Source organism: Scyliorhinus torazame, chromosome 23 (assembly GCF_047496885.1).
Source record: "Scyliorhinus torazame isolate Kashiwa2021f chromosome 23, sScyTor2.1, whole genome shotgun sequence".
Classification (NCBI taxonomy): Eukaryota; Metazoa; Chordata; class Chondrichthyes; order Carcharhiniformes; family Scyliorhinidae; genus Scyliorhinus; species Scyliorhinus torazame.
This window is the reverse complement of record NC_092729.1, coordinates 27,157,683-27,229,771: the sequence shown is the minus strand read 5'-3', so window position 1 is coordinate 27,229,771 and position 72,089 is coordinate 27,157,683. Positions and strand designations below refer to the sequence as shown.

The following is a 72,089-nucleotide window of genomic DNA, read 5'->3' as shown; positions in this document are numbered from 1 at the left end:
TTCATTCAATGCTGAGAAGCAAACCCACCAACACGGCATCTCTCGCCTTACACTGCCAGTGAAACTGCTCATCACCAGCCAGCCTCACCCTGATATGCCATCCTGGTATGACAAGGAGTGACGGTCGGCGGCCACCTTGCGTTATGTGTGTGTGTGTGTAGACAGGGTGAGGTGGGGGTGGGGGTGGGGGGGGGGGGTGGGGGGGAGGTCGGGCCGGGCCGGGCCGGGCCGGGGGTGCAGGGCCAAGAGGTGACACCAGGAGGAGCAGCAGCCACCGCAGAGAGAATTGTTGCGGCGTCTGGCGACCGGGAGGAGGAGGAACGTCAGCAGCCAGAGTGGCGCAGTAGACTGGAAAAGGACTCAAAAGTAATAAATCCACTGACACAGCATTTGTTTTACTTTTATCAAAAATATTCAAACACCGAAGTTTACGATTTGGATTTGGATTTGTTTATTGTCACGTGTACCGAATACAGTGAAAAGTATTTTTCTACGAGCAGCTCAACAGATCATTAAGTGCATGAAAAGAAAAGGAAATAAAAGAAAATAAATAATAGGGCAACACAAGGTACAGAATGGAACTACATAATTCCGGCATCGGGTGAAGCATACAGGGGTGTAGCGTTAATCGGGCCAGTCCAAAAGAGAGTCGTTTAGGAGTCTGGTATCTGCGGAGAAGAAGCTGTTTTTTAGTCTGTTTGTGCGTGTTCTCGGAGTTTTGTATCTCCTGCCCGATGGAAGAAGTTGGAAGAGTGAGTAAGCCGGATGGGAGGGGTCTTTGATTATGCAGCCCGCTTTCTCCAGGCAGCGGCAGGTGTAGACCGACTCAATGGATGGGAGGCAGATTCGTGTGGTGGACAGGGCGGTGTTCACGACTCTCTGAAGTGTCTTGCGGTCTTGGTCCGAGCAGTTACAATACCAGGCTGTGATGCAACAAGATAGGATGCTCTCTCTGGTGAATCTGTAAATGTTCGTAAGAGTTAATGTGGACATGCCGAATTTCGTTAACTTCCTGAGGAAGTATAGGCGCTGTTGTGCGTTATTCGTGGTAGCATCAACGGGGGTGGCCCAGGACAGATTTTTGGTGATGTGGACGTCTTGGAATTTGACACGGTTAACCATCTCCACCTCGGCCCCAGGGTGTGTACAGTACTTTGCTTCCTGAAGTCAATGACCAGCTCTTTAGTTTTGCTGGCATTGAGGGATAGATTATTGTCGCTTCACTACTCCATGAGGTTCTCTACGTCCCTGCGGTATTCTAATTCGTCATTGTTCGAGATTCTGCCCACTATGGCCGCATCGTCAGCAAAACTGTAGATGGAGTTGGAACCAAATTTTGTTACGCAGTCATGTGTGTACAGGGAGTATAGTGCGGGCTAAGTACGCAGCCTTGCAGCGCCACGGTATTGAGTACTATTATGGAGGTGGTGTTGTTGTTCATTCTTACTGATTGTGGTCTGTGGGTCAGAAAGTCGAGGATCCAGGTGAAGAGTGAGGATCCAAGTCCTAGGTTTTGGAGCTTTAATATGAACTTGGCTGGGATTATGGTGTTAAAGGCGGAGCTGTCGTCAGTCAAAAGGAGTCTGATGTAGTAGTCCTTGTCAATATGCTCCAGGGATGAGTGTAGGGCTAGGGAGATGGCGTCAACTATGGACTCATTGCGGTAGTATGCAAATTGCAGTCGATCAAGGCGTTCTGGGCATATAGAGGTGATGCGCTTCATGACCAACCACTCAAAGCACTTCATTACGACTTAAGTCAGCGCCACCAGACGGTAATCATTGAGGCACGTTGCCTGGTTCTTCTCTGGCACTGGTATGATGGTGGTCTTCTTGAAGCAGGTGTGGGATTCGGAGCAGCATAGGGACAGGTTAAAGATGTCCGCGAACACATCTGCCAGCTGGTCCATGCACGTTCTGAGTGCACGACCAAGGATCGCCTTCCGAGGGTTCACTTTCTGGAAGGCCGATCTGACTTCGGAAGCTATGATGGTGGCTATGGGTGTGTTATGGGCCGCTGGGGAACTCGACAGCGATCATTGGTTTCCTGGTCGAACTGAGCATCGAATGAATTGAGTTCATTGGGGAGGGGTGCGCTGCTCCTGGTGATACCGCTTCGCTTCGCTTTGTGTCCCGTTATGTTGTTTAGGCCAGGAGAGATGGAGAGATGGAGAAATGGATAGACGGAGAAATGGAGAGATGGAGAAATGGAGAAATGGAGAATTGAAGAAAGATGGAGAGAGATGGAGAGATGGAGAGAGAGGCGGGGCGAGGCGGTGCGAGGCGGGGAGTGGCGGGGAGAGGCGGGGCGAGGTGAGGAGAGGCGGGGAGACGCGGGGAGAGGCGGGGAGAGGCGGGAAGATGCTGGGTGAGGGGAGAGGCAGAACATCTGAACATCAGAACCAGCCGTGGTGCCACTGATATGGCTGATGTTGTTTTCCCCTGATAGGCTACACCCCCAACAGTATTCAAAGCGTTTACATGTTCGAGAGGGGGGCAACCACAGGGGCTTCCTGCACTGACTGTCTGCCCCTTCAGGTGGTCACCCATCTCTCTGCCTGTACCCTGGGTGTGACCACGTCTCTATAACTCCTATCTATGACACTTGCCGCCACCTGCATGACACTAAGTGCATCGAATTGCTGCTTCAACCAAACCACGCGGTCTGTGACGAGCTGACATTGGTTACACTCGCTGCAGAAGTAGTCGGCCGGAACGCTGGAAGCGTCACGTGTCTGCCACATGTCAAAGTCGGAGCACTGCACCCCGCTGAGTGACATTTAAGCACTAATTAATTCATTTAAAATAAATACTTGAATTATTGTTACAAATAACTATTTGGCCCTGCCGCTAGATGATCTTTACTGTAAACTTAAATGCTAAATATCGATCACTGCCCGCAGGTTTAGTTACTCCACTATCTAGTTAATCAATTAGATTTATTGGCGATCATTCTTTTTCAAATTTAACAGATTCCCAACCAGCCAATCAGGTCACAGCTTTACGTGATCCCACACAATTTGAAAAGGAAATAAGAATCACTTAGCTTCTCAGGATGCTCTCTGGTTCCCTCCCTGAAGATTAACAGTGACAAGCCAGGAGAAGGGGAACAAAACATAGAACATAGAACAATACAGCGCAGTACAGGCCCTTCAGTCCACAATGTTGCACCGAAACAAAAGCCATCTAACCTACACTATGCCATTATCATCCATATGTTTATCCAATAAACTTTTAAATGCCCTCAATGTTGGCGAGTAGGGAAAAAGCACCTTCTCCCACTCCGCACCGAATTACCTTACTGCACCAAATTACCAAGTTCCAATTCCCACTCTGGATGTGTCTCACTCACTCAGGAGATGTCTCCTTAGCCTGCGCAAAGCTTACTGAGTGCGCTTTCTGTCTGTCTTTTATACAGACCCCAGCTAACCAGGGTGACTCACATTGCTTAAGCTTCAAACAGAAGAATACAATGTATAACCTTGTGCCACTAAACAGGCCTCAGGTGACTGACAGAGAACTGCCTCTCAGCAATTAGGGTGAGGGCAGTTTCAGCCAATCAGACACTAAGCTACACACTGCACTTTAAATGAAATACAGCAAAATTAGACTTAACACTTACCTTTCCTGATTCCCTCACTGCAGCAAATTATCAAGTTCCAATTACCACTCTGGGTGTGCCTCATTCAGGATGTGTCTCCTTCACCTGCGCAAAGCTTACTAAGTGCGCTTTCTGTCTGTCTTTTATACAGACATCAGCTAACCAGGGTGACTCACACCGTACACTGCTGTAAACCGAGTAAATGTATACACTGCCCTACAGTAAGCAGTGATGATGTGAACCGTACACTGCTGTAAACAGGGTCTATGTAGACAGTGCCCGACAGTAAGCAGCGTTTATGGAAAACGTACTCTGCCGTCAATAGAGTTTATATAAATAGCGCTACAGTAAACAGTGTTTATGTAACACGTACACTGCTGTCAACAGAGTCTATGTAAACAGCGTCCTACAGTAAACACTGTTTTTTAAACCGTACACTGCTGTGAACAGAGTCTATGCAAAGAGTGCCCTAAAGTAAACAGTGTTGATATAAACCATAAACTGCTGTAAACAGAGTCTATATAAGCAGTGTCCTCCAGTAAACAGTGTTTATATAAACCGTACACAGTTGCAAACTTAATTTATGTAAACAGTGTCCTATAGTAGCAGTGCTTATGTAAATCGCGCACAACTATAAACAGATTCTATTTAAAAAGTGAGCTACAGTAAACAGTGTCTATGTCAACAGTATCTTAGAGTAAACAATGTTTACGTGAACCGTACACTGCTGTAAATAGTGTCTATGTAAACAGTTTCCTACAGTGAACAGTGACTGTGTAAACATTACACTGCTGCATTGTCTCTGTAAACTGTAGCCTGCTGTAACAGAGTTTATGTAAACGGTACCCGACAGTAAACATATTTTTTTAAAACCGTGCACCACTGTCAACAAAGTCTATGTAAACAATGCCCTGCAGTTAACAGTGTTTGTGTAAACCGATCCTCCTTTAAACTGAGTGTATGAAAACAGTGCCCGATAGTAAGCAGTCAACCATACTCTGCTGGTAATAGTGTTTATTTAAAAAGCGCTGTAGTAAGGAGTCTGTTTCATCAGTGCCCTCGTAATGAGTCTGTTAGAGTTGAAAATATTCACACGTACGCCTTTTTGAGTGAGTAAAGAAGCAGTTTATTATATCAGGTCTGGGAGACAGGCCTGCGGCTCCGCATTATTTAGAAACCACTCTTCCTCACTATAGCTAAGTTCGCACGGGGTTAATACACAGATTCTAAAGCGAAATCAGATTGTAATCTAATTTCCATACAGCCAATCACCTTTATTCGCGTCACAATTCATTACATGCAACTAATTAATCCTCCATAATCTCAGCCCATGCCATAAATGGTTATTAGTATGTAATCTGCAGCCTTTTCCTGTTGTTCCTAATTCTTCAGCTTACATTTAGCCGGGCAGGCACAAATAACTTAAGGCATTCAGACCTTGGGCAAAGTTTGTTAATCGTCCATTATCTTTGAGTGTGCACCTGGCGATGAGTCATTTGTTTTGCACACAGGGCTGCTATTACAGCAGCAGACACAGAAAGTACACCGAACTGCAGGGTTAGATATAATGCGCAACATTGTTAAGAATTAGGTATATATTGTAAAAAGCTGAATTGTCCCACATGAATGTCCCACAATCATATAATGTGAGAGACAGAATTGTCAACCAAATTCCCTCCTGTTGGCCATGGAAGATGTTTACCAAATCGCACATGACCACAATGAGTCAATATGAGGGCTGCAGGGTGTGTTTTAAAGATATACGGCCTTTGGGGCATGTAACCTCCCAGTTGTTCCGGACATTCACCGTGTATGTGATTCAAAGATCACCCCTCAAACGAACCCATGTATGTCACATTTAATACCTTGATATCAATCATCCCTGCCTCCCTGATTAACTCTGCTGTCTGTCAGTAAATGCTGCCATTCATTCCAGTTTTCAAGTAAACTAATCTAACAGTCCCACACTCTCTGCCCCCAACTTTCACTCCGAAGTAGATCCTCTGTGTGTTTTGTTTTCATAGCAGGTTACAAACTCAATCTGGGCAGAAGGGAGGCATTCCCAGTGAAACCCAAACCGGAGTGGGGGGGGGGGGGCGGCGGGGCTGGAGGGACCCGTTCAAAATAGCACAAAACTGATTCCGGAACCTGGGGATCCAGATAACAGTGCCACAAATGGAACACTACCAGCCTGGTGGAGGAGGAACTGTAAAAAGATGTACAGAGGTGGGACTCATTCTCACCCTACCTGGCAGGGAGAGTGCGGACGATGAAAATGAACGTGCTGTCGAGGTTCCCCTTCCTGCTTAGGTCCTTACACATTTTCATCCCCAAGGCCATCTTCCAGAACCTAGACAGCTTAATTAAAATCTTTTCTCTGTGTGTCTATGTTGAGGGTGGGAGTGGAGGAGGCAAAAATCCAAGAGTGTTCAAATCATTACTGCAAATTAAAGCCGAAAGAGTGCGGGGATGGTTGCACGAGCACAACTCGTAGTGGTTCCAGATGGAGGAGGCCTCCTGCAAGGGAATGATACTCCGGGACCTAACCACGGCAGCACTCCAATCCTCCTCGGCATAATAGACATCGAGCCCAGTGGTAGCAGCCATACTGAAAACGTGGGGCCCATTTCGGGCGAACTGGTATGTTCCTCCATGGCCCCCATCTGTGGCAACCACAGATTCCCACCAGCTATGCTGGACGCAACGTTTAAATAATGGAGACAGGAGGGACAGTTTGCTGGCAGTTAGGGACTTCCACGTAGGGCACAGACTAGCGACGATAAATGAACTGACGGAGGAATGGTTGTTGACAAAACGACTGGATATTACAAATAAATCATTTTCTCGGCAGAAACAGTAGGATACCCCAGGCCTCCGGAGACTGCACTATCAGAGGACCTGATGACCACGGACAGTAAGGAGGGGGAATTGTGTGCGAAAATATACGGTCAGTTACTGGACAGAGCCCGAACACCACTGGTCGAGACCAGACGGAAATGGGAGGGCCAACTGGGAACAGACGCGGGGTCGGCACTCTGGAGTGAAGCACTGATAAGGGCAACCTTCACCTCCTCCTGCGCAAGGCTCAGCCTCATGCAGTTCAATGTCGCACACAGAGAACACTTGACCAGAACCCGAATGAACAGCTTCTTCCCGGTGGTGGTGGATAAATGTGAACTGTGCCAAAAGGGGCAGACCAACCATACCCACATGTTCTGGGTTTGTCCCGAAATTGCTGGGTTCTGGACAGCCTTCTCGGAGGCAATGTCCAATGTTGTGGGGGTAAGGGTGAAGCCATGCCCAATAGTGGCGATCTTCGGTGTATCGGAGCAGCCTGCGTTACACATGGGGAAGAAGGCCGACGCCCTCGCTTTTACTTCCCTAATCGCACGCCGGAGAATCCTGCTTGGCTGGCGATCAGCAGCACCACCCACAGCTGCAGACTGGCTCGCTGACCCCTCGGTATTTCTCCACCTGGAGAATATCAAATACGCCAACCGAGGGTCAGAGTAAGACTTCCTGACTGCATGGGGGCAATTTGTCTGTCTGTTCCAAAACGTGTTTGTGGCCAACAACAACCAAGAGAGTGAGAACTGGAAAGATTAGAGGGAAATGTTGCTAAATTTTGGTGGCTTAAATTTGGCGGTTAATAATGTCGCTCGTTGCATCTTTACTGAATTCGCTCTGTTTTATAACCTTTGCTCTAGAGTCGCCAGGTATCTTTATGATACCACCACGAGGTTCAAGTTCAAATGCTGATCAATAACTCAATACACCAGTTAGTAAGTTTCAAATCAAAACACATTTATTATACACAGGCAATCACTACTCATGCATAAAACTCTACTTACTAGACTATCTCTAACACTAAAGGACTATACTTATCTTTGGAACTGGCCCACCAGGTCAGGGGAACAAATGGCCTTTCGTTTGATTCTGAGGCTGCAGGCTTCCAAGCTGGTATAGACTGGTAGCTAGGAGCGCCTATCTCGTAGCGTGCGTTGACTGGAGACTTACTTGGCTGAAGCAGGTCACGTTCAAGGGTTGATTCGAGCTGCTGAGACACCCTGCCAAGAAGGGCGAATTGAACTTGGAGACTCTATTTTATAGTCCCCAGGGGCTTCGCGCCCTTTTGGGCGGACCCCGCACCTGGTTCCAAGTGATTGGACTGACTTCTGATCACTGGGATCGATTTCTCCAATACTGGAGCTGTTCCCTGATCACTGGGCTGTCCCTAAGTGTCCGTTGGCCTTCCCTTGTCTTGGCTTCTGCTGGCGCCGAGGAGCCTGGCTTGGCCTTGTTTACCTTAAATGTTTCCAATTGTTCCCGGAGATCGCTCATTACTATGTAGATGGTTGTTGGTTTCAGTGCTGTCTGGGTTCCTGCAGATTCTGATAAACCGGAAACTTTGCACCTGCTTGTTTTCCTGTGCCTGACTGAATTTTCCTGCATTCTTAGAGGATCTCCATTTTAAGTCGGGAAGTTGCCAACGCAGGTGGCTACACTTCATCCTTGTGATCCCTAACGCAAAGCGTGAAGGATCACAGAACTGCATCGTCTTCACTCCCTGACCCAGCGAGCACTCTTCCATGGCCTCTACACTGACCATAAGTATGCACAATTTTTTTTAACTGACAGTTCTAAGTGGCGCTATGTCACAACAGAGACATGCACTACAACATAAAAAAACGGTACGTCTAACTATCGTCCATAAACTACACTCACTTAAACATCCAATCATAATAAATTCCTAACAATACAAACATAATAGCAGCATTCACATTTTCCTCTGGCTTGGCGGTCACGCATAGAGTTGTACAATCTTTCAGTTGCAAAATGAGACATAGTTCTTAATTTACAAATGACGCAAAACAAATGTCCTTCATTGTAGATCAAGGGGTTCGGGGGCCTGGTGGAAACCGAAAATAGGGGATCTCATCCTGTATACCGGGGTGTGAGAGCGGTAGGCTCTCCTTCGCCATTTTCTCATGCGGATAGTCTGCACGATGCTGCAGCATATCGCCAATGCTAAAAGGGATTCAATTACGTATGAAAGGGAGTACCACGTTATAAAGCTATCACACCATGATGGTGTGTTGTTACTTGTCACTGGGCTCTGGGTGCTATGGGGAAGTGAATCATTGACGGCCGGGGGGGGGGGGGGGGGGTTGGGGGGGGGTCAGGGGGTTCGCGTTCACGCATAACCGAATACAAATCACAATGATAACAAAAGGCACGTATGGTGTCTTCATTGTTCTCATCTTCCTTCTCTCTTCCTTTTTGTCTCTTCTCTCTTCCTGGAGCTTCTGGAATACTGTGAATCAAGCATAGTTTCTGTTACTATCTTGTTTAATATCTTGTACATTAGCATTTCTGTCTTTTAGTGCCAATTTCCCTTTATAATTGGTCACCATGTGTGACTCCCTCATTTTTTTTTTAACCGAATATTTGAACTAGACATCTAAGAAAATACTTCCGTACTGCGAGCCGTCTCGCCAGTGTTTGAGGGTGCAAATAGCAGAGGGAAGCAACCATAGGTTGCCAAAACCAAACAAAATAATTTTGAACGTAAGAAGCCAAAATGGGGTCCCTACGGACCGCGGCGGGTAAGATTTGGATGGAATCCCCCGGCAGGATGGTGATCAATGTCGTATGTGCTCTACCCGAGCGTAGCTGACCAGAGTGGGGTCCTCAGGCAGGATCGGGACCAATGCCGTTTCTCCACTGCCAGAGCAACCGGCAAGAACGGGTGAGAATGTGGTCGTCATGGGTGGCTGCCTCTGGAATTTCGGAGAACAGCTAAGAGTCGAGTTCAGTAGACAGACTAGTTCCTCTGAACTATTGTCTGGGACAAACTAGATCCTCTAACAGTCATTGGCCGTCAAAGAGGGTGGTGACGTGGGGCCGTGAAAAAACTTTCCAAGTTTACACACAACATTTAACGATAACACTAACGAACAAACATTCAAAAAACATGGTGCAGTTCCATCAGAAAGGACACCGTATCTTTCCATCGGTTCCTTTTGTTCTCCATCACCTGGGCACCTCAGTTATCAGCTGCGAACAGGGTCGCAAAGGGGTTCTCGTTTTGGGAGTCAGACTCGATGTCATCATCTTCTCCCGGTTGCCATACTCTTGAATGGATGAGGATTGCTGAAGCTGCATGGTGTGACTTAGGGTCCATCTCGTCGTTTCGGACGAGCCTGTACGAATTGTCACGGTGCCAAATAGTGGTGTCTAATTCTGTGGGGAGGGAGTCGGGGTCGTCATCGTAGGGCGGTGGTCTTTGGTGAGGTTTGTTAAGGCATGTGATCAGGAAGGGATCACTCGAATCGTGTTCAGATTCGCTGGATCTGGGGCCTGTTGCATGGGGATAGTAGGGAGGCATGTGGCTACCGTCTGTGTCACAGTCACAGTCGCTGTCGCTGCTGTTGCTGTCTGTGGGCGTTCCGTGGCGGAGTCTATATTTCGGGGGTGGAGTCGAGGTCGAGTCCGTGGATGGGGTGGGCGTGTTGTGGGAGGGGAGGGATACGTTGACTGTGGGCGGGGCGTGGTCTGCTGCGTCGAGCATGACGTGGTGTGCGTGGTTGGACTGCGAGCCATATGCCTTGACCTGGTTAATATGAAACCACGCGGTCTTCCCGTTGGGGTACTTAATCTTATAAACGGAGTGGCTTACTTTGTTCGCAATGGAGTACGGACCCGAATACTTAGGTGACATGAACGTGCTAGGGTTGTAAATGGAGAGCACAACCAGCTGTCCTACATCAAATTCAGTCGCATGCACTGTCTTGTCAAAACAGAACCTGCTCTGTTTCTTCCTGGTGCCCAATTTTACTGTGGCTGCTAGCTGAGCCGTTTTTACATTCTTTACTAATTGATTCACTGCCTTCTCGTGTGTGAGGGCCGTCACTTCTGGGCTGGTCAAGTCAAGTCTTAATAAAACTTCTGTGCCTTTCATGGGGCGTCCGGTCATGAGAGCGTGTAGGGTGTATCCTGTGGATGTCGAAACAGTGTTACACAAAAAGATTAGTGCAAAAGGGAGGACTGAATCCCAAGTGGTGCTGTTTAGTTGGACCATCTTCCTGAGGGTTGCTTTTAGGGTCAGATTCATTCGCTCCACGATAGCACTTGACTGGGGGTGGTATGCGATGTGGAATTTTTGGGGAATAACAAATATCGTGAGGATGTTCTTTATGACACGTAAAATGGGAACCTTGGTCGGATTCAATGCTGCAGGGGAGTCCCAGTCTCGGAAAGATGTGGTGGGTTAAGATCTTGGTTATGGTCTTTGCCGTGTTAGTTCTGGATGGGAATGCCTCTACCCATTTCGTAAAAGTGTCTCTGACGACTAATACGTACTTGTAACGATTCCTGCAAGGGGGCAATGGTCCTATAAAATCAATCTGGAGGTTAGTCCAGGGGCCATTAACGGGGCGAGTGTGGCTAAGTTGAGATTTCTTTGCGGATTGTCCGGATTGTTTTGGGCACAGATAAGGCAATTCTCAACGTAGTGCGTTACGTCTTCTTTTTAAATTGGCCACCAACAGAGCTGCCTGAGGTGGGCAGTAGTGGGATCAATTCCCTCATGACCATGGCTGTCATGGAACAAACAAATAAGCTGATTCCTGTCCTGTTCAGGAACCACAGAAAGGGTGTATTTTAGGACCACACCGTCATGTGTTGTTAGTGCGTTTTTAAATCTATCTTCAGTTGCTGGAAATGTTTCTTTCAAAATCTCCCTGAGATTGCTATCTTGCTTCTGGGCCTGTACTAAATCCTCGACGTTAGTCTGTGAGACCTGAACCGCATTCACTGGGGCGCTTTCGGGAGGTGTCCAAATATATACATGCCTGGAACCTGCTTTAGCCAGTGCGTCGGCTTTTACATGTCCAGGTGGGGAGGAACGCTGGTGACTTCGAACTTTAACAATTCCAAATGTCCTGTCCTGTGCTTTCTCGAAAATGTGGCGGAGCAATGGGGCTGAAGGGAGGGGTTTTCCATCTGCGGAAACAAATCCTCTTGCTTTACACACGGGTAGGAATTCTGTAAGGCTGTTGCAGACATGGAGGCTGTTCAAGTATATGTCTGCTGGGCTGGGGAAGGAATCTGGGTGATCCACAATGTATGCCGCCTGCGTGCCTAAATGTCCTCGTAGTTTTAATGAGACCTCTTCTAGGGCGCGTACCTGCGCGTCCTCAACATAGATGCCGCGTCCTGTAATACGCTTCCCGTCTAATACAATGGAAGAACCATCCACATATATCATTAAGGATTCGCACATGTCTGTGCGCTGGGGGCTCTGGGGTGAACTACCTATTTTTTGGGGGCGTGTTGTTGCGATAAAGTGGCCTGTGTTGTGGTGCGGTGAGATGATTTCACATTCGTTGGGAGGGGGGGGGTGCCTGGGTATTGAAGGTTGTCGGCTAGTAAAGTGTGGGTCTTGGTCCTTTTTACAGTGATGTCCCGTCCCTGCAAAAGCAGGGTCCACGTGGCTGCTCTAATCTGGCTTACGATACCGTCCTTAAGTCCGCCTAGTAAAAGTTGGGTGGGCGGGGGTGTTCCGTGAGTATTGTGATGGGGTTTAGTCCGGTTATGTAGGAAAAATACTGAACCGCCCAGAAAACTGTGAGCAGGTGCCTTTCACAGGCCGAAAATCCCTGCTCCACAGGATCTAAAACTCTGGAGGCGTTGGCCACGGGTCTTAACTGTTCGTGCTGTTCCTGGAGGAGCACGGCCGAAAGGGTACGGTCTGTGCTAGCTATCTCTATAGCATAGGGAGAAAGCGGGTCTGCAACCTGTAGTGCGGGGGCTGCAATGAGGGCTCTTTTCAAAGCATCCACAGCATCCGTATGCTGCGGAAGCCATTCCCAAGAGGCTCCTTTCTTTAGGAGGTCTGAGAGGGGTGCTGCCTTGGTGGCGAAACCGTCAATATGGATTCGGCAGTAGCCAACCAGTCCTAAAATCGACCGGAGTGCTGAAACGTTCTGGGGAAGGGGCAATTTGACAAGCGAGTCAATTATTTTATGCTCGATCTCACGTTTACCATGCGTGATAATCGTTCCCAAATACTTCACTTTGTTTTCCAAAATGTGGGCCTTTTGGGGGTTCACTTTGCATCCAATTTGCTGTTGGAGTTCCAGGAGTTCGGACAGAAGCTCGATGTGCTCTGCCTTGGTGGCTGTCTGCAGTAATAGGTCGTCCATATACTGGACCAGACATTCGGGGAGAGAAAAGTTTGATAATCCATTTGCCAGCTGTCGGTGGAAAATGGAGGGGGAGTTGTGGAATCCTTGTGGAAGGCATGTCCACGTGTGCTGCTGACCTTAAAAGTGAACGCAAACTTGTATTGGCACGCTTTTGTCAATGGAATCGACCAGAATCCGTTACTGACGTCCAAAACCGTAAAACATCGTGAATTGAGTCCCTGTTTCAGCATGGTGGCGGGACTTGTGGCTACAGTGGGGGCTTGTGCGAGGGGGACTTTGTTGAGTTCCCGGTAATGGATGCTCAGTTTCCATGATCCATCGGGCTTTCTCACTGGCCAAATCGGGGCATTATTAAAAGACGCTACCGATTTAAGTACGCCCGACTCGAATAAGCTTTCGATAACTTTGGAGATTTTCCCCTCTGCCTCTTCGGGAAATCCGTATTGCTTTTGGGGTCTAGGGTCAGGTCCTGTGATTTGAACGGAACCAGTCATCCGGTCACAGTCGTGTTTGTGGGTCGCGAATGCTGTCCTGTGCTTCTGCAGAACTGCCCTAACCTCCTTGTCTCTGATATTCGTGGTCGGGTCAAACCAGAAATCGCCGACTGCGCGAATCTTGTTTGCATGCTCACCTACTGTGAGCGTTGCGGGGGCTCTTGCGGATTTTTGCCGTTTTCCAGACACATTGCTTTACTGGATCAAATGAAAGGTGGTGGGAGTTCATAAAATCAATGCCCAAAATGTGTTCTGCTGTGTGGGGTAGATCGACTAAAACTATGGGATGCCTTGTCTTAATATTGCCAATTTGAATGGGTACAGGCCTGTGATGTGTCCCTGCTGTGAGTGGCCTGTGAAGCCGCTGAGGTTGATTGTGGATGTAGTGGGCCACGTGTCTTTTTGGAATATGGTGAAGGAATTTATTGTGGTGCGGGACCCTCCTGTGTCCCAGAGAAATTCGATGGGCTGTCCCCGTACTTTTGTTGCAACTACTGGTTGGCCGGACCTATCCTAAAGTGTGTCGCAGACCCAGGTGGGGAAGCCCGAACACCGTCAGTCAGTCCCGTTCATGTCTGTCTGGTCTGAACGGGTGCTCAAACTATGTATGGGCTCTGTTCTATTCTTATTCAGAGTGACTGCCCGCTGGGCTCTCTGTGGCTTTCGTGGGGCATTGCATTCTCGTGCAAAGTGTCCTAATTGTCCACAGTTGTAACACTGCTGTGGCTTTTGTCGGGGGCTGTTCATGCCTTCGTTCACCCATGCGGGGTTCTGGTGCGTCTTAACTGCGTGGATATCTGCCTCTGCCTGCTGTTCTTCGGGTTACTTAATTACGGGTTTGTTTTGGACAGATTGGTCCCAGGCGCGGGATAGTCTTTTTAAAACCCACATTTCGTTGTGCGCTTCTTCTGAGGGGTCATAGTTTGTATCGGCCTTTTGTCCTGCCTCTGTGGCATGGGGGATAAGGGCGCGGGTCCATTTGGCCATACCGTCTTGGGACAAATGGACGCGGTCTAAATTGCCGAAAACTGCTGTAAAATGGATCTTCAGGCGACCAGCAAACGCTGTGGGGTGTTCTGTCCTTTTTCTGCCTGCACTTATTCAGGCCTTCAATAGGGTCACCTCTGTTGTAACCGATCGGTTCTAGGATCACTGTGTGCATCTCTGCAAGGGTGCCTCCTCCTACATTCTGTGGGTCGCGAAGGGCTGCTACGACCGAAGGGTCTAAACTCAAAACTGTGAGCTTCACTTGCTCACGCTCATCCAGGCCGTACATGGTCGCCTGCTGCTTCACTCTAGCAAAGAAGTGGTGGGGGTCTGAGGTGGGGAGGAACGGTCTGATCTTTTTGCACACGTCCCGTAATTGGGTCACGGTTAAGGGGGTGGTGTAAAGGAATTCTGCGTCTCCTTCCGATGTGACTGTGCGGTGGATAGTGACTGGATTCATGGGTGCCTGATCTATCTGTTCTGTAAGGGGTTGGGGTGCTTTTCTCTTTTGGGGCTTTCCTTGTGCACATGTTCCCTGAACATACCTATGCACGGTTTCATTTAATTCTTGCCAATCAGGGCCGTCTTCCTCATCTAATTGGGATCCAAAGGTGCTCTGAAACCCATTTTGCACTGAAAGCAAAGACTGCAGTTCTGCAATCTGCTTCCTGCATTTAGCATGATCTAATGAGCTTTGCCTGTGCGCCGTGTTGGCATCATGGAGTGCTGTTAACGCTGCTTTTAAATCGTTGCACTGCCTTTGCAATGCCTCTACCTGTTTCTCTGTCTCTTCTCTCACCAGGACTGCACGTTGCGTGTCCTGATAGGCCTTCTCATATTGGGTTTGGCAGTTGCTTAGATGCGCTAGACAAGACTGGTGTTCCCACTTGGCATCATCCACCTCTCCGTCCTTTGCTGCCAACTTACTTTTTAATTCTATATTCTCTTTCTCGCTCTCGCTAACATCGACCTTGCTCATTCGATGTGTCTCCTCTATCTCTTTGCGGAGTGTCCGAACTGTGCCTCGCAATTGTGCCAGACAGGACACAATTGCCATCGGCTTGCGAGCTTTTCCCAAGCTTTTCTTATGGATCTCAGATAGGTTCTCCCACCAAGTATGTCCGAGACTCCCGGGTCCTGTTTCCTTGTTATCACAGAATTCACTCCATAGGGGCCATCCTTTCCCTTTGAGATATTTCCTGATCACTTCTTCCCAAACGGGGCACTGTCCTACTCTGCTGCTGGTCGCTCCGACCACGAATTCTTTAGGGTTCATGAGGCGTTGCATTGCCTCATTGCCATCTTTCCTCTCTTAAAATTTGGAACGAGGGGCACTAAGGCGGTGCTGTAATTACGGGTACGGCTTTTGCTATTTTCCGGAATACAAACTCCCGACAGTTTTTTCGCAACAAAAATCTATCAGTTTTACCGTATAGCCCTGTTAGTTACGCAAGCATTAACACGCTTCCGAATTACGAGGATTGATCAGAACTGCTTGAACACTTGTGGTTTTTCTGTTCCCAATTGGATTCTAACTCAAATTTTGGGTTCTACCGGAGTGGTTATGCCACTTCTAAGTCGGGTCCCGTCAGGCTGTCGCCAGTAAATGTTGCTAACTTTTGGTTGGCTCTTAAATGTTGCCCGTTGTATCTTTACTTAATTTGCTCTGTTTTTATAACCTTTGCTCTAGAGACGCCAGGTATCTTTATGATACCGCCACGAGGTTCAAGTTCAAGTACTGATCAATAACTGAACACACCAATTAGTAAGATTCAAACCAAAACACATTTATTATCCACAGTCAATCACTACTCATGCATAAACTACTTACTAGACTATTCTCTATCACTAAAGGCCTATACTTAGCTTCGGAAATTGCCCACCAGGTCAGGGGAACAAATGGCCTTTCGTTCGATCTGAGTCTGCAGGATTCAAAAGCTGGTATGGACAGGTAGATAGGCGCGCCTATCTCGTAGCGTGCGTTGACTGGAGACTTACTTGGTTGATGCGATAGCTTGTCAGTTCACTCTCAAGGGTTGATTCGCTGCTGAGTGACCCTGCCAAGATGGGCGATTTGAACTTGGGGACTTTACTTTATAGTCCCCAGGGGATTCACGCCACTTTGGGTCGGACCCCGTATCTGGTTCCAAGTGATTGGACTACGTTCCTATCACTTGGATCTATTTCTCCAATAATGGAGCCGGTCCCTGATCGCTGGGTGGACCCTAGGTGTCCGCTGTCCTTCCTTTGTCTTGGCTCCTGCTGGCGCCGAGGAGTCTCGCTCTGCCTTATTCACCTTAAATGTTTCGATTGTTCCCGGGGATCGCTTATTAGTATGCAGATGGCTGTGAGTTTCAGTGCTGTCTGGGCTTTTGCAAGTTCTAATACACATGATGTTTGCACTTGTTAGTTTTTGCCTGTGTTGGCTGAATTTCCCTGCGGAGGTCCATTTTAAGTGGGAAAGAGGCCAACCCAGATGGCTACAAGGTTCACTGCACCGACCCTGCCCAGCACCCTCGCTGGGGAGAGCCCTGAGGGTTCCCTGCACATACACTGCCCAGCACACTCGCTGGGGAGAGCCCTGAGGGTTCACTGCACAGACTCTGCCCAGCACACTCGCTGGGGAGAGCCTTGAGGGTTCGCTGCACATACCCTGCCCAGCACACTCGCTGGGGAGAGCCCTGAGGGTTCACAGCACAGACACTGACCGGCACACTCGCTGATCAGAGCCCTGAGGGTTCACTGCACAGACACTGCCCAGCACACTCGCTGGGGAGAGCCCTGAGGATTCACTGCACAGATCCTGCCCGGCACACTCACTGGGGAGAGCCCTGAGGGTTCACTGCACAGACCCTACCCAGCACACTCGCTGGGGGGGAGCCCTGAGGGTTCGCTGCACAGACCCTGCCCAGCACACTCGCTGGGGAGAGCCCTGAGGGTTCACTGCACAGATCGTGCCCAGCACATTCGCTGGGGAGAGCCCTGAGAGTTCACTGCACGGACCCTGCCCAGCACACTCGCTGATCAGAGCCCTGAGGCTTCTCTGCACAGGAACGACCAGCAGACCAATGGAAGCCCTACATTTCCAGTGCCTTCTGCTTTCTCGCGAGGGCTCACCTAGTGTCTCCTTGTTCGCTTATGTCTTTCTCTGAGCTACCTGTCGGGCAGGCACGATGGCTCAGTGGTTACCACTGCTGCCTCACAGCGCCAAAGACCAGGGTTCAATTCCGACCCAGGATGAGACCGCTTGTATGTTTTCCAGATGCTCTGGTTTCCTCCCACAGTCCAAGGATGTGAAGGTTCTGCCTCTGGATTGGCCGCTCTTTCGATGTCAACAAATAGTGAAAGAAACAAACTTAGGCATAACGCCACAACGTGCCTCTCCTGTTAGGGGTACTGCCCGAACGTAACGAATATCAATGGGAACATATAAAAATTAAAGACGAGGGCAGCTAAAGTGTTCAATAGAGCACCCCAACAGCTGTGGAACCCACGGGCCATGAAAGGCCTCGATGGTGCCCGTGCACACCGCATGCTCCCTTTCTAGGACACATGACCGTCAATTAAGCCGCGGAAGAGGTAAAGGCAGTCTGGATGGGCGACCCCCTCTGTCGCCCGGTGCCTGGACCAATACATGGCGAGCTTGCCCAGGCCCAGGAATAGGTTCACAAGGAGGACCCCACCTTCCCTAGCCCCTTCCGCAAAGGTTCCCATAGATCAGGAGCGTGGGGCTGAAGTGCGAACAAAACTTCGGTAAATGTTTTGTTGTGGGCAAGGCGTTTTAAGAACCCCAAAATGTATCATGGAGTTCAACCAACCTCTCCCTTTAATGGATTTGTTGCTTTTCCGAGCACGCGTCTTTTTCCCTCGGTGTGGGATTACAATTATGGACACGTGGGTTTTTAAACACAAAACTGTTTATTCCATGAACTCAACTTAACATCTTAAATAAACATTGGATCTCTTAACACCCCTTACTTCAAAGATAACTCAGAAAATATTGCCACAGTAAATAATTCCCAAAAAATGTTCCTTCAACCTTCCAAGAGACTTAACACCTTTAAACAGGATCACATCAGGTTAAAGGACATATATATACTCTGTACAATGGCAGAGCCATATTAGCTTGGTTAACTTCAGGTCCATTACCTTGCTTTCTTGCTGCAAACTGCAAAACACAGACACACACACAGCTCTTTTCAAAACTGGCTTCTCCCTTCAGGCTACTCACAGCAAACCAGAACTTCTCAAGCTGCTGTCTCAAACTGGCTTTCTCCTTTTAAACAGCTCACAGCAAAACACCCAGGCACTTTGAAGCTGCTCTCAGCAAAACCAGCCGGGAACTTTTTTAAACTGAAACTACAAAACTAAACTGCAAAACCAAACTACAAAATGGCTGAACTGAGCTGAGCTCCACCCACTCTCTGACATTACTATTTTCTTAAAGGTACATTGCTTACACATCCATTTCTTAAAGGGACTCTCACATGACAGTTTGGTCAGAAAGCGAAGGAGTGTGCAGCTGAAGTGGGAAACGGTTCAGAAGGGCACTTGGCACAGAAGATGGTAGCCTGACTCATAAGATGGCGACACAGAGAATAAAGCAGACATAACTGGTGCCTGGAGCCCAGCGGGGTGCCAGTGGGACAGATAGGAACAGATCCAGGACAAAGGGAGCCAGACAGGAAGATTAAGAAATACATAAATGCGGGACACCGCTTGAATAAAGCTGACTTCAGCCAAGGTGTACACAATGATATGCTAATATGAATGGCTTGGGCCATTTCCTAAAACAAAGGGACAATCGATACTACCTTCCTGCTGCTGCCTGTAACCTGTAAAACCTCTTCAACTATAATCATGTGTAAATGGCAAAACGCTTACAAATAGCGATGTACAATCTATAAAATGTATAAAGATAACAAGGTGATAATTGTTTTGTATCTGGACTCATTGTGAACCCAAAGTATAAAATGAATGAATGCCATTCAAACCACGAGAAAGGTTGGCTACCGTACCGCGGGGGTACGTACGCTTTCTCCCGAAGCTTCGTGTAACAATAAACTGCACTGATTGAACACAGCAAGTCTGACTCCCGAAGTGGTTGATTTTCCCACAACACACCCTATAACACAGAGACACGGTTAATGGACTCCACATTGCCGCAACAATGGCAGAGTTCCGGGGAGTCGGAGAACATGTACAATCAATGGCTGTACAACACTGCCGCATGCAACACCCTCCACCCCAGGATCCGTATGATGTGTGAGGGTAAGGAGGTGACGTTCTTGCAGCAGCAGCCGGTCCATGAAACCACTTCGTGCAGGCCAGAAACCATGGAGGGCATTTCTGCGAGACAGCCAGGATTGTGGAGCACCAGCCCCGAGGGAGGAGGGAAGTGGTATTCCCTACTCTCCACCCAGAAAGTTAGCGGAGTAGCGAGGACAGGGAGGGGAGACAGAGCAAGGGACACGGCGGGAGGAGGAGGATGGCTCACAGGAGGGTGGGACATGTGGCTGGGATAGAGCCGGTGACTGGAGACTCCTGTCCAGCTGGTGGACGGGAGGATAGGGGAACAAAAGTAGATGTTCAGCAAGGAAGGGGCCGAGCAGATAGACGGTCCGGACTTCCTCTCTAGGACGACTACACCAATGAAAAGCATAGGCCCTCACCATGCACAGGAGCACCTGGGGTGCGAGGTCCTCAGCCCGGAAGGGAATCAGAAAACACACTGTCTACCAGATCCCCACCCGGGAGCAAGCACATCTGACAGAATAACAACAAATGCTTCCTCCTCGCTGAAAGGCAGTTGTTGATTGTTGGGGGGTGGGGGGGGGGGGGGCTGGGGGGGGGTGCGGGCCGTGCAGGACCATCAGCTGGGAGGTTCCCATCAAATAAGCAGTTCCGCGGGCTTGCTCCCTTCACGGCCTTGAAAGTATCCCTCTTCTACTTCTCTCTTTCCATCTCTCCTCCCCCATTCTGCAGTCAGGCAGTCAGCACAGCACCAAACATGTTATGGGAACAGGCACCACCAATATGAGTAGGAGCAGTCAGAGACAGAGTGACTGAGAGAGAGAAAGGGAGAGAAAGAAAGAGAGATAGAGAGCGCGCGCGAGAGAGAGAAGCATAACAGAGGGGGAGAGAGAGACAGTAACAGAGGGAGAGAGAGCGAGAAACAGTAACAGAGGGAGAGAGAGAGAGAAAAAACAGTAACAGAGGGAGAGAGAGAGACAAAGAGAGAGGGGAGGAGCAGTAACAGAGGGACAAATAGAGAAACAGAGAGAAAGAGAGAGAGAAGTAGTAACCAGTGGGCAGCACGGTAGCACAGTGGTTAGCACAGTTGCTTCACAGCTCAAGGGTCCAGGGATTGATTCCAGGCTTGGGTCACTGTCTGTGCGGAGTCTGCACGTTCTCCCCGTGTCTGCGTGGCTTTCCTCCGGGTGCTCAGGTTTCCTCCCACAGTCTAAAGCTGTGCAGGTTAGGTGGATTGGCTATGCAAAACTTGCCCTTATGGTCCAAAAAAGGTTAGGTGGGGTGACAGGAATAGGGTGGAGGTGTGGGGATAAGGAGAAGGTATGGGCTTAGGTAAGGTGCTCTTTCAAAGGACCGGTGCAGACTCTATGGGCCGAATGGCCTCCTTCTGCACTGTAAATTCTATGGTAACATAGAGAGAGGAACAGAGAAAGAGGTAACCAATTCTTATATTTATCACAGTAGTAAATTTCACGATGCATGTTTTGTAAATGTAGCCATTCTGCCAATACCCAGTTGAAGGGTGGCTTTTATGCTACTCACTGCTGAGTTCGAATTAGCGTTTGCTAAGTTTATATTGTGGAACAATGTGACATAATGCAGAGAAAAAGACAGAAGCACCAATAGGACGTGCTTGCATGTGTCCGTCATTTGCTAACAGAAACCTCGTCCATTATTCAATGGCAATATGTGGGGCCTGGTTCGTAAGTCCAGCTACCTGCTCAATCAGATATCTGTTATTCCTCTCTATTAAATAAAAATAATTATCAATCGAAGATTTGAAAATGGCAATCATCCTCGCGTCAAGAGCCAGTGAGGAAATAATTTCCAATCCTCCACCATCCATTCTGTGTAAAAGCTTTATTGTAGCTTCATTTATGGAAGATCCAACGCAACAATATTAGTATGTTCATCTCGTCCAATTGGAGAAACTGCGGTAGTTCTCCTGAGAGCCGAGATAGTTAAGGGTGGATTTGATGGTGGAGTCGAAAATCAGGAAGTGTTTGAATAGAGAAAATAATTAAAGTCTGTCTCCAGTCACTGAACGTTTCTGAGTTACCAGCGGGCGTTGATTTATTTAATTTTAATTACGGGGCAATTTAGAGTGGCCAATCCACCGACCCTGCACATCTTTGGGTTGTGGGGCCGAAACCCATGCAGACACAGGGAGAATGTGCAAACTCCACACGGGCAGTGACCCAGAGCCGGGATCGAACCTGGGATCTTGGCGCAGTGAGTCAGCAGCACTATCCACTGGGCCACCGTGCCGGCCTAGATGATGTTGAATTCAGGATTGGTGCAAGGATCGAATTAAATGTTTCTGTGAACACAGGTTGCTGTAATCTGGACCGCTCTCTGATATGCAAGTGGGAGCAGCTTAAATTGCAATATTCTATTTGATTTGGATAAGTGCTTGTTTGGGGGTGAACAGACTACATCGGAAATAGTTATGATGGACCAGAAGGTCTCTGGTCTGCATCATTCTACAACACAATAAATTATATCAAGGCCTATTTATGTACAATTATCGTATTCACATGTTCTTTTCTCAGTGATTTTTGAGTTCGACAAAGCATTTCACAAGTTTAGAACTGATACTTCTCTGGCCCTGTGTAAGTTAATGAATTCGGATAGGCCATAATTAAGCTATGAAATCACAGAGTTTAATGTTATGAACATTAATTTGATTGATTTAACCCGTCGTGCTGTGCCATTGATCGGTGCAATGCAGTTTTATATCCGAGTCGGGTGAAGACATGAAATTTAGTTTATATTTTGTAATTCTGTCCACTTCAAATCACTGTTGAGGCTTTTGAAGGTACATTCGGTTTTAAAGGTGGCCCCGAACCAATTGTCGATTCAGTGGCACAATTTATTTTCTTTCATGGGATTAGCTGTTAGCCCTTCTTGACTGCCCGCATGTTCCCAGGAACTGCAATTGTAATGGCCAATGCAATGCCAAATAAAATTGCGTGGACATGGAGTCACTGGTAGAACAGAGCAACCAAACGTGGCAGAATCCACCTCCATTCTGCGGCTAATCCTCTCCCCCCCCCTCCCCCGCCATCTGTCAAATCGCTATCTGAGGACAAACGATGCTCGTTGCCATCGTAACTCTTATTGAGACTCGCTTTCAATTCCACATTTATTAATTTAATGTATATTACACAGGCTGCCATATTCCCCATGGCATTTACCTGGACCGCTGGATCTGTGTGATGTGAAATAAAATGAAAATGAAAATCGCTCGTTGTCATGAGTAGACTTCAATTAAGTAATGTTACCCTTAATCGCCACATTCCGGCGCCTGTTCGGGGAGGCTTGGACGGGAATTGAACCGTGCTCCTGGCCTGCTTTAAAAGCCAGAGATTTAGCCCAGTGAGCTAAACCAGCTCCTAACCAGCCCATATTTCCTCCTCTACACCATCTAGACGTCTAGACATCTCTATTTTAGCAACAAATGTTTTTGTTTCCGACACAAGCTCACTGTGGCACATACGCCATTCGATTTAAATATGGCTGACTGTTCTGTATCTTCATCCCATTGATACAAATTGTATCATATATTTTAACACAGTTTCGATGGTGGAGGCGGAGCGTGGGTGAACGGGATCGATGCGTATGAGATAGAGGTGGGATGGAGGGGGATGGAATTGGATAGAATCGAAGGGGATAGGATGGGAAGTGTCACTCCTCTGTCAGCATGGAGTGTGGATGTTCGCAGTGACATCACCACTGACAGTTTATCTCTCTCTAGCCTGAGTAATTGTTCAGTGCGAGTCTCATTGTGAATCTGTGTGTTATGCGCGCCAAAGCCAACATATCCGTCTTGAGCTGCATTTACCCGCATTGTTTTCAGAGTCACAATCATCCAGGCAAGCGGTGAATATTCCTCAAACACTTGGTGTGTGTCCATGAAGCTGATCGACAGGGTTTGGCGAGCCAGAAAATGTGAAACTCTCTCCAGATTTCATTATATCTGGCCTGCTTTTTTTCAACTACAGTGTTGATACGGCTGGTCCAATGAAGCCTTTAGTCAATTGGAGCCCGGGAGATGTTCATGAAATCTGACTGGGACAATCGTGCCATTTATTACGATCATGATGTGCAGATGTAGGTGTTGGACTGTGGTGAAAACAGTGAGAAGTCTGACAACACCAGGTTAAAGTCCAACAGGTTTGTTTGGAATCAGTAGCTTTCATAGCATAGCTCCTTCATCAGACCTTCCATTACGATCATGGATTAGACACAAACAATGGCTAAGATACTGGACACGAACGCCAATAATTTGTTTTAATTTTCTAAGACTGTAAGGAAAGTCTACCTGTCCTCGGGGGCTATCTCAGCAAACGGAGGACGTGGCACATTGGAATAATAATCCAGAAACCGAGGGGAGTTCTCTGGGGCCCAAGTGCGAATCTCACCACGGCAGATGGTGATATTTGATTTCAATAATAATCTGCCATTAAAAGTCTAATGATGACAATTAAACCATTGACGATTGTCGCAAAACCCCCATTTGGTTCACTAATATCGTTTAGGGAAGAAAATCTGCCGTCCTCACATGGTGTGGCCTACATGTGACTCCAGAGTAACAGCAATGTGGTTGACTCTGACAATACTCTTTGAAATAGCCGAGCAGATTACTCAGTGAAAGGGCAATTCGCGATGGTCAATCAATACTTGTCCAACCAGCGAAGTCCAGATCCCATGAAAGAATAAATAAAGAATAAAATGTATTACCAACACAATTTATTTCATATAACACAAGAAAATAAAGTACAATTCCCGTTTAAACATTGCTAATTAATACAGTGACACAATAATCCTGAACTATGATCTTTATTTTCACTCAAGCAGCAAGAGCATCTCAGATTCCAAAGGACATTAAACTGCAGTTAGCGTTCAGGAACATTAATGTGTTGAGATATATCGAACACCCCACTTTGAAGAGATCTTTTGAGACTGTGGAAAGAAATGATCTGACACCCTGCCAGAATAATGCAGAATATCTGAATGTTCAAATATTCAAATATTCAGAAACCTTACCAACTCACCTTCCAGCTAAAAGTAACTTTCTTGAAGCCGGTACCAACTGACTGCTTCAACTCTTGGGTTGAACTTTATAACATTATTAAAGTCAACACCTTGTCTCTATTTAACTGCTCCACGGGGAACGCTTTTAAAATACATAAAACCCATTAGCCCAAACCTATACAATGTTTTAATTAGACTTTCGGAGCAACAAGATTAGCTGCCATGCATCCAGGTTGTTTAAAACACTACTGCAGCAATCAAGCAAACACTAACCCAGACAGTTACCCCTTACTGCACCAAATGCCTCTAATACAATGCGGGTGAAATGTCTACGTTCACCACATCTTCCCTTAACAATGATCTAGCAATATAAAACGTTGACTTCATTTTTTAAAGTCTTTCAACTGAATATATTTCCCATTACTTAACACAACTAATGCTCGTTAAGGCGCATATATTACATTTAAGCACAAGTATCTCAATTTCATTCTTTGTTCTCCTCCTTCGAACATTCCAATCTTCTCCATATCAGATTCGTGATGCAGCATCTGCAATCCCATTTTCTCTTCCTGATTAATGTATAGAACATAGAACATCACAGATTATCATAGAATTTACAGTGCAGAAGGAGGCCATTCGGCCCATCGAGTCTGCACCGGCTCTTGGAAAGAGCACCCTCCACAAGGTCAACACCTCCATCCTATCCCCATAACCCAGTAACCCCACCCAACACTAAGGGCAATTTTGGACACTAAGGGCAATTTCGCATGGCCAATCCACCAAACCTGCACATCTTTGGACTGTGGGAGGAACCCGGAGCACCCGCAGGAAACCCACGCACACACGGGAGGAACTTGCAGACTCCGCACAGACAGTGATCGAGCGGGGAATCGAAACTGGGGCCCTGGCGCTGTGAAGCCACAGTGCTACCCAGTTGTGCTACCGTGCTGCCCTTTTCAAGTGTTAAAATATAATTTGTCAGTTAAATGATTGCAGCAATAATCTCTATCTAAACAGTCTTGGATTTCTATTCTTTAATTTTCCAAACATTTTCATGGATACTGTACGTACATTGTACCTGTATGTCCCAAAAGTATTTATTCTGGCCACAGCTGTAACCTAGTTCGGAAGCCGGCAGAGAGGCAATGCAGCCCCCCCTCCCCCCCTCCTCCACCATCTCCCCCTCCCCGCACCCCGCTCCCACCACCGGAGCTAATTCAAGATGCTGGACTTTAGGACGGAGATGAATGTTTTAACGAGTTGGCACTAAACATGTAAAGGGAGGCTTTCAGGAATGAGGAGGTTCAATTATGTGGGTAAGTTTGATTTTATTTATTGGAGGGATGTGGGCTGCGCTCGGCGGAGCAAACTATGATGTCGCGCCCGTATCTCTGTTTTACGTTATTTCCAGTTAAGAGGCAAGTTTATTGATATATTAGATAATGTGTTCCTGTCCAAATCAAAGCTGACCGGACCTCCGAATGTCATGTCCCGCTTCAATGAATTGATTCTGCATACACCACGTAAATGGTGCCAGGACTAATCCTGACGAGACACTTTGACCGTGTTCTGGTAAACAGAACGACACCAGACCATGACATTGTGAAAGTTTGGGGCATTTATTGAGAACCTCAACGATAAGTGTCGTTTCAAAACATAGTTGCAGCAAATTACAAATCTTCAAATCACCTCAAGTAAGTATAACTGTAAAAAAAAACTTCCGCCGCAATAGACATGAGCAAATGTCTACTCAGAAACAATGAATCTATCAAAGCACCTTAAATAACTATAACTGGAGAACATCGGCGTCCCTAAAAATAAACAATGAGTGCGATTGTAATGGACATTGGCTCTTAAACTTCAATGTGCTTAGAACAGCCTGGTCTTTCAACAGAAAGGACTATCTTGTGGAGGAAGGGAGCAATCCCATAATTCTCAAAGGACAGAAACTCATTGCAATCAGTGGAAGGGATTAATTCCCAGTCCGTATGTGTCATCTGATTACACTCTCCAGATTTGCCTTCTGCCATTCAGCTGAGGTGTGACTCAGCATTGTATTGGAGTGAAATCTATCAGCAAAAGGAGGACATCAATGTTCCTGTAACTTCCTAAATCCATTTTAATTCCCACAACACAATTAGAGAAATGGTCCTTGAGAAGAAGCTTCCTTTTCCCACAATCTCCGTTTTTACTACCTGAGTGCATGATGGGCTCCGTGCCGACTCTGTCAATTGTGCAGACAATAATATGCTGATTAGCAGAGAGGTCACATTCTCGGACCCGGTAGAAGGCAGCATGCTGCGACACGGAGGCAGTGACACAGTCCCAATGCTCTCATAGTTGTAAATTGGAAAGAGCTGTCCGCTCCAGCTCCAGGTCCGCAGAAGCATAGTACGATCCAACCTGTGATGCACTTGTTGTGTTCTTGTCAGTGCACCTCAGTAGAGACACATTGCTCTTAAAGTTGGAAGAGCACAGCTGCTCCTTTGCTCTGAATGTAAAGTAATGAGAATAGCTATGATTCAGTTGAGAAGAGAAAATCGATAGGTGATCAGTTTGTGGTGGTTACAATGTTAAACCTATTTCATACGGTAGAAGCAGATACGCCATTAGCTCTGATTGGAGAATATATACAGCAGAAGACATTACTCTAACGATAGTCAGTCCAGAAATTAAATTGAGAAACTGAAAATTGGGAACTCGTTGACTCAAAGGACTCTTGATGGAGGAGGACAGTTGGAGACAATTTTGGATGTTTCAATATTCTTAGCTACTGCCATTAATATTTATGGAGAAGAGGAAGTTAGACAGAACAGATTAAATTCAATATCAGCAACATAGAGAAGCAGAATGTCCCCAGGCCCATAATAGATTCAATAAAGGAGTGGAGATGAACGTCTCAAGAAGTTTGATCTCTCTCTGAATACCTGCCGGTAAACAACGAGTTTCCTTTGACAATATTGAAATGGGTGACATGTTGCTTGTCATTGGGTAGCTAACTCCTGGATTTCTTGCGGAGGGTCCAGGATCCCTGCCAAAGCTCTACAGCTTCACCGTTGCGTAGATTGTTGAGCCGTTGCCCTGAGCTTGCGCGATGCCTCGCTGACGCTGGGCCTGAAATAAAGAAGTTCTGTTAATTGTTTGAAAGTCTTAGGTAAGTTCCGCAGAATTCTGTTCGGATACCAAGGTGGCACAAGAGTGTCAAACATTCAACAGCAAGGTGGAACAGTTGTTCCTGGGGAAATTGGCTCAATGCTAAATATTCACAACTGGAGAAACAGCAACACATCTTCCGACTAGCCAATTACCACACTCTGAACTCAACATTGACTTCAACGACTTCATCCTATGAACTTTCGCCCTCCATCTTGGAATTCAACCAGGAAAAGTGTGAGATGCTGCACTCTGGGAGGACTCACAAGGAATGGGAATGCACAATGGATAGTACAGCGCTAGGACGTACAAAGTGCCAGAAGAGTATTGGTGTGTAGGTAGATGTATTGCTGAAGGCAAAACAACGGGTAGGTGAGGTGGGTAATAGCAGACATGGGATATTTGTCTTTATTAGCCGAGGCTAATTCCGGCCGTCACTCGATAGGAAGGCTGTGAAGACCAGAACAGTAGGATCTTTCCTCGGCCGAAACTTTGTAGAGAGAGTGTTTAGGCTTGGGCTGTGCTCCGTAGGGCAGAGCATGCTGGGCGGAGGGCGAGGGGGTGCGACACGCGTGTATAATTATGAGGTCAGAGATAGAGTAGGTAGGAAGAATAATTACCCCTAGTAGAGGGATCAAGAGCCTGGAGCAGGAGATGTAAGTTTAGAAACAGGAGATTTAGTGCGGATTTGAGGCAAGCCGTTTTTCGGCCAAAGGGAAGTGAATCTGAAAGTACGGTAAAGGCGGTAGCCCTCGAAACATTTTCGAAGCATTTAGATGACACTTGAATCGCCATAGCATGCAGGACTACAGTGCAAGTACTGAATTATCGGACTTGAGTAAATAGGTGCTTGATGGCCAGCACAAACATGAGGGGCAGTGGACCCACTTCCGTGCTGTATAATTCTCCGTGTCCACCTTGACCCTTTTAAATCCCTTCCGCTTTTCCCAAAGACCCACCTCCAGTCCACGGTGCCCTCTGTCCCTTGCTCTTGAGTTTTTCATTCACAGAACGGGGATCCTTGTTATCCTATTAACAGTACATGCCCAATTACTTCTCTGTCGCCATTACCACCTCTTTTGGCTTGAGCACTGCCAATAACAGTCTTTGTCTTTTCCCATTACATATTTGACAAATTCCCCCTACATTCCACGTACGTCTGATCTTCCAATCTGACCCAAATAATCGAGTTCTTCTGAAACAATACATAATCCATCACTTACCCCACCATCGCTATTTCTCTGACGAGTCATTGGAAATCGAAACATTAACTCTGTTTGTCTCTCCCTAGATTCCTCCAGACGAGCTGAGTGTTATTACCATTTTCCGTTTTAGTTATGACTGACGGTCTGCGAACTGTTTCCACTGAAGGTATTAGCTCAGGAGCGATGCTGGATTTCATACTAACAGAAAGGAACGCATAGTACATACAGTGCAGAAGGAGGCCATTCGGCCCATCGAGTCTGCAGCGACCCACTTAAGCCCTCACTTCCACCCTATCCCCGTCACTCAACAACCCTTCCAAACCTTTTTTGGTCACTCAGGGCAATTTATCATGGCCAGTCCACCTAACCTGCACGTCTTTGGACTGAGAGAGGAAACCCGTGCACGCGGAGGGAACCCACGCAGACACGCAGAGAACGTGCAGACTCCGCACTGCAGTATTGCGTGCAGTCCCGGTCGCCACACGACAGGAAGGCTGTGATTGCACTAGAGAGGGTGCAGACCAGAAAAGCAGGGAATCGAACCTGGGTCTCTGGTGCTGTGAAGCCACAGTGCTAATCACTTGTGCTGCCGTGCTGACTCGACAGAGAAAGAACATTACGCAACGTGATAAGCGGTGATAAGAAGCCACATCCCGCCTTCCAGGCCTCAAAGGGACACATCCTGATAGAGGGACACGGGGCTCGAGAATCAATCGTCACAAGGTCATGACGGTGGAAGACACGAGTGGGATGCCAGAGCTCCAGGAGTCCAGGGGGCAGAGGTGAGGGCAGTGATCATTACTAAGGAGAAGGTTCTGGGGAAAGTGAAAGGACTAAAGGTGGATAAGTCATCTGGGCCGGATGGACTACACCCCACGTTCTAAAAGAGATAGTTGAGGAGATTGTGGAGGCATTGGTGATGATCGTTCAGGAATCACTGGAGGCAGGAAGGGTCCCAGAGGACTGGAAGGTGGCTAATATAACACCACTGTTTAAGGAGGGAGCGAGGCAGAAGATGAGAAATTATTGGCCGGTTAGCCTGACTTCGGTCATTGGTAAGATTTTGGAGTCTGTTATTAAAGCTGAAACCACAGAGTACTTAGAAGTGCTTGGTAAAATAGGACTGAGGCAACAAGGCTTTGTCAAAGGGAGTTCGTGTCCGACAAATCTGTTAGAGATCTTTGAGGAGGTAACAAGCAAGTTAGACAAAGGAGAATCAGGGCCGTCACTTATTTAGATTTCCAGAAGGCCTTTGACAAGGTGCCGCACATGAGACTGTTAAATAAGTTAAAAGCCCATGGTGTTAAGGGTAATATGCTGGCGTGGATAGAGAATTGGCTGACTGGCAGAAGGCAGAGAGTGCGGATAAAGGGGTCTTTTTCAGAATGGCAGCCGGTGACTAGTGGTGTGCCTCAGGGGTCTGTACTGGGACCACAACGTTTTACAATATACATTAATGATCTGGGAGAAGATAGTGATCAGTGTTGCTCAGTTTGCAGACGCTACAAAGATCTGTAGAGGGACAGGTAGTATTGAGGAAGCAATGGGGCTGCAGAAGGACTTGGACCAGCAACGACAGTGGGCAATGAAGAGGCAAATGAAATACAATGTGGAAAAGTGTGAGGTTATGCACATTGGAAGGAGTAATCTCGGGATAGACTATTTTCTAAATGGGAAGATGCTTAGGAAAGCAGAAGCACAAAGGGACTTGGGAGTCCTTTTTCAAGATTCTCATAAGGTTAACGTGCAGGTTCAGTCGGCAGTTAAGAAGGCAAATGCAATGTTAGCATGTCAAGAGGAGTACGGCCACACTTGGAATACTGTGTGCAGTTCTGGTCACCCTATTATAGAAAGGATATTATTAAACTAGAAAGAGTGCAGAAAGGATTTACTAGGATGTTGCCGGGACTTGATGGTTTGAGTTATAAGGAGAGGCTGGATAGACTGGGACTTTTTTCCCTGGAGCGTAGGAGGCTTAGGGGTGAATTTATAGAGGTCTATAAAATAATGAGGGGCATAGATAAGGTAGATAGTCAACATCTTTTCCCAAAGGTAGGGGAGTCTAAAACTAGAGGGCATAGGTTTAAGGTGAGAAGGGAAAGATTCAGAAGGGCCCAGAGGGGCAATTTCTTCACTCAGAGGGTAGTGAGTGTCTGGAATGGGCTGCCAGAGGTAGTAGTAGAGGCGGGTACAATTTTGACTTTTAAAAATCATTTAGATAGTTACATGGGTAAGATGGGTACAGAGGGTTATGGGCCAAGTGCGGGCAACTGGGACTAGCTTAATGATAAAAACTGAGCGGCATGACTGGTTGGGCCGAAGGGCCTGTTTCCATGCTGTAAACTTCTATGATTCTATTCTATTCTATAAGACCACGGCTGTACTTCTGAAGCTGTATAAGTCTCTGGTCAGACCCCAATTGGAGTATTGTGAGCAGTTTGGGGCCCCATATCTAGGGAAGGATGTGCTGGGCCTTGGAAAGGGTCCAGAGGAGGTTCACAAGAATGACCCCTGGAATGAAGAACTTGACGTTTCAGGAACGTTTGAGGTCTCTGGGTCTGTACTCGTTGAAGTTTAGAAGGATGAGAGGGGATTTTATTGAAACGTACCAGATAGTGCGAGGCGAGGATAGAGTGGACGTGGTGAGGATGTTTCCACTTGTAGGAAAAACTAGAACCAGAGCACCCCTTCTCAGATTAAAAGGACGATCCTTTAAAATAGAGATGAGGAGGAATTTCTTCCGCCAGAGGGTGGTGAATCTGCGGAACTCTTTGCCGCAGAAGGCTGTGGAGGCCAAATCGCTGAGTGTCTTTAAGGTGGAGATAGATAGGTTCTTGATTAATAAGGGGATCAGGGGTTATGGGGAGAAGGCAGGAGAATGGGAATTAGGAAAATATCAGCCATGATTGAATGGCGGAGCAGACTCGATGGGCCGAGTGGCCTAATTCTGCTCCTATGTCTTGTGGTCTTATGGTCTTATGACAACGAATGGAATAGGATCAGGAATAGGCCATTCGGTACCTCCAGCCTGCTCCTCCATTCGATAGGAGCGGGGTGATCTGATTTCCCCCTTACCTCCACTTCCTGACTGCCCCCGGCCCCGCCCCCGCCCCACCACCCCTCGACTCTCTTGTCTTTCAGAAATAAATGTAACTCAGTCGCGAATATATTCAATATCCAAATGTCTACTGCTCTCTGGGGGAGAAAATTCCAGTTTCTAATGACCCTGTGAGAGACAGCATTCCGCCTTATCTCCGGATACAGTGGTGGACTCCTTATTATGAACCTGTGCATCCAACCTCCGACCCCCATAATTTAGATACCACACTAGTCGAAGCACTGTCTTCGCAGCTACCCTATCACGCTGCACCTCATCCATACATAGCGCACCCCTGCACGCAGACAGTTCGATGTATTTTAAATATAAATTTAGAGTACCCAATTATTTGTTTCCAATTAAGGGGCAACTTAGCGTGGCCAATCCACCTACCCTGCACATCTTTAGGTTATGGGGGCGAAACCCATCCAAATACGGGGTGAATGTGCAAACTGCATCTGGCCACCTACCTGGAGCCGGAATCGAACCTGGGACCTCAGCGCCGTGAGACAGAAGGGCTAACCTACTGCGCCACCGTGTTAGCCCAGACATTGTATGTTAAAGACACCTCGCAATTCTGTAAACACACTGGGTACAGGCCTGATTTGGTTAACCGTTCCTCATCAGCCTTATCCCGTTTACCCCAGAGTTGTGTTCGTGAACGTTCCCTGAACTGCCTCCCATACAATTATGTCCATCCTGAAGTTAGGTACAAGAAACTGGGCAGGTGTGATCTTGAGCGGCATGGTATCACAGTGGTTAGCATCTTGCTCCACAACGCCTGGGCCCCAGTTTCGATTCCCGATTTGTGTCACTGTCTGTGCGGACCTGTGCGGAGTCTGCACGTTCTCCTCGTGGCTGCGAGGTTTCCTCCGGGTGATCCGGTTTCCTCCCACACGTCCCGAAAGACGTGCTTGTTAGGAGAATTCGACATTCTGATTTCTCCCTGTTTACCCGAAGGGGCGCCGGAATGTGGCGACTAGGGGCTTGTCACAGTAACTTCATTGCAGTGTTGATGTAAGCCTACTTGTAAAAATAAAGAGTATTATTATTGCCAATGCACAGTACAATTAGAATTCTGCTTCAAGGTTAATAGTCGGGAGAACTTGACATTCAAGGTGGGCTCAATGATTGTTGGTGCAGGACATTAGATGTTCACACCTGCTCAATGAAAACAATAGAAACATGCATGTCCAGATGATAAAGTTTTCTGTTCTCTACACACAGCTGCAATAATTAGAAATACACGTTCAATCCACTCGATGCCCTGTAAAGGGTAGCTGAACACATCACTGCTCGATAATTCTCTATTTACTGAGGATCAGCTGTCTAACATATTTAGACAAATTCATATCCGTTCGATTCTCTTAGCTCCAGAAAGTTCGGTGGCATGTTGAAGACAAATCAAAATATGATGGACACACCATGTATTGTAATGAACATCGATTGAGGGGAAAGAGAATTATTGTGTGCAAACGCAAGAAAAGGTTCAGTGATGCAAGGCAGCACGTTATTTGATAAAGAATGAACGAAATAAAAAGAGCATCAAAGAATACACTTTGCAAACACTCACATATTGTCTTTTACAGACACAGAAACAGATACATACTAAGTTACATACGAAAACACAAACACATTCTCCCGCAGGTGCACACAAAGACACGCACATTCAACTCCTTATGAAGTTGCAAAACAGTAATGTCGCCACTGTGCCAGTTCACTTCAGGCTGCTGTCCCCTTTGAGGGGGCTGACTGGTGGTGATGGAACCTGAAGTTCACCACGCCTCAGGCGGAGGGCGAGGTTGAGAATGTGGTGCCTTCATGAATGGCGTCAGTCTGAACTGGAATTCAACGAACGCTGTTGGCCTTGCTCCCTAAATACACACTCAAGCATGTGCGCACCATTTCTCACACACACTCTTCAATGGACACACACTCCCACAAATACACATTCAAGCACACACACACACTCACTCTTACCCTCTCGCACACAAACATTCTCCCACAAATACACACTGAACCACGTGCACTTTCGCTTGGGCACACAGGTAAACGACACACACTCTCTATTACACACAGACAAACAGACACCACCAGTCAAACACACAGTCAGCCTCACGAACACTCAGACACACCCACGTAGACACACTGAAACATACACATATTTACCCTGTCACACACTCAAGCACGCACAATATCACTCGCATACAGACTCAAGCACACACACTCATGCACTCACAAACCCTCCCTCGCAAACACACATGCAAGCACACACACTGCCCCTAACACGCACCTGCAGACACAGACACTCCCTTACACACTCAAAAAACATACTCTCCCTAGCACACAAACCAAACATACTCTCCCTGACACGTCCAGATGCAAACTCAGACACCCCCACTCACACACTCGAACGCACATACAGGCTCCCTCCTCCACACACACACAACTCAAACATACCCACTCAAACATACTACACTATCCCTCACGCACACACTAAGGCACACATATACCCGAACATCCACCCCCACCAGGTGCACAATCTCGCGCGCACATACTCTCCCACACACACAAGTCACATGCATCCCCCCTCACATACACTCTCAGAGCCAAGTAGAACTTACCTTATTACTCTCCGGTTCAGATTGTAGGTTAAGAACAGCATCTAAACGAAACAAAACAATTTGAAAACAACACATTGACGATTCAACTCTCAGAATATTTGACCATTCATTAATGAGTTGCATGTGACCTGTTGTGTGACTATTTTTTTTAAAAATGATTTGTGACCAATTAGCTTTCCAAATAATATATAAATGAAATTCGTTGTCTTTTTCTTTTAAATAATCTCATTTTTAATTCACACTTAGTTCATTTGTGACATTAATTTTAATGTTCTCTGGGTTTGCTCTGATCCACAATCAGCCACATCCTTCTGTGATTTCTCCATGAAAATACTCTCAAAATGTTGAAGAACTGTGGTCATTAACCCTTCAGCCTTCCATTACCACTAATAGAATTATGCAACAATGCGAACCTGCCATGACCATCCATGCACAGATTTTAGATTCACTCAATTGTTCAGATATATTTAGTTTGACCATTTTGCCATCTGTTGACCAACATTGAAGTCAACACTCCATTCCTGCCCAAGGCTGGTTGTTTCTTTAGCTTTACATTCTATGTTTTTCAGTTCCACCCTTTCAGAATGAAACCGCTTTCGAGTTTATTTTCAGAAATGTTAACTTTTGTTGCTACATTTAATGATAAACTGCTCTCCAAGGACTCTTCACATGCATGATCCAATTACATCACAATATACTATTGTATATTGATGTCAATCAGAGACCCAGCTGAATTGATCACTAGCACATTCAATGCTTTTTCTGGATCACCTATACTAACTGGGACTTAGAGAAAGATGGCCAATGTCAATTAGAACAGTGCGGCTGATCCATTAGCTTGTACCTGAAAACGGTGCTACAATTGTGCCGGGAATCTCTGCACTTACATATTCATGAGGTGATAACAGATATCCGAACACAAAGGACAATTCTGGCTGTAAGAATGGAAATCTGAACTCACATGTAACAGGTTCATCGCTTTGGTCGGCAGGAGACACTGTGTCCCTTCAAGTAACAGAAAAAAAACATTCAGTCCTCTTCATCTGGTATCACCCCAGGTGATAGATTATCTGTTACTGAATGAGATGTAGGGATTATTCCGGTGTATTGTGTAAATACTTTACAATTGGAATGGCCAAGAAATGTTTCTGTGTCACGGCTTCAGCCCATAACTGAAATTTAAATACATCAGTTGAAGGGTTGTGTTTTGACATGTGTGCGCGAAAACATTTTTGAATGTGCATGTGTGTCGGTGCTTGAGGGTGTGCATGTTGTGTGCATATATGAGTTTCAGTGTGAGTGAGAGCCTGAGGTTCTATTTAATTGTGTGTGTGTGTGTTTGTGCACGCGCACGCGCACTGGCGGGTTTGTGTGTCTTGTGGTGAGTCTGAGTGCTACTGTGTCTGCATGTGCGTGTTTCCGTGGGTGTGTCCCTGTGTCAGTATTTAAGTGCGGGTGTTTATGTGAAAGTTTTGTGCGTTTTTGAAGCTCTGCCTGCGATTATGTTGGCGGTCTGTTTATGTGTGTATAGGTATGCGTGTATGTGAGAAATAGAGTGTGTGTTTGAGTGGTGTGTGCGTGTCGCTATGTCAGTGGTCTGTGCGTTTGGGTGCTGTGCGGATGTGGGACTGGTGTGTGACTACGCATGTGCGTGCGTGTATGTGTGTGACAGTGATTTGTGAGTGTGTGAGTGGTGTATGAGTGTGCATAGCCATAGAATCATGAAGTTATACTGTACAGAAAGGCCTTTCAGCCTCTCTCATCTGCGGTGGCCAAACCTATCTTTTCGAATCAGATTTTCCACCACTTGGCCCATAACCTTGTCTCCTTGAATCGCAAGTGTTCATCTAAATATTCATTTTCTGTTCCATTTGTCTTTGCCACCATCACAAATTCAGGCAATGAGTTCAAAACTCCGACCACGCACTGGGAAAAAATGTTTTTCCCCTCTCATCCCCTATAAACCACATGCCCCTTACTTTAAACTATACCCCATCGCAATTGATGCCTTAAACAAGGGGGAACGTTTCTTCCTGTCTACACTATATGCACCCCTCATAATTCTATACATTCACATGCCCTTCCTTAGCCTGCTGCAATGTCCACTGAAGCCCAGCGCAAACTGGAGGAACAACACCATCTTACGATTAGGCACGTTGCAGCCTTCTGGACTTAACATCTTCTGACTGTGAGCTCTTTCTTGCAACTTAATTCACGTTTATTTTGATTTTTATCAACGTATTTACATTTATTCCTCCCTCAGTCCAATCAGTTCCATGGAACACGACCCACGTCTCTCGCTCTTCATAACTAATACTCCCCAGCCCAAGCAACAGCCTGGTAAATCCCCTCCCTCCCAGAAAAATGACAAGTTTCCTTTGTCCTCCCTCCCCCCTCCAATCCGCCACCCTCCACATTCAAAGGATCATCATCAGCCAGTTCTGCTAACTCCAGCATTATGCCACCGTCAAACACATCTTTCGTTACTCCCCATGTCAGCATTTCGGAGGACCCGTTCCATCCGGGAGACCGTAGTCTACTCCCCCAACCCCTAAATATCTCATTCTCTTCCCACTGCACCTCTGCATGCACACAAATGATTACACGCTCTTTTCAAGTGACGCAGCGCTCACGTGTAACTGGACTATTGTTTTTGCTGCCCCCAATGCTACCTACTCTACATTGGAGATACTGAACGCAGACTGGGTGACCGCTTTGCAGAACACCATGGGTCCGCCAACAAGTAGGACCCAGACCTTCCTATCGCTGCCATTTGAACTCACCGTCCTGCGCTCACGTCCACATGTCCGTCCTTGGCCTGCTGCGATGTTCCAGTGAAGCCCTGCGCCAACAGGCGGAACAACATATCTTCTGATCAGGAACGTTACAGCCTCCCGGACTTAGCACTGAGTTTAACATCTTAAGACTCCGACCTCTCTCCTGCACCTTCAACTACTTAAAAACAAATTATATAACGTATTTTCGATTCTTCCATCGATATGTTTTTTCATCACCATTGTTCCCCCCCATTCCCTATCCAACTTGGGCCTATGCAACGTGTTCCTAATTGCGCTTTCACACGCCACATACCTGTGTTCTACCATTAATGTATTCTAATCTCTCAGTGTGTCACTGTCAGCACCATTATTAACCTTGGTCAACCCTTTTACATTCTTTGATATTACTTCCCATGACATCTCTCTCAATCTCCACATAAAGCTGGGGCTCTGTCCAGCTCAAATACCACCGCCCCGCCACTAATACGAGTATAAATCTGACCCTATCCCCAGTTCCCCACAGCTTTGACAAAGAGTCATCCAGACTCAAAGCTTGCTTCTCTCTCAACAGAGGCTGTCAGACCTACTGAGAGTGTCACTAAATTTTCTGTTTATGTCTCCGGTCCCAGAATCCGCAGTACTTTGCTTCATCATGGTCAATTTCCTCCACACCATTTTCAGTTCATTCACATCCCTCCTATCATGCGCATGAGTCTGTGTGTCAATGGATGCCTGTGTGAGTGAGTATGTGGTGCGTTTGATGGTCTGAGTGTGTGAATGTGAGTGTGTGGATCGTGTCTGAGTCTGCAATTGTGAGTGTGTGCGTGGGAGAATTTATGCGTGTGATAGTGCACTTGCGAGATTGGTGTGAGTGTGTATGTAGGAGTGTGGATTGTATTTACATCCTGCATGTATGAGTGTGAGTATCTGATTTGTGAGTGCGTGTGTAAATGTGTGAGTGAATTTGAGATTCTGAAAGCGTGTGTGTCATGTCGGTACGTGTTGGTGAATGTGACTGTGCATGAGAATGTGTGAGGGTGTGCGCGAGTGTGTGCGTGTGTGAATGTAGGCGTTCTTGTGTTTTTGTGTGTCTGAGTGACTTTGTCACATGTCCGCCCTTGGCCATGGGTGGATGACAGTGAATTAGTGCGAAGGTTTCATTTCGAATGTTTGCACGTGTGTGGGTGCATCTATGATTTGTGAATCGTGTCTCTTTGTGTTTCTGCATGTGTATTTGTGTTTTCCAGTGTGCGTGTGTCTGATAGATGCTTATTTACATGTAAGTTGCTAAATCTCGTATCTTAAAGACACAATTCACACTGCACCCAGAGAGCACACATTCTTCTAATCATCGAATCGTTCTGAGCATTATGCTGACCCATGTCACTGAGTATTAGCGGGAATGGTCTCACCTGGTTTGACTGTTCTCTTTTCTTTTCTCTGTGAAGGAAACACACGGGTTAGAAACCGCGAACCAATTCTGCGTCTGCAGGAATGGAAGTTTCATAGAATTTCAAAGAGCAGTGAGGCTCTTTGAGACGCCAGTGCCAATCTAAATATGAATGGAGACTTTCAGGTTGTTTGACTGCTGATTCTGAATCTTAGCGGCATTGTAGCACAGTGGTTAGCACTGCTGCCACCCAGCGCCAGGGACCCAGGTTCAATTCCGGCTTCGAGGACTGCCTGCATGGGGTTTCCATTTTCTCCTCGTTTTGCGTGGGCTGTTCCGGATATTCCGCTTTTCCTCCTACCGTCCAAAGCTGTGCAGGTCAGGTGGGTTTGCCATGCTAAATTGCCCCTTACTATCCAAAAGGTTAGATAGGATGAATGGGTTACAGAGATGGGGTGGAGGCATGGGCTTAAGTAGCGTGCTCTTCCTACGGGCCGAAGTAGATTTGATGGGCCCAATGGTCTCTTTCCGCACTGCAGTGTCATGTGAAAGTACCTTTAAGACATGGATGTTTAAGCAATGTACCTTTAAGAAAACAGTGATGTCAGAGAGTGGGTGGAGCTGAGCAGTTCAGCCATTTTGCAGTTTAGTTTTGCAGTTTGAAAAGAGATTGGGAGTGTCTGTGTTTGCAGTGAGCTGGATCTCTGCCATGAAAGACTATCTCTGGATCATTTGGGTGATTTAAACTCATAAGAGTAAAGCCTTTAACCTGATTTGATTCTGTTTAAAGGTGTTAAGTCTCTTGGAAGTTTGAAGGAACATTTAGAGGAATTGTTTACTGTTGCAATATTTTCGGAGATATCTTTGAAGTAAGGGGTGTTAAGAGATCCAATGTTTATTTAAGATGTTAAGTTGAGGTCATGGAATAAACATTGTTTTGTGTTTAAAACCCCACGTGTCCATAATTGTAATCCTACTTCTAGGGAACAAGTCGTGTGCTCGGAAAAGCCAAAAATACATTAAAGGGGGAGGTTGTTTGAACTCTATGATACATTTTGGTGTCATGAAAACGCCTAGCCCATAACAGTAGGGATTCTATAAAAAGTGCCCTGAAGAATTAGTTCACGTCCCATCCAGAGTGATTCCCACTGTCGTGTTAGTGGATGGCACTGTGTGTGATTATTACGACGGTGTAAGCCGAATTTACACGACTAAACAGTTTTGTTTGGAGTTTGGGTGAGGGTAATGAAAATGAAGCTGTTAACGGACTGAATTCAGAACTTGGCAGAGGTGGTTATGCAGACAAGGGAGAGCAAGTCATTGGATTCAAAGCTATGTCGAGGGTGCGATTGGAATTGGGGATGAGAAAGAATAGTTCCTGTTTGGAAGTCCATTTAGGTCAGCGGTATGAGGAATGAATAAAGAATTAATGGAATTGAGAGATGTCCGGTTTAAAAAAATGATAACATCCCGGCTAGCATTCAGCGAAGAAAACTCTGGTATATTTGTTGGGATGGTAGATTGTTTAAGAGACTTTGAGCAGTAAGATCTATGAGCAATAGAAAACATTCAAGGAGAAGACCTTTAATTAAACACTTGCAAAAGAATATTGTCTTGATATGTGGGGAAGTTTGCAAAGTGAAGGAATTTCTTCCCGACAGAGGTGTTGGCATGAGCGTCCACTGTGCGAACTGAAACCAGTGTGTGACTCAGTGGAATGACCTGGAAAATTCCAGTGTGGTGGGGGTTTCTATGGGCAAGTGTCCATTGAGCAGTTGGTGCGTCTAATGTAGCGGATGTGTCTAAAGGTGGGGCGTGTGCTGATATCAAACTCAATGTCCATTTCAATTGATGTGAGTTCCACAATGGCCGATGGCAGTGGGGTTGGAATCAGTGGATTGAAGAATCGTGTGGAGAAGCTGTACCTTAGACAAGGAAGTCAATTTCACACATCCCCCAGAGTGTCGCTGCGGTGCCCTGAGCCCATTGCAACATCCAGATATTGGGTGAATGATGCAAAGCCATTCGTCACTAGTATAGTCCATGGCAGTCATTCCTTAGTCTCAACGCTGATTGAACAATTTCCATATATATGTACAAGATTATATTTTACCAACTTGTTGCTGTCTTCCTTTGTCTTTTCTGTCATGTTGCAGATTCCATATCATGTCTTCTTTGAACACCGTGTTTAAAATCACCTCTCTGAACCCAGGCTCCATTGTTCGTAATCTGACAGTGCTGGGGTAGACATTTGCTTTTTTTTTAACCCTCCAAAGCGATACTGCACGTTCTGTCGCAAGTGATAGCAAAGTAATACCTGTGCAAAATCAGCTGTATGGTTGTGAGTCACCAGCCCAGCCACTCGTTTAGCTCTTGTGAACACAGTGCCACTGAATTTTCGAGTAACAGTTGATATTTACTCATCTGCCCAAGGTTATTTTCTGCCTATGATTCTTCAAGATTCGTCATTGGCTATCTCATCCTTTATGTGATGTTCGACATGCACTACATGTCAGAGACAATTATATAGAACATAGAACATACAGTGCAGAAGGAGGCCATTCGGCCCATCGAGTTTGCACCGATCCGCTTAAGCCCTCACTTCCACCCTATCCCCGTAACCCAATAACCCCTTGGAACCTTTTTGGGTCACTAAGGGCAAATTATCATGGCCAATCCATCTAATCTGCACGTCTTTGACCTGTAGGAGGAAACCAGAGCAACCGGAGGAAACCCTCGCAGACACGGGGAGAACGTGCAGACTCCGCACAGACTGTGACCCAGCGGGGGAATCGAACCTGGAACCCTGGCACTGCAAAGCCACAGTGCTATCCACTTGTGCTACCGTGGTGCCCAATTGGCTGGATTGTTTACCGAATTGGGTCATAGTGTTCACGAAGAGGCGACATTCACCTTGGTCGGTGCATGTACGATGACCTGTTGTTATACCGAGTATGACCTACCTTTCCGCCAGAGGCAGGCGCCCAGGAGAGCCAGGATGAGAATTAGACCCGCAGCAGAACCAACACCAGCCGCTAGGGGAGCAATAGACTCACTTTCTGAATGAGACAATGGGAGAAAGAACAGAACATTGTGAATGAGCATCTTCTACCCAAGGTCAACAATGTGGTACTGCTGTTGGGACACTAATTGAGACGGGAATACTGCAGGCACAAACAGTTTCTCCAGGCCAGAGGGAGAGAAAATAAACAGAAGTTGAAAACTAGATGTAGGAACACACAATTATCCAAACGAGGAGGAGATCCTTCGATCCATAACATCTGTGCTGTCGCATTTAATCCCATATTCAATTAGTCTCTATCTCCCACCAAACCTTTTCGTTCTTCATCCTCCATTAACTTTTAATTCAGTATATATTCCAGTTACCATTTGAAAGTTACTGAATATGCTTCCACCAAGATTTCTAGCTGCATTCGCCACGTCACAAAAAATGCCTACAGAGAAGACACTATAATAATCTCAGCTCTGCTCGTTTCGTCAATGATGTTCAATCAACATCTCCTGTTTAGACATTCCCTCGCCACTGCACAGATATATTGCTTATGTGACCAATCAAAGCTCATCATTATTTTGAAAACTTCCAGTTAAAACGCCATTTGGCCGTTTCACTTCTGCATGTAACATGATACAGCATTTTCCGACCTTGTGGTATATTTTATAATGTTTTTATTTTGGTTTAACATTGTTTGGATAATTTGATTGTATCAGTCCGTTTTTCCTAGTTTTTAAAAAGTGTTCCACAGTGAAAACTGCTAATCAGCAATGGGGTTCAAATCAATCCATTGATTTTAAGAAGTCTTACGTTTCATTTACACCAGACCGATTGCTCATTTTGGCTGTAAGTCATGAGAATTTTCATGAGATACCACCGTGTGCCAACTATCAGACAGATGTTCCATTATTCCCACCTCTATGTGTGTTACACCTGTGATGCTCACAATCCATTAGGTCAATACTGGAAACCTGCGGAGGGGAAAAAATCTGTCCCATGCCCACATACGTTTGAATTGTTAATTACAGTAGTTAGTGTCACCAGGATCGCTGATTGAAATTAATGCGGGGAAAACCTTCAGTAAAATCGGATGGATATATTGATAGCCAATCTCACTTACCTCTAACAGTGATCCTGACAGCGTCACTATGAGGCGAGGATAGGTTTCTTCCATTGATGTTTGCTTCATACTGACAGGTATAGTTTCCTATTTTCGAGTGGTCGATATTCTTGATGGCGAAGGTGACAGCATGTCTGTCTTCATCAGGGGGTTTGACACTGACTAAAGGAGGTTCTTCTTGCCTGTATAAGTAAAATGCAATGCCAGGACGCTCCAGGGGGCTTGTACAATTGAAAGTGATATCTCCACCCTCACTAACACCATCCAAATCAACTGAGAGATGTGGTTTATGTAAATCTGCAATTAGAAAGAAAGGAACAGTGACGACTGATTGCAAACTCAACACTGACTTGTCGGGAGTGGATTATAATCTGAAAAAACGGCACAATTAAAATGAATACAATCACAGATGCGAGGAAGCAGGAGAGTGTAACGAGGAGCGAGGAGGGATGCACTTACATACGACACAGAGATGTATAATGCGAAGGGAACACAACTGATTAATTTTAATGCAGGAGAACATGAATTGAGTCGTTTCTGTTGGAAGAATGAGGAGAACAAGAGGTTTTTTTCATTCATTCATGGGATGTGGGTGTCGCTGGCTCGGCTCATTACCAGTTCTTATTACCCCTTGACAAGGTGGTGGAGAGCTAACTTATTGAACTAGTGCAGTCTATGTGGTGTACGTACACCCACAGTTCTGTGTGTGCGTGGGTTTCTTCCGGGTGCTCCGGTTTCCTCCCACAGTCCAAAGATGTGCAGGTTAGGTGGATTGGCCATGGTAAATTGTCCTCAGTGTCCAAAATTGCCCTTAGTGTTGGGTGGAGGTGTTGACCTTGGGTAGGGTGCTCTTTCCGGGGGCTGGTGCGGACTCGGTGGGCTGGGTGGCCTCCTTCTGCACTGGATTCGGTGATAATCTATGCTTAATCGAGGACAAAGTTTCGGCACAACATCGTGGGCCGAAGGGCCTGTTCTCTGCTGTATTTTTCTATGTTCTATGTTCTAGAGGCAGGAATGGGCCATATGGCCGCTCGAGCCTGCTCCGCAATTCAATAAGATAACGGCTAATCTTTTTGTGGACTCAGTTCCACTTAGGCGCCCGCTCATCATAACCCTGAGTTCCTCTACTGTTCAAAAATCTACCTATCTTTTCCTTCACAACATTCAATGAGGTATCCTCATCTGTTGAACTGGACAGGGAATTGGCAGCTTTACAGTGTTTTGAATGTAAAGTAAATGGAGTAGAAAAATGAGGCGCCGAAGGAGGTGGACCTTAAAGCGCGTTGGCATGACATCCTTGAAAGAAACAGATAACAGATATGTGTTCTGGAAATAACAACATGGAGTAACAAAGGGAGTTCTGCTAAATCTTTGTGCACCAATAGTTCTAACTTGTCTCCAATGCTGTGCACCAGACTGTTAAGGAATGCCAGGCCTTGGAAATAGACTTGGAGTACATCAATCGAACGGTCGCAGTGATGAGGGAAATGCGTTATATAAAGAGACTGGAGAATCTGGGATTTTTCTGGACAGTGCAAGAAAGGTTCGGGCAACATTTACCGGAAATAGAATACACCACTTCTTTGTTTTGATGAAGTAATTGGGGAGTCGGTGACGATACAGTCATAGAGCAGGCAAACTGACCCTTCCTTCCAACACGTTTATGTCGACCATGACATGTCATTAAAAAAAATATATGTAGCGTATTCAATTCATTTGTTTAAATGAATTGGCAATTTAGCGTGGTCAATCCACCTACGCTGCACATCTGTGGGTTGTGGGGGCGAAACACACGCAACACGGGGAGAATGTGCAAACTCCATATGGACAGTGACCCATATCCTGGGACCTCGGCGCCGTGAGGCAGCAGTGATAACCACTGTGCCACCGTGCTGCCCCTAAATATCATTATTATTTTTAGATACATTTAGAGTACCCTATTCTTTTTTTCTCCAATTCATGGGCAATTTGGTGTGGCCAACCCACCTACCCTGCACATCTTTGGGTTGAAGGGGTAAAACCTACACAGACACGGGGAGAATGTGCAAACTCCACTCGGACAGTGATCCAGGGCCGGGATCGAACCCGGGTCCTCAGTGCGTGAAATACCATTCAATACCAATGCTATTTAGCAGCACATGGTCCATAGTCTACAATGCCTTGGCGATTTAAGTGCTTGTCCAGATAATTTCGAAAAGTTCCGAGTGTATCTGCTTCTACCACACTCAGACAGTGTCTTGCATATTTCCACCACCCTTTCGGTGAAATAATGTTTCTTCAGCTCCCTTCTGAGCAATTCATTCCACACCTTGAACATATTCCCTCTGATCTACCCTGGGAAAATGTTATCACGATATTGCCTGTCTGTGCCTCTGTATATCTCAATCAGATCCTTCCCCCAGCCTCCGTCTACAGGAAAGACAAGCACAGCCTCTCCAGACTGTCCTCATAGCTGAAACTTTCCACCCCAGGCGGCATCTTTCTAAATTTCCTCTGCACCCTCGCCAGTGCAATAACGCCCTTCCAATCGTGTGGCAACCAGAACTGCACACGGTATTTCATCTGTGGCCAAAGCAATGTTATATACATTTGTACAATACCTCCTTGCTCCTTTACTCTATACGCCGCATTATGAAGGAAGTAGTTCAGTGTGCATTCTGCACAGCCCTATCTATCCAAATTTCGGGATCCGTCGACTTTTCAACCAAAGTCCCCTTGCTCCTCCATACTCCCTAGGAAACTACCGTACATTCTGTCTATCCTATCATTATTACACCTCGCAAAATGCATCCCCGCAGATTATCAGGAGTAAATTCCATCTGCTGTTGTTGTGCCCAACTACGAGTTGATCCGTATCATTCCCAGTCCAATACTGTCCTCCTCACTGTCAGGGACATCCCCAATGTTCCTGTACCCTGCAAACCTACCAATTACGCCTGCAACATTAACATGCACATCATTGATGTATGTAAAAAAACATACATCCCTGTGGTACGTTGCTGGCCAAAGGCTTCTTATCAGAAAAACAACAATCCCATCAATGTAGCCTATTGTGAGGTTATTTGGTAGAAGAAAGATGGGAAGACAATATAGGCTCAACGGTGCAACTTTTCGCAGATACAGGAGCCGACGGACAAATTCTCTAAAGGTGGACTGGCATTGAAACTGTGTAAAGAATACTGATAACATCCTCGGGTTCATAAAGAGTCATAGAGTATCAACGCAAGGAAGTGATGCTACACCTCTACATATCATTGGTCAGACTCCATTTGGTATATTGTGTTCAGTTTTGGGCACCTTATTTAAGGATGTTGAAGGCATGGAGAGGGTGCGGAGAGCATTTACTAGAATTATACCAGCAATAAAGGATTTTAGATACAGTGAAAGATCGGAGAAACTGGGCTTGTTCTCCATAAGACTAAGAACAAGAGCAGAATTAGGCCACTCGGCCCATCGAGTCTGCTCCGCTATTCAATCATGGCTGATAATGTTCTCAACCATTCTCCGGCCTTCTCCCCTTAACCCCTGATCCCATTATTGATCAGGACCCTGTCAATCTCTGTTTTAAAGACACTCAGTGACTTGGTCTGCGCAGCATCACCACCCTCGAGCTGAAGAAAATTCTCCTAATCTCTGTTTTAATAATAATATTCTTTATTGTCACAAGGAGGCTTATATTAACACTGCAATGCAATTAGCGTGAAAATGCCATAGTTGACACATTCCGCCGCCTCTTCGGGAACACAGAGGTTGAATTCAGAATGGACAATTTACCTAACAGCACACCTTTCGGGACTTGTGGGAGCAAACCGAAGCACCCGGAGGAAACCAACGCAGACCCAGGGAAAATGTGCATACCCCACACGGGCAGTGACCCAAGCCGAACCTGGGACCCTGGAGCTGTGAAGGAACACTGCTATCCACAGTCCTACCGTGCTGCCCATGCCGTTAGTCTGTAATTGTCTCCTCTGCATCTTGTTTTTCCTACAAGTCGAAATATCCACTCTATCCAGGCGTCGCAGTATCCTGTAAGTTTCAATAAGACCCCCCCTAATCCTTCTAAACTCCAACGACTTCATACCCAGAGTCCTAAACCGTTCCTCATAGACATTCTCCTCATTCCAGAGATCATGCTTGTGAACCTCCTCTGGACCCTTTCCAAGGCCTTCCTTAGATACGGGGCCCACAGCTGCTCACAATCCTCCATTTTACAGCCTCAGAAGTGCATTCCTGGGATTGAATCTTAGCCCTCACCATATGGAAGTTTACATTGCATTTGCGTTCCTCACTGCCGAATGAACCTGCACGGTAAACGTACGAACATCGTGAAAACGGACTCCCAAGTGGCTTGCTGCTTCTGATTTGCGATGCATTTTCCCAGGTAGAAAATAGTCGACCCTCCAGTCCTTCTTCCAAATTGCATACCGTCACACTTTTACACATTGTATTCCTTCTGCCACTTCATTGCCCACTCTCCTAGCCTGTCTACGTCCTTAAGCAGCCCCCTTCTTCCTCAATACTACCTGTCCCTTTGCAGATCTTTGCATCATCTGCAAACTTAGCAACAGTTCATTCTTCCAGATTGTCAATGTATCGTGTGAAAAGCTGTGCTCCCAGCTCTGATCCCTGAGGCACACGTGTCACCGGAAGCCATTCCGAAAAATAAACCTTTTTCCTGACCCTCAGCCTCTGCCAGTCTGCCAATCCTCTATCCATGCCGGGTTCGTATCCTTAACACCATGAGCTCCTAACGTATTGAAGAGTCTGCTATGCGGCATCTTGTCAAAGGCGTTCTAGAGATCTAAATAAATCACGACCACCGGTTCTCCTTTGTCTAACTTCCTTGTTACATCCTCAAAGAACAGTTTTGTCAGCCATGGCCTCCTTTTGACAAAGCCGTGCTGACTCAGTCCTATTTTATCATGCACTTCCAAGTACTCCGCTATCTCATCTTAAATAATGGACTTTTAAATCTTACCAATTACCCAAGCCAGGTTAACCGGCCTATAGTTTCCCGTCTTTGCCTCCATCCCTTCTTAAACAGTGGTATCACATTAGCCACTTTACAGTTCTCTGGGACCGTTCCTGACTCCAGTGATGCCGGAAAGATCACCACCAATGCCTCCACAATATCCTCAGCTACCTCTTTTAGGACCCGAGGGAGTAATCCATCCGGTCCAGGGGACTTATGCACTTTCAGACCTTTCAGTTTCCCCAGAACATTCTCTTTAGTAATGGCCACTGCACTCATCCCTTCACCCTGATTCCCCTGAAGCTCTGACATCCCACTGGCGCCTACCACCGTGATGACTGATGCAAAGTGTCAGGTGGATGTGCCTTTAAGAAATGGGTGTTTATCAAATAGCTGCAGCGATGTCAGTGTGTGGTGGAGCTGGGCTGTCTTTCTGTCTCTCACTTTTATTTTGAGCTATAAAGCTGCTTTTTGGCTCTGTTTAGTTTGGCTTTGAGTTGGAGGGCTGTATTCAAAGCAAGCAGATGAGTAATGATGTCTCTCTCTACAAGTTAAAACATGTCTTCAGCCCACTTGATGATTTGTAACTTGGTTCATAGAATAAACATTGTTTTGTTTCAAAAATACTTATGGTCTCTGTTGCATAGCACCTGGAAAGTGGATCCGTCTGCTCCCCATAACCAATATCTATTAAAAGTCGTGGCTCAGGTGAACTCCATGACATACTTTGAAGTTTTCTAAACCCTGGGCCAGAATAAAATGTGGGCTCGTCCGGGATGAAGATCTATCTTTCGTGATTGGGTTGACTGAGTAAACTTAATGGCAGTGAGGGGTGACCATATTTGTGTTTGCTTTTCAGGTATGGTATTCCGGTTTAAGAAGGCAGTGTGTGGTGGACAATGGCTCATTCAGAGGCTCGGGTGTTTTGGGGCTTGGAGAAGGTCACACGCAGTACCTGACGAACAGAGACTAAAAGGTTTTTAGATTGGCAAAGACATTGCAGTTAATGTTGCCTGACAGCGTACGAAAAGACGAGGTACTTACGGCGGTAGCTGAACATTTAAAATAGCCTGAGATACAGTCGGACGTATTAGAACTGGCAAAAATTCAGTTCTAGTTTAAACAACTGGAACATAGGAAAGAATGAAAGCAGCTTGAAAACGCAATGATGGGAAAAGAAAAATAGAGAGAAAGAGATAGAGAGGAAAAATGAAATGGCAGAGAAAGAGATAGAGAGGAAAAAGGAAATGTGAGAGAAAGAGAGAGAGGGGAAAGGGAAAAAGAGAGAGAGTTTGAACTTCGGAAAATGGCCATGATACACCAGTCAGTGAAAATTTGCAGATGTAAAGGGACACGTACAGTTTGAGGATAGTGATGAGGATAATAAGATTGAGCGTCATAGTCGTAGGCTCGGTATGGATCTATTTAAATATGTTCACGCATTGCCAAGGTTTGATGAGAAGGCGGTAGAAGCCGTTTTCATTTCATTTGAGAAGGCAGCTAAACAACTGAAATGGCCACAGGAAATGTGGGTGTTACTGATTCAAACGAAGTTGGTAGGTAGAGCTACTGAAGTGTTTGCATCATACCGGAGGAGGTATCTGGATCGTATGAGGAGGTGAAAAAGTCCATCTTAGGTGGATATGAACTAGTGCATGAAGCCAAACAAAGGTTTAGAAATTTAAGGAGGTAACCTGGTCCAACATATATGGAGTTTGAAATGATCAAACAGAGTACTTTTGGTAGGTGGATAAGGGCTTTGAAAGCAGGTCAAACGTATGACGCTCTAAGAGAAATTGTACTTTTAGAGAAGTTAAATCTTCAATTCCGGATGTAGTGAGAACTCAGGTGGAAGAACAGAAGGTTAAAATTGTGATTTTAGCAGCAGAAATGATGTAAGATGTTTATGAATTAGTTCATAAATCAATGTTTGGTTTCTGACATCAGTTTCAGCCTGTGAAGGATAGAAACTGGGGAAAAGAGAACTACTCAAGCGGTAAAGGTAAAGGTAATCTGACGGGAGATAATAAGGAGAGTGTACCTCAGATTAAGAAATAAATCCAGGAGGGTTTGAAGAGGCATGAAACGTTTCAAATGTTTTCACTGTAATAAGCTGGGCCATATAAAGTCACATTGTTGGTTGTTGAAGAAAAGCACTGGGGAGACTGGTGTGGTAAAACAGGATAAGAGAATGAGGTGTGTTAAAGTGGGAAAGAATAGCCCCAGTGAAGCGAAGGGTGTGCCTGATCAAGAGGTAGTTGATAAGAAGGTGCCAAGTCTCTTTAAATAATTTACTTGTGTGAGTAAAGTTTACTCATGTATATCAGGAGAAGCAGGTAAAGAAGCCACTATTTTAAGAGATACGGGAGCTAGTCAAACTTTGATGGTAAGAGATGAGGAATTATGTTGTTTGGGAGGAATATTGCAAGAAATGGTCGCAATATGCGGAATTCAGGGTGAAAGGAGTAGTGTTCCATTATATAAGGTAAGGTTGGATGAAGCGATGAGTGGTGAAGTGGTAGTAGGAGTAAAACCAAACTATCGTGTCCAGGAATAGAGTTAATCTTGGGTAATGATAAAGCTGGATCGCAGGTGGGAGTGATGTCTCCTGTGGTTGATAAACCAGTGGAAAATCAGACAACTGAAGTGTTGAAGGACGAATACCCTGTGATGTTTCCGAATTGTGTAGTAGCAAGGTCGCAAAGTCACAGGATAAGACAAGAGGAGAAATCAAAGAGTGAAGATGAAGTTGAAGTGCAATTATCAGAAAGGATTTTTGATTAGATGGTTGGATAAGAACAAGTGGAGGATTAGGCGGATATTTTTAGTTCAGGAAAATTGGCGGAGTTACAACAGAAAGATAAAGAAATAAAACGAATGTATCAGAAAGCATACACGGAAGAGGAATCTGAGTGTATATCAGAATGTTATTACCGTATAAATGATGTCTTGATGAGAAAATTGAGACTTTTGCCTATGCAGGCGGATGAAAAGTGGGCAGGAGTTCAGCAAGTGGTATTGCCGGTAGGGTATAGAAAGGAGGTGTTGCGAGTTGCACATGAGGTCCCAGTGGGAGGTCATTTGGGAGCAAGGAGAACTCAAGCTAAAATTCAAAAACATTTTTATTGGCCTGGACTACATAAAAATGTAGCTACATTTTGACGGTCATGTCACACATGTCAAGTGATAGGGAAACCTCAAGCAGTGATAAAACTAGCGCCTTTAATACCCATTTCAGCATTTGAGAAACCTTTTACAAGGGTCTTAATTGATTGCGTTGGACGGCTTCCTAAAACGAAAACTGGGAATCAATATATTTTGACTATAATGGATGTGTCTCCTAGGTTTACACAGGCCATTCCAGTACGCAATATTACAGCTAGAACGAATGTGAAGGAGTTACTTAAATTCTTTACTATAGATGGACTACCCACATAATTACAATCGGATCAAGGATCACGTTTTACCCCAAGGATATTCAAAGAAGTTATGGATAGCTTATGAATAAAACAATTTATGTCAACTGCGTACCATCCAGAATCGCAGGGAACGTTAGGAAGGTGGCATCAGACATTAAAGACGGCTTATTGTCAAGATTAGATAGAGGATTGGGATAAAGTAATTCCATTCATACTGTTTGCAATTAGGGATGCACCTAATGAGTCGACCAAATTCAGTCCTTTTGAAATAATGCTTGGTCATGAGGTAAGGGGACCACTTAAATTGATTAAGGAAAAATTGGTGAGTAAGCAGTCGGAACTTATATTATTGGATTGCGAGTCAAATTGTACGGAACGATTAAATAGAGTAGGCGAATTGGCTAGCCAACCTTTAAAGGTTGCACAACATGTGACGAAACGGGTAGCGCACAAGAAAGCAAAAGTTCGCAGTTTTGTCAGTGGAGATAACAATTTAGTATTATTGCCAGTGGTAGGTGAACCTTTAAAAGCTAGGTTTTGTGGACCTTATCAGATTGAAAGGAAATTAAGTGAGGTGAATTATGTGGTAGGAACGCCAGATAGAAGGAAAACTCACCGAGTGTGTCATGTGAATATGCTTAAAAGGTACTTTGAAAGGGAAGGAGAGAAAAAGGAGGTTCTAATGATTCTAACTCAAAGTGACGAACCAAATCCAGATGACTGTGAATTTGACATACCTCAAATTAAATTGGAAAATGAGTATGTTCTTAAAAATTGGGATGAATTGTTAAGTTACCTTCCAGAGGAAAAACGAACTGACCTGAAAGAGATATTGATATCGTATGGGCAAGTTTGGGGAGATAATTTGGGAAGTACTAAAATGGCCATACATGATGTAGATGTGGAAAATGCTATTCCTATCAAACAACATCCATATATACTTAACATTTTAAAATTGGCACAGGTTAACAGAGAGAGGTTTCCAACCCCTGACATACTCCGGTAAATCCTCCCTAGTGATTCTAGCAAACCTACCAGCCAAGATACTAGTGCCCCTGCAGGTGAGATGCGGCCAATCCTCCTTGTACAGGTTTCCTTGGATCAGAGAACATTAAGCGGCGAATATTCTGAACAATTTTGACAGGGTCAAGAGGATATTCCTTTTCCACTAGTTGGTATGTCAGTGACTAGCGGTCACAATTACAAGACGGCAATCAAGAGAGCTATGAGTGATAGGTTTTGGGGGTTTTGAATGCGCTGCCTAGTGTTGGAGGTGGATTGCATAGGACTTTGCCGAAGAGAGCTGGATATAAAGTTGCAATTGATGAACGTAAACATAGGACATAGAACATGCAGTGCAGAAGGAGGCCATTCGGCCCATCGGGTCTGCACAGCAGGATACAGATCGGTTGGAGACTTCGGCAGAGAGATGCCAGATGGAGTCTAATGTGACAAATGTGAGGTAATGCATTTTGAAACGTCGAATACGAGTGCGAAATAAGCAGTAAATATCAGAACTTCCGAGGTAGTGAAAGGCAGAGGGATCTGAGTGTACAGGTCGACAGGTAACTAAAAGTGAAAACGCAGTTGGAGAAACTCGGAAAGAAGGAATGTGTCAGGTTCTCCTTCATCCACGGCATTGAGCCTGAAGGATATGGAGGCTTTGGAGAGGGTACAGTGAGATTACGATTATGTTGCTTGATATTGAGGAGATTACCGGGGCAGCACGGTAGCATTGTGGATAGCACAATTGCTTCACAGCTCCAGGCTCCCGGGTATGATTCCGGCTTGGATCACTGTATGTGCGGAGTCTGCACGTCCTCCGCGTGTGTGCGTGGGTTTCCTCCGGGTACTCCAGTTTCCTCCCACAGTCCAAAGATGTGCAGGTTAGGTGGATTGACCATGTAAAATTGCCCTTCGTGTTGGTGAGGTTACTGGGTTATGGGGATAGGGTGGAGGTGTTGACCTTGGGTCGGGTGCTCTTTCCAAGAGCCAATGCAGGCTCGATGGGCCGAATGGCCTCCTTCTGCCCTGCAAATTCTATGATATGACAACCTGCCCATCTCCGAGACAAAGCTACAATTATCGGTCCGGAGATCTCAAATGGAGATAACCCAAATGAAGTCGAACTGTTGATCATACGAACAAGGAGAATGAATGACGAGGTGGGTGCAGGTTGTAGGGTGATATTTGACAGTATATGCAGTAGATACCACTCCAGGGGGAAGGGAGTACGGAATTGGGCATTCGTTGATATAGGAAATCAATGGCACAGTCCGGTACTTTATGCCTGTAATAAACCCCCTCCGCCACAGGACTATGGTTTCACCTTAGAATCTCAATTTCGCCCCCGAATGGATGAACCTTTCCTTACTAACATACCCCTCACACCTTGCCACCGATATCACCACGACCCGCTCCCCAGACCGGCTCTCTGAGTCCCCACGACCACAGTTGATGCACCGTCGGTGAAATCATGTCACATTCGGTCATTTAGAGAATCAATCGTTGAGGAATGATATGGACACTCATTTAGAAATACTGTTCGCTTCTACAGTGCCACTCAGGTGAAACGGAGCCACCCCAAATGAAAGTTAAATTGTTATTGCCGTGAAGCGGAGCTGAAATAGTCAATATGCAAAGCACAGAGAATAAACAGAAGTTTCATTTCTGTGATATTTACCTGAAATGGTCACCTCCACAGTCTCGCTCATTGGGGATATTAGCTGCCTACCACTGACGGAAATTTCATATTGACAGGCATATCGCCCTTCACTTCTTCTGTCAGTGGCCCCGAATGGTCCAATATTGACGTTTCTGTCAATTTGACGGGAGGACAAACGTTGTTTATCTTTGTAAAAATTGAAGTATTTTTCTCGATTATCTCCAGTCACTGTGCAGGTAATAGTGAGAGTCTCTCCTCTTACATACACTCCGGTCCATTGATCAAGGGCTGCCCTTGGCTTTGCCAGCGGATCTATGGTAAAGAGAAAGTGGATAGATTAGTTATAAATGTATCAGAAGAATACATATTCGGGCCATTGTTAGGACAAAAATCTCCATTGATCTGTCTGAAAACACCCTGAGTCTCTGAGGATCACAGGCCACCATCCCCTTTTGTAGAGAGAGCTGATTGTTGGGATTTAACCTGCCGTTCACCACACCTCCGGCAGGAGGAATGCCTGTCAGGGTGAGGTCACATGGATACCGTAGCCTGCCCGTGAGGTACAACCCACTGTTGGCGTCTCTCCGTATAACAAACTGGCCTCACATTCAACTGAGCTGCTTCCTCACTCAAGCCACGAATTTGTTACACGCGCTATTTTCAGCCTGAGTTATGAAGCACAAGTCCCTGTATGTACAATAGTGAAATGCACCCGCAATACTGGCACCGCGAGATGTGTCAGACTACAATATAAAGTTCAGGTCCCAGACTATATGTATCTAGCTCCAATAGTGCAGCACTCAATACTGGAGTGTCAGTCTGGATTAGCCTAGCTCATATATATGTGTCAGTCTGGATTAACATCGTGAATATATATATGTATATCTCTGAGACAAAGCCAGAATTATATGTACTGAGGATTTGCATTGAGACAATCCAAAAGAAGTTGAACTTTTGGTCACACCAACAAAGAGAGTGAATGGCGAGGTGGGTGGCTGGAAGGTGGAGACTGGTGTTCAACGGAGCAACATGGAGCTCTCCATGGGGGCTGTAGGAACGGAATTGGTCATTCGTTGGTACAGAAAATCAATGGCAGAGTCCGCTCCTTTCAAGCAACATTATGTAATGAACTCCGAAAACACAGGACTGTGATTTCATCGAAGCTAGCTGAATATCTCCCCCAGGTGATTGAACCTTTCCCAACTCGCACACCTCTCACACTCTGCCCCTGATGTCACCACCAAATACTCCCCATACCGGCTCCCGAGTCCCCACGACCGCAGCCGATGCACCATCGCTGAATTCATGCCACATTTTGTCATTTCGAGAATCAATCGTTGAAGAATGAAATGGACACTCATTTAGTACTACTATTCGCTTCTACCGTGCCACCTCGGCGACAGGCAGCCACCCCAAATGAAAGTAACATTATTATTGCCGTGAACCGGAGCTGAAATAAACAATACATAAAGCCCACAGAATAAATATAGAATTTTCTATTCCATGTTATTTACCTGAAATGGTCACCTCCACAGTCTCGCTCATTGGGGATATTAACTGCCTACCACTGACGGAAATTTCATATTGACAGGCATATCGCCCTTCATTTCTTCTATCAGTGGCCCGGAATGTTACAATATTGACGTTTCTGTCAATTTGACGGGAGGACAAACGTTGTTTATCTTTGTAAAATTTGAAGTATTTTTCTCGATTATCTCCACTCACTGTGCAGGTAACAGTGAGAGTCTCTCCTCTTACATACACTCCGGTCGATTGATCAAGGACTGCCCTTGGATTTGCCAGCGGATCTATGGTAAAGAGAAAGTGGGTAGATTAGTTGTAAATGTATCAGAAGAATGTATATCAGGGCCATTGTTAGGACAAAAATCTCCATTGATCTGTCTGAAAGCACCCTGAGTCTCTGAGGATCCCAGGCCACCATCTCCTTTTTTAGAGAGAGCTGATTGTTGGGATTTAACCTGCCGTTCACCACACCGCAGGCAGGGAGAGTGGATGACAGGGTGAGTTCACAAGGATACCGTAGCCTGGCCGTAAGGTACAACCCACTGTTGGCGTCTCCCCGGAAAACAAACCGTCCTCACAGTCAACTGAGCTCCTCCCTCACTCAAGACACAGGGTTGTTACAGGTGGTATTTTCAGCCTGACTTATGAGGCACAAGTCCCAGTGTGTACACAGCCACCTCCAATAGTGAAATCCACCGCAATGCTGGCACCGGGGCATGTGTCAGAGTAGATTATAGAGCTCTGGTCCAAGACTATCTGTATCTAGCTCCAATAGTGTAGCACTCAATACTGGCACCATCTAGATTGGCAGTCTAGATTAACCTTGATAATATATATATATGCGTGTCTGTCTGGATTAACCTGGTGAATATACGTATATATATCCGAGACAAAGCCAAAATTATATGTACCGTGAATTTGCATGGAGACAATCCAAAAGAAGTTTAACTATTGGTCATACCAAGAAAGAGAGTGAATGACTAGGTTGATAGCTGGAGGTTTTAAGAGTGGTCTTCTGGCCAGGGTTTAGAGAACCCCAAAGTGCATCATGGAGTTCACCTGAACCACAATTTTTATTTTTTACTTAGTGTACGCAATTCATTTTTCCAATTAAGGGGCAATTTAGCGTGACCAATTCACCGACCTTGCACATCTTTGGGTTATGGGGGCGAAACCCACGCAAACACGGGGAGAATGTGCAAACTCCACACGGACAGTGACACAGAGCCGAAATCGAACCTGGGACCTCGGCGCCATGAGGCAGCAATGCGCCACCGTGCTGGCCTACCTGACCCACAACTTTTAATAGATTGTGGTAAGGGGAGCACACGGCCCACTCTACAGGGGCGGTACAGCAGAAATGGAAAAGTATTTTAAAGCAAAACAATGTTTATTCTATGAACTCAAGTTAACTTTTTTAAAACATACAGTGAACATCTGAGCAACCATTAATTCAAATACAACCCCCAAAGAATACAACACTAATTAACAAATACTTTCCTTTTAACATCCATAAGACGTAAAACAAAACTTTTAACAGACGCACATCAGGTTTAAATTAATTACTGAGAGCAGTTACCACTTTGAAAACCCCAAATGAACATTCATAAGCTTGCAGGGATTCATACACATCTTGCTGTGGTTTCAGCTTCTCCAAAACTAAAATGAAACCACAGCAACCCTGAAGCAAAAAGCCTGAAGCGAAAGTAAAAAGCCGACAGACAGTCCAGCTCACCCACTATCTGACATCACTGCAGCAATAAACATCCATTTCATAAAGGTACTCTCACATGACAGTGGCGTTTAACGAAGCAACATGTAGCTCTCCATGGGGATTGTAAGATCGGAATTGGTCATTCGTTGGTGCAGAAAATCAATGGCACAATCCGCTCCTTTCAAGCAATATTATGTAATAAACTCCGAAATCACAGGGCTCTGATTTCACCGGAGCTAGCTAAATATCTCCCCCTAGCGAATGAACCTTTCCCGACTAATATTCCCCTCACACCCTGCACCAAATTTGACAACCACCCACTCCCCAGAAAGGCTCTCAGAGTCCCAGGACCACTGCCGATGCATCATCGGTAAATTCAAGGCACATTCTGTCATTTAGAGAATCAATCGTTGACGAATGAAATGGAGACACATTTAGAAATAATGTTCGCTTCTACAGTGCCACTCAGGTGAAACGGAGCCAGCCCAAATGAAAGTTAAATTGTTATTGTGCTGAACCGGAGCTGAAATAGTCAATACGCCAAGCTGACAGAATAAACAGAAGTTTCATTTCTGTGATATTTACCTGAAATGGTCACCTCCACAGTCTCGCTCATTGGGGATATTAGCTGCCTACCACTGACGGAAATTTCATATTGACAGGCATATCCCGTTTTTTAGAGAGAGCTTGATTGTTGGGATTTAACCTGCCCTTCACCACACCGCAGGCAGGGAAAATGGCTGACAGGGTGAGGTCACATGGATATCGTATGCTGCCCGTGAGGTACAACCTACTGTTGGCGCCTCTCCGGAAAATAAACCGTCCTCAGACCCAACCCAGTTGCTCCCTCACTCAAGCCACAGGGTTGTTACAGGCGCTATTGTCAGCCTGAGTTATGAAGAACAATTCCCAGTGTGTATATAGCCACTTCCAATAGTGAAATGCATCGTCAACACTGGGACCAGGAGATGTGTCAGACTAGATTATAGAGCTCTGGTCCAAGACTATCTGTATCTAGCTCCAATAGCGTAGCACTCATTACAGGCTCCGTCTAGATTGTCTGTCTGGATTAACCTTGATAATATATATATGGGTGTCTGTCTGGATTAACCTGGTGAATATACATATATATATCCGTGAAATAGCCAAAATTATATTTATGGCGAATTCGCATGGAGACAATCCAAAAGAAGTTGAACTATTGGTCACACCAACAAAGACCGTGAATGACGAGTTGGGTGGCTGGAGGTTGGAGAGTAGTCTTATGGGCCAGGGGTCAGAGAACTCCAAAGTGCATCATGGAGTTCACCTGACCCACAAGTATATATTTTTTCATTTAGTGTACCCAATTCATTTTTCCAATTAACGGACAATTTAGCATGACCAATTCACCGACCCTGCACATCTTTGGGTTGTGGGGGCGAAACCCACGCAAGCACGGGGAGAATGTGCAAACTCCACATGGACAGTGACCCAGAGCCGAGATCGAACCTGGGACCTCGATGCCATGAGGCAGCAATGTGCCACCGTGCTGCCCTACCTGACGCACAACCTTTAACAGATTGTGGTAAGTGGAGCACACGGCCCACTCTACATGAGCGGTACATCAGAAATGGAAAAAGAATTTTAAGCAAAACAATGTTTATCTATGAACTCAAGTTAACATTTCTAAAACTTAGCGAACATCTTAGAAACCATACATTCGAATGAAACCCCCAAAGAATACACACTAAGTAACCCATACTTCCCTTTTAACATCCATAAAACATTAAAAAAACCTTTTAACAGAAGAACATCAGGTTTAAATTCACTACTGAGAGCAGTTACCACTTTGAAACCCCCAAATGAACATTCATAAGCTTGCAGAGATTCATCCACATACTGCTGTGATTTCAGCTTCTCCAAAACTAAAATGAAACCAAACCCACCCTGCAGCAAAAAGCTTGAAGCGAAAGTAAAAATCTGACAGACAGCCCAGCTCCACCCACTATAACATCAATGCAGTAATAAACACCCATTTCATAAAGGTACTCTCACTACAGATAATTATATCGACGCCGATTTATAAACACCCATTTCTTAAAGGTACGCTCACATGACAGTGGCGTTTAACGAAGCAACATGTAGCTCTCCATGGAGGTTGTAGGATCGGAATTGATCATTCGTTGGTACAGAAAATCAATGGCACAGTCCGCTCCTTTCAAGCAAAATTATGCAATAAACTCCGATATCACAGGACTGTGATTTCACCGGAGCAACTAAATATCTCCCCCTAGTGAATATACCCCTATATTCCCTCCTAATATACCCCTCACACCCTGCACCAAATTTGACAACCACCGACTCCACATACCGGCTCTCTGAGTCCCCAGTACCACCGCCGATGCACCATTGCTGAATTCATGCCACCTTCTGTCATTTAGAGAATCAATCGCTGAGGGATGAAATGGACACTCATTTAAAATGCTGTCGCTTCTACCGTGCCACCCCGGTGACACGGAGCCACCTCTCATGAAAGTTAAATTGTTATTGCCGTGAAGCGGAGCTGAAATAATCAATACGCAAAGCCCACAGAATAATCTTAGAATTTTCTATTCCATGTTATTTACCCGATATGGTCACCTCCACAGTCTCGCTCATTGGGGATATTAACTGCCTACCACCGCCGGGAATTCCATATTGACAGGCATATCGCCCTTCACTTCTTCTATCAGTGGCCCGGTATGTTCCAATATTGACGTTGCTGTCAATTTGACGGGAGGACAAAAGTTGTTTATCTTTGTAAAAATTGAAGTATTTTTCTCGATTATCTCCAGTCACTGTGCAGGTAATAGTGGGAGTCTCTCCTCTTACATACACTCCGGTCCATTGATCAAGGGCTGCCCTTGGCTTTTCCAGCGGATCTATGGTAAAGAGAAAGTGGCGAGAACAGTTATAAATGTATCAGAAGAATATATGTTAGGGCCATTGTTAGTACAAAAATCTCCATTGACCTGTCTGAAAGCACCCTGAGTCTCTGAGGATCACAGGCCACCATCTTCTTTTTAGAGACAGCTTGATTGTTGGGATGTAACCTGCCGTTCACCACATCGCAGGCAGGGGGAATGCCTGACAGGGTGAGGTCACATTGATACCGTAGCCTGCCCGTGAGGTGCAACCCACTGTTGGCGTCTCTCCGTAGAACAAACCGGACACATCCAACTGAGCTCCCCCTCACTAAAGCCACAGGGTTGTGACAGAAGAACATAAGAACTAGGAGCAGGAGTATGCCATCTGGCCCCTCGAGCCTGCTCCGCCATTCAATGAGATCATGGATGATCTTTTGTGGACTCAGCTCCACTTTCTGGCACAAGCACCATAACCCTTAATCCCTTTATTCTTCAAAAAACTATCTATCTTTATCTTAAAAACATTCAATAAAGGAGCCTCTCCTGCTTCACTGGCAAGGAATTCCATAGATTTACAACCCATTCGGTGAAGAAGTTCCTCCTAAACTCAGTCCTAATTCTACTACCCTTTATTTTGAGGCTATGCCCCCTAGTACTGCTTTCACCCGCCAGTGGAAACAACCTGCCCGGCATCGATCCCATGTATTCCCTTCATAATTTTATATGTTTTTATAAGATCCCCCTCATTCTTCTAAATTCCAAAGAGTACTGTCCCAGTCTAATCAACCTCTCCTCTTTGCCCAACCCCCTTCAGCTCTGGGATTAATCGAGTGAATCTCCTCTGCACACGCTCCAGTGCCAGTACGTTCTTTCTCAAGTAAGGAGAGCAAAACTGAACACAATAATCCAGGTGTGGCCTCACTAACACCTTATACAATTGCAGCATAACCTCCATAGTCTTAAACTCCATCCCTCTAGCAATGAATGAAAAAATTCCATTCGCCTTCTTAATCACCTGTTGCACCTGTAAACCAACGTTTTGCGACTCATACACTAGCACACCCAGGTCTCTCTGCACAGCAGCATGTTATAATATTTTATCCTTTCAATAATAATCCCTTTTGCTGTTATTCCTACCAAAATGGATAACCTCACATTTGTCAACATTGTATTCCATCTGCCAGATCCTAGCCCATTCACTTAGCCTATCCAAATCCCTGTGCAGACTTCTAGTATCCTCTGCACTTTTTGCTTTACCACTCATCTGAGTGTCGTCTGCAAACTTGGACACATTGCTCTTGGTCCCCAACTCCAAATCATCTGTGTAAATTGTGAACAATTGTGGGCCCAACACTGATCCCTGAGGGACATCACTAGAAACTGATTGCCAACCAGAGAAACATCCATTAATTCCCACTCTTTGCATTATATTAATTAACCAATCCTCGATCCATGCTATTACTTTCCCCTTTTTGCCATGCATCTTTATCTTCTGCAGCAAAGTATTGTGTGGCACCTTGTCAGAGGCTTTTTGGAAATCCAGATATACCACATCCATTGTCTCCCATTTATCTACCGCACTGGTAATGTCTTCACAAAATTCCGCGAAATTAGTTATGCACGACCTGCCCTTTATGAACCCATGCTGCGTCTGCCCAATGGGACAATTTCCATCCAGATGCCTCGCTATTTCTTCTTTGATGATAGATTCCAGCATCTTCCCTACTACCGAAGTTAAGCTCACTGGCCTATAATTACCCGCTTTCTGCCTACCTCCTTTTTTAAACAGTGGTGTCACGTTTGCTAATTTCCAATCCGCCGGGACCACCCCAGAGTTTATTCCATCACGGCCAGGAGACATGTCTACCTTTAGCCCCATTGCTTGTCCATCACTAAGTCCTAAGTGATAACAATCCTCTCAATGTCCTCACCTGTCACAGCCTCATCTCCATCAGTCACTGGCATGTTATTTGTGTCATCCGCTGTGAAGACCGACCCAAAAAACCTGTTCAGTTCCTCAGCCATTTCCTCATATCCCATTATTAAATCTCCCTTCTCATCCTCTAAAGGACCAATATTTACCTTATCCATTCTTTTTTGTTTTATATATTTGTAGAAACTTTTACTATCTGTTTTTATACACTGAGCAAGTTTACTCTCGTAATCTATCTTACTCTTCTGCATATCTTTTTTAGTAGCTTTCTGTTGCCACCAAATATTTCCCAGTCTTCTATTCTCCCACTAATCTTTGCTACTTTGTATGCTTTTTCCTTCAATTTGATACTCTCCCTTATTTCCTTAGGTATCCACTGTCGATTTTGCCTCTTTCTACCATCCTTCCTTTTTGTTAGGAAAAACCTTTGCTGAGCACTGTGAAAAATCGTTTGGAAGGCTCTTCACTGTTCCTCAACTGTTTCACCATAAAGCCTTTGCTCCCAGTCTACCTTAGCTAGTTCTTCTCTCATCCCACTGTAATCTCCTTTGTTTAAGCACTAAACACGAGTGTTTAATTTTACCTTCTCACCATCCATCTGTATTTTAAATTCCACCAAATTGTGATCGCTCCTTCCGAGAGAATCCCTAACTAGGAGATCCTGAATCAATCCTCTCTCATTACACAGCACCACATCTAGGACCACTTGTTCCCTCGTAGGTTCCATTACATACTGTTCTAGGAAACTATCGCGGATACATTCTATAAACTCCTGCTCAAGGTTGCTTTGACCAACCTGGTTAAACCAATCGACATGTAGATTCAAATCCCCCATGATAACTGCTGTACCATTTCTACATGCATCAGTTATTCCTTTGTTTGTTGCCTGCCCCACCATAATGTTACTATTTGGTGGCCTATAGACTACTCCTCTCAGTGAGGTTTTCGCCTCACTATTCCTGATTTCCACCCAAATGGATTCAACCTTATCCTCCATAGCACCGATGTCATCCCTTACTGTTGCCCGGATATCATCCTTAAATAACAGAGCTACACCCCCATGACCATCCACTCTGTCCTTCCGAATAGTTTGATACCCTTGGGTATTTAACTCCCAGTCGTGACCATCCTTTAACCATATTTCAGCAATGGCCACTAAATCATAGACATTCAAGATGATTTGCGCCATCAACTCATTTACCGTATTCCGAATACTACGAGCATTCAGGTAAAGTACACTTATGTTGGCTTTTTTTCCCTCTGTTCTGAATCTTAACACCTCGATCAGTAACGTCTCATAAGCTATATTTCCTCTTAACTTTTCTCCTAATTTTCCTTGTCGTTGTACCCGTATCTTCATGTAACAACCTTCATAGAATTTATCAAAAGAATTTTATCATAGAATTTACAGTGCAGAAGGAGGCCATTCGGCCCATCGAGTCGCTCACCATTAATGCTTTTCCTTCCCGTTTTATTCCTTTTAGTATTCCTGGTCCTATTGACTGAGCTCCCCTCAGTCACTGTACCTTGTACCTTCGCCCTTTTTGATTTTTGACGATGGCTTCTCTGTCTTACACTTTCCCCCTTACTGCCTTTTGTTTCAGTCTCTGTTTTACTACCTTCCAACTTCCTGCATTGGTTCCAATCCCATTGCCACATTAGTTTAAACTCTCCCCAACAGCTCTAGCAAACAACCCCCCTCGGACATCGGTTCCAGTCATGCCCAGGTGCAGACCGTCCGGTTTGTACTGGTACCACCTCCACCAGAACCGGTTCCAATGCAGCAGGAATTTGAATCCCTCCCTCTTGCACCATCTCTCGAGCCACGCATTCATCCTATCTATCCTGACATTCCTACTCTGACTAGCTCGTGGCACTGGTAGCAATCCTGAGATTGCTACCTTTGAGGTCCTACGTTTTAGTTTAACTCCCAACTCCCTGAATTCAGCTTGTAGGAACTCGTCCGGTTTTTTACCTATATCGTTGGTGTCTATGCGCACCACAACAGCTGGCCGTTCAAGCTCCCCCCCCCCCCCACCCAGAATATCCTGCAACCGCTCCGAGGCATCCTTGACCCTTGCACCATGGAGGCAACATACCATCCTGGAGTCTCGATTGCCGGCAGGCTTTGGTATCCATGTGACCTCACACTGTCAGCTGTTCCCCCTGCCTGCGGCGTGGTGAACGGCAGGTTAAATCCCAACAATCAAGCTCTTTCTAATAAAGGGGATGGTGGCCTGTGATCCTCAGAGAGTATTGAGCAGTCCCTTGTGGTGTACGTGCAACCACAGTGCTGTTCGAGAGGAAATACGGCCATTTCCACAGCACATTGCGACACTAAAATCAGGGTGATATATGTCCAAGTCAGAATGGTTGGTGAATGTCGTGGAAAATTCAGCCGGTGGTGTTCCCAGTACCTACTGTCCTTGGACCTCAATTCCCCGAACGTTCCCCGTGTAGAATCGCAGTCCCATATGTTTGTGATGCAGAGAGACGCAAAAAGTGTGGCTTGATTCCCCCACCCCCGGCCAAGCTTATCCATGTTAACAATTGGAACTGCGATTACATAAAAGGGAGAGTTTGTGGAAATCATTATTAAACAATAAAGAAATATACATTCCAAAGTGCATTTCAGAGACTCACCACGTCCAAAGGGCCAAAGAAGTGGAGTTTTTGCTGTAATTTAGAAATCTCAGCAGTACAAGTGTCCACGGCAAGCTTTTAGAAGCACCAATACGGGAATGACAGGTAATGAGGATACACAAGACAGAGATATTGTGATCGTTTGCAAAAGTGCCGGTGATGTACATGAGTAAACATTATCTAATTGAGCGGTGGGACAGTATGTCCGGGCCGACTGGTCGACTCTTACTCCTGTCTTCTTGTTCAAGGACAATGAGTTTCATGTTCCAGTGTTATTGATTCAGGGTTCAATACGGGTCCCAGCGTAACCACATGAATTGCTCACTAATAATTGTAGTTTTTTGGGGCCCTGCTGTATTTTTTCTACAAGTCAGAGGCTGGACGCGGGCCTAAATTATGGAGCTCGATAGCACTGAAGTCTTGTGCTGCAGAACATATCGCGCCCGGAACCAGGATACATCTACAACACTGGAAATATCTACATTGCACAGTTATGTCCTGTGCACAAAAAGCATGCGAAATCCAACCTGGTCAATTACCCGCCTATCAGACTATTCTCAATCATTGTTAAAGTGGTCGATCTGGCCATCAACAGTGCTATCAAGCGGAACTTACTAATCAATAACTTGCTCACTGCCGCTTAGATCCGGGTCTACCACGGTTACTCACCTGCTGGCATCATTACAGCCTAGGGTCAAGCAAGGAAAGAAGAGCTGGAACCCAAACAATAGCTAACACTTTAATTGATATCGAAGGTCGAATATGGCTTCCAAGAGCCTTAGCAAAACTGGAGTCAATGGGAATGAGTTCTGAAACTGTCCTCTGTTTCGAGTCATACAAAGCGCAGTGTATGATGGTTGTGGTTGTTGATGGTCACTCACATCATTGTCTGGACATCACTGCAGCAGTTCCTCAGGGTAGCGTACTAAGCCCAGAAACGGAACTGGACGAGCCTTACAAACACTGTGGCGACGAGGAATCCTGTGGCAAATAACTCAGAGGTTGGAAATATATCGCCGTTCCTTCACTCTCCCAGTGTGAAGACCGGGGTATTTCCTCTCTAACGGTGTGTGCAGCACAAGGGACTGCGCTTCAAGAAGGCAACTCACCAACACATTCTGCAGCGATATTAGGGATTTGGGATAGTTTGTGGTCCAGCCAGCGAAACCAACATCTGGGAAATAAGAATTTAAAAAGGGATTGCATGGAGTGGGAGCTAAATGTGCTTTCCGCTGCCTCATGAGAGTGCGATCAAATCTGCTTAAATCGGCTCATTCACGTATTACCTCCGACAGTGCAGCCCTCCCTCAGTCTTTCCACGGGTTTGGGGTGGGGGCTAGTGTCGGCCTGGATTATGACGCTCAAGCCTGAAAGCATATACATCTACCTCGCACAGTGCAGCCCTCTTCAGTACTGGCACCGAGTTCCTTGTCAGCCTGTGTTATGGAGCTCAGTTCCTGAATTATTTACATCTACCTCCAAGTGCAGCACCTCCGCAGTAGCGGAAACGGACGGGCTGTAGAAGGAGTGCTGCTCCGGATTATGGACCTCAAATCCTAAATTCTTTATATCTAGACCATGACAGTGCAGCACTCTCCAAGTACTCACGCAGCGTGGGAGTGAGTGCGCCACCATGTGGCAATGATCACAGTCTGCAGCTCAGTTCCAGGCCCCATCATCTGTGGACAGGATACGTCACACCTCCTCATGATTGGCTCCTGTGGTCTCCTCTGGGTAATAATTATAGATCAAGGATCCAGGCCCCAAACGTTCATGGATTCTGTCAGGGTTTTATTCACTTAAAATACACCGTCTCAGTATCTGACCTAAAATGTTCTTACAGTAGATGAAACAGGCTTTGTAAAATAAAAATGAACTTAAGCAGTTATCTTAAAAAAACACTGTTTTCAGTCCCTCACCTGCTAGTGTCACAATCACAGATTCGCTCACTGCGGATGTTCTCTGATCATGCACACAATAAGAATAACACTCAAAATGTCCTCCATTGCCGATTGCAGCAAATGAAAAAGTTGCAGAGATGTCCTGTGTGGTAATTCCACCACCCTTAAAATGTTGACCATCTTTGTAAACGTAGAAGGTTTTATCAGAATAACATGTCTGGTCGGTGCAGGTAATGGCGACATTCTCTGTTTCTAAATACACTCCAGTCGGTTGATCAAGTGATATATTTGCCTTTGTCTGGAGAACTGTGTTGGCCGAAACAGAAATGACTGTTAAATAGATCATCAGGACTTCATGTACAGTGAAAATGTGATAACTCAGTAACTGCTGAACTGTGCTGGAGGGAAATGTTTGCTCCGGCATCTCATGTTGACCAATATGACGTTAAGGAGTTTGGTTGCAAAGAAACAGTGACATATTTGAAATTGCAGAATACATTTCTGTCGCTCAGCTCAGCGCGTGATACAGGTATTTAAATGTAACTAGATCTGAAAGTAGTAAATAAAATAACAATAAATATAATAAATCATTGGAATCAGAAATATGTTCCTGGAAGGGAAGATTTAATTTGGCGTCAATATTTATGTTAAGTACAACTGATTTGAAAATGTAATTTAAAAGTTTGAAACTCTATTTTAATCTGTGTAATTTCAAACAATGGACTATCTTCGCTGAAATAAGTACATACAATTATTACAGAGGTGAGTGACTCTGTCAAGACTGACAAACTCAAACGGGGAATTGGGTGAGCTAAAAGTGGGCATGAAATGTCATTGACAAGCAGGGTTTATTAAAATCCCAATGCATTTTAGACATATGCAAGGAGCAAGAGGGTTCCTACGGATAGAGTAGACCCACTCCAGGAAAAAGGAGGGAGGGCATCCGTGGAATCAGAAGAAGTGGTTGAGATCCTCAAAGAGTACTTTGCATCGGTATTCACCAAGGACAGGAGCATGACGGATGTTCAAGTTGGGGATTAAAGGCACAGCAGTACCGTGTTTGGGTGGCAAGTTTTCACAGTGGCCAGCACTGTTGCTTCACAGCTCCAGGGTCCCAGGTTAGATTCCCGCTTGGGTCACTGTTCGTGCGGAGTCTGCACTTTCTCCATGTGTCTGCATGGTTTTCCTCCGTGTGCTCTGCATTTCCCCACAAGCAAAAGATGTGTAGTTTAGAGGGATTGGGCATGATACATTGCCCCTTATTGCCCCTAAAGGTAGGACGGGTTCCTGGTTATGGGGATAACCATGGGGATGCCGGATGGGATATATTCCAGGGTCATGGGAGTGAAAAGAGGAAATATCGGGGGCTTCCACAGAAAGCTTTGCATAATTTTTGACCACAGGCGAGGTTCCAAAGGACTGAACAATAGCTAAATTCCCACTGGTTGAGATGGTAAGCAATAATAAACGAGGTAACTATCGCCTGTTGAGCCTGACGTCATTGGCGAGGAAGCTATTGGAGAACTCCCGAGGGACAGGATTTATTCGCATTTGGAACCGAATGGACTTGTTAGTGACAGGCAACATAGTTTTGTGCGGGGGCGGTATTGTCTTATCAACTTCATTGAGTTTTTTTGAGGAGGAGCCAAAACTAATTCTTGAAGGACAGGGTGCAGATATCGTCTAATGGACGTTAGTATGGCGTTTCACAATGTCCCTCATGACAGACTGCTACAAAATATAAAGTCGCGTGGGAGTCGGGTGTGCTAGCTAGATTGTAAAATAACTGGCTTGGCAACAGGAGACAGAGAGTAGTAGTGCAAGGGAGTGTTTGAGAATAGAGTTCTGTAACTCGTGGTGTTCCACGTGGATCAGTGCTTGGACTATATTTGTTTTTAATATATGTAAATGATGTGGAACAAAACTTCGGTGCTCTGTTTAGCAAGTTTTCAGGGAACACTACGATATATGGGGTTGCAGATAGTGACGGGGTCTGTCAGAGAATACAGAATAATGATAGATCGGAGAGTTTGGCAGAGAAATGACAGATGGAGTTCAATCCGGACAAATGCGAGGCGATGCATTTTCGAAAATCAAATTCAGGTGTGAATTATTGAGTAAATGTCAGAGCCCTTAAGAGCATTGACATACACTGAGATCTGGGCGTTCAGGTCCATATTTCTATGAAAAATGCAATGCAGGTGGGCAATGCGGTCAAGAAGACAAACAGTCTGCTTGCCTTCATCCACCGGGGTATTGAGTACAATTGATGGCAGATCATGTTACAGTTATATAAAACCTTATTTGGGTCACATTTGGAATATTATGTGCAGTTCAGCTCGCGACTATACCAGATGGGCGTGGTTGGTTTGGAGAAAGTGCAAAGAAGGTGTCCTGGGGTATTGCCTGGTCTGGAGGGGGTTATCCCTGAGGAGAGGTTGCATCAACTCGGATTGTTTCCGTTTGAAAGACGGAGGCTGAAGGGTGACCTGATTGAAGTCTACGAATGTAAGAGAGGTATAGACATGGTGAATAGTCAGAATATTTTTCCCAGGGTGGAAGGCTCAATTACAAGGCCGAGAGGCTCAACGTGAGAGGGGGAACGTTCAGGGGAATTGTTTTTCACGGAGACGGGGTTGGGCGCCGGGAACACGGTGCCAGTGGAGGTAGTGGTGCCAGGCCCATAGCAACGTTCAAGACATATCTTGCTCGATACATGAACGGACTGAGAATGGAGGGACGCAGATCGCTTGGGCAATAAGTGCTAAGTGATAATCAGGAATGTGGATTGGCGCAGGCTTGGTGGGCCGGAGGAGCTGTTCCTGTGTTGTGATGTTATTTGTTATTTGTTTGTTCTAATTACTGCCCTCACGAATGGGCCGTGTAGAATCTGCTGGGGATACTCTGCGAAGCGATGCATTCCATGGTGTGATGTTAATCTAAAAACAAAAGGAAGGCAGCAGTTGGAGCCAGCTATTAGTTAAGGACCACTGACATATTCCGAGTTTGGATTTGTTGCGAAATGGAGGAAAACCGTACTTTGATGGCCTTCCGATGAATCTGTTTTCAGTGTCCATGTTAATAACCTCGTTCCAAACACCAGTCCGCCCTTGGCACCCTGTAAACTCGTTCCCCAGACACGAACTGGATCCTTCTCATTGATATCCGCCTGAGCTGACAGAGACACTTCACCATCTTGATATCATATTTGACCCTACGTTGATTTCTGCCCCCATTAATGCATCATTGCTCAGACCAAAAACGTCAATCTCCATGACATCCGCTGACTCCGCCCCTGTCTCAGCCCACCTGTCTTTCCTGCCTCCGCACATGTATATTTCAACTCTCACCCGATGGAGAACACATCTGTCACACTGCATCAGAATGAATGCAACAGAATATCCGGTATCCTCAGCCCCAATGCAACCTAAGGCCCATTAATGTCGGAGCTCCATTCTCTAAGAACAAAATTGTGCTCCCCTAAACGAAAGCCAATGAATTGAAAACTGCCTGCATTAAAGAGGAAAATAATTATATTCCGGAACTCTCCATGTGTCATCCCTATCTGTGTTCTGTTCCCGAGCTCCTGAAACCCGCTGATCTCTCTACACCAATATAATTGTGTGCCTTAGAGCTCACTTAGACTTTCCATTACCCTGTAATGAGCTCCTGCAGCTGCTTTGGGACCCTGAGCTCAGGGGTTCGCCCCCTAAAACTCTCCGCTTGAGTCACTCCCCCTTGAAGACCTCCTTCTCGTCACAGTTTTTGCTAATCTCCAATGCCATCTCCATGCTCGGTGTTCAATGGATATTTGCTCCCTTGTGGCGTTTAGGACGAGTTACTGCAGTACTGCCACTGTATAAATAAAATAATGTTTGGTGAGGCCTTTGGATGGGAATGATATTGGTGGACAATTATCACCTTTGTCATGCACTTGACAGTGAGACTATTTCCCTTCATTTCTGCTCAGATGGCATGTGAGAAAATCTCAGGAGTAGAAGAAGCCCATTTCATGGGCGATTCTAACAAGCAATTACTCACTAGGTGAGTGTTTTAGATCTGCTAGAGCATCTGAGTCAGTTGTTAATTTCAGACATGAGGGTTATCGGTTTTGCAGTTTATTCGGAACTCCGAGGATAGGCCTCAATTGGACAGTGGAGCAGTTCGAAGACATGAAATGACACCTTTGAATATGCTGTACATATACTTGGAATTGTAACTGCAAACATAAAATGAATACTCATATTTTACAGAACTTCAGCTGTTGCCAACTTGAAAACGACATGCCTCCCTCGTCATCCTCCCCCGGTGTGTGTGAATGGGTGACGTGTCAACAGAAAATACGGAATTTCCGGTCGCATTGACAATCAGGTCCTGCATTATCATTGTCAGTGTTGTAGCACGATGGGTTACAATATTCAGATCAATTACCATGGAAAAAAAGGATTGATTAAACAGGACAAGAATTAGTAGTTCAAGGCAGTTTATGAAATTGGAGAGATATGTCGCCACTTACTTTGTGAAACGCTCATTTCAATCAGGAAAATCACTGAAATTGAGAAAATAAGAATGAATAAAAGGAGCATCAACACCATTCCTAGAATTCTCGAAACAATGCCTGTTCCAATGCAGCGCCAAAGTGCCCGTTTCAGAGGCTTTGTTACTAAACACACATCCCGAATTCCCTGATATCCAGGTATTCCTTTTTGACGGCAGGTAAGCATCTGATTTTATTTTCAGCTTTGCTGTTGACATGTCAGGACGTACATTTCAGTCAAGCAGCTCGCTGTGGAGAAAAAAGTCCCTCTTATGCCCGTTTGTTTCTTGTGCCAATCAGGTTCTATTGAGTATCCTCTGGCTACCCACTATTCTGCACATAAAGATGATTTATCCTTATGCAATCAATAAATATCGATTATGATTTTGAAAACTTGAGTTAAAGCTCATCTGGATGTTCGCAGCTCGGGGGAAGACAAGCCCAGCGGCTCCAACACTGCAGTGCGGATATTGGGGAATAAAAGACACTCGAGTGCCAATGCCTTCAGTCGGAAAGACTTTTCCCGGGGAAACGGTACCCAAAGATTGGAACTTTCCTCGACAAATTGCAATTGATCCACCGTCAAATACTAATTTTAAATCTCAGTTAAGGAGTTTTTTTTCTAAATGAAATGTATTACCATGTCTTTAGATATAAGAAGACAAGTAGCTGAGGGGACAGAGTTGCCATAGAGTTTTACAGGATACAGAGAGACCATTCGGTCCAGAGGTTCTGTGGCAGCCGTCTGGCACATATCTATTCTAATTCCATTTTCAGCAATTGGTCCCGAGACTTGTATGTTATGAAGTCTCAAGTGCTCACCTAAATACTTCTTCAATGTTGTGAGGATTCCCACCTCTTCCATCCTTCCAGGCAGTCAGTTTCAGATTCCCACCGTCCTCTGTGTTAATGTGGTATTCCCTCAAATTGCCTC

The 72,089-nt window shown here is 45.6% G+C and overlaps 1 protein-coding gene across 1 annotated transcript; it reads right to left on the bottom strand.

Moving 5' to 3' along the window:
* Positions 1-26,199: 26,199 nt before the first annotated feature.
* On the bottom strand, positions 26,200-47,332 carry LOC140399543 (uncharacterized). Its single transcript, XM_072489085.1, has 7 exons — positions 47,278-47,332; positions 42,960-43,256; positions 41,790-41,885; positions 38,849-38,876; positions 35,621-35,664; positions 34,660-34,700; positions 26,200-27,694 (listed from the first exon to the last, which is right to left on the bottom strand). Exons 1-7 carry the CDS (start codon positions 47,330-47,332, stop codon positions 27,623-27,625), a joined length of 633 nt encoding a protein of 210 aa, XP_072345186.1. The 3' UTR covers positions 26,200-27,622.
* Positions 47,333-72,089: the final 24,757 nt, after the last annotated feature.

Excerpts from the sequence above, each read along its gene's own strand:
- LOC140399543 (XM_072489085.1), bottom strand. The coding sequence starts at position 47,332 with ATGCATCGCAAATCAGAAGCAGCAAGCCACTTGGGAGTCCGTTTTCAC. Across the intron at positions 43,257-47,277 it reads AGTCCGTTTTCACGATGTTC|ATTTACATAAACCACATCTC; the intron begins GTACGTTTACCG and ends TTCTAATTGCAG. Across the intron at positions 38,877-41,789 it reads CGCCTGCCTCTGGCGGAAAG|AGAAAAGAAAAGAGAACAGT; the intron begins GTAGGTCATACT and ends TTTCCTTCACAG.